Source organism: Dromiciops gliroides, chromosome 2 (genome assembly GCF_019393635.1).
Source record: "Dromiciops gliroides isolate mDroGli1 chromosome 2, mDroGli1.pri, whole genome shotgun sequence".
Lineage (NCBI taxonomy): Eukaryota > Metazoa > Chordata > Mammalia > Microbiotheria > Microbiotheriidae > Dromiciops > Dromiciops gliroides.
Window position 1 is genome coordinate 546,685,411 of NC_057862.1, and position 72,089 is coordinate 546,757,499.

The 72,089-nt window shown below is 41.1% G+C and overlaps 3 protein-coding genes and 1 pseudogene across 3 annotated transcripts; all 4 read left to right on the forward strand.

Moving 5' to 3' along the window:
• The first annotated feature begins 11,035 nt into the window (after positions 1–11,035).
• Positions 11,036–29,882, forward strand: LOC122739277 (E3 ubiquitin-protein ligase NEURL3-like). Its single transcript, XM_043981082.1, has 4 exons — positions 11,036–11,146; positions 22,708–23,202; positions 25,328–25,390; positions 29,605–29,882. Exons 1-4 carry the CDS (start codon positions 11,116–11,118, stop codon positions 29,880–29,882), a joined length of 867 nt encoding a protein of 288 aa, XP_043837017.1. The 5' UTR covers positions 11,036–11,115.
• On the forward strand, positions 26,236–27,414 carry LOC122742514 (smad nuclear-interacting protein 1-like). The gene is given in 4 exon segments (XM_043986807.1): positions 26,236–26,639; positions 26,641–26,917; positions 26,919–26,951; positions 26,953–27,414. Coding segments are annotated over 4 exon segments (1,176 nt in total).
• A 12,938-nt stretch (positions 29,883–42,820) lies between the features above and the next one.
• Positions 42,821–43,990, forward strand: LOC122739278 (smad nuclear-interacting protein 1-like). The gene is given in 4 exon segments (XM_043981083.1): positions 42,821–43,224; positions 43,226–43,502; positions 43,504–43,536; positions 43,538–43,990. Coding segments are annotated over 4 exon segments (1,167 nt in total).
• Positions 43,991–48,835: 4,845 nt separating this feature from the next.
• Positions 48,836–49,473, forward strand: LOC122739279 (annotated as a pseudogene).
• Positions 49,474–72,089: the final 22,616 nt, after the last annotated feature.

Sequence of the window (72,089 nt, forward strand, 5' to 3'; positions counted from 1 at the left end):
GCTGACCATTTTACCCTTCTACTAATAAACTGCAGCGGTCCCTGATTCCCTCCAGGATCAAATGTAAAGTTTTGTCCTGGACTTTTAAAGCTCCTCACAACCTTGCCCTCTCTACCTTCCCAGTCTTCTGACATATCCTCCCCCTCCCCACACTAAGATCCAGTGACTGACCTTGCTTTTCTCGGCACACCTGACACTCTTATCTCCGCACTCCAGACGTTTTCACTGGCTGTGCCTCATGCCTGGGATGCTCTACCTCCTCACCTGTTCTTTCTGACTTCTCTGGCTTCCTTCAAGACAGTTCAAATCCTGCCTTTTCTGTAAGAGACCTTCTCCTGTCCCCCTTAATGCTCATGTATTCCCTCTGAGAATACCTTCCTGTTACTCGGTGTGTAGGTTGTATGTAGATTGTTGTCTCTCCCTTAGACTGTGAGCTCCTTGAGGGCAGGGGCCATGCTTTTGCCTTTCTTGGAATCCCCAGCGTTTATTTAGCACCATGCCTGGCACATGCTTGTTGACTCACTGACTGACTGAATGACTACTTGGCCCCTGCCAGGAACTCTAACTAGTCCCTATTGCCAGACTACCCTGAAGTCCATTGTGGACACTGATGCCCTCGTGCTACCTGGCTCCGTACCTATTGTTTACTGTTTGTACTACTTCCTCTGGCACCCCACACATTTGGCTGGCCTCCTCCTAGTCTCTGGAACTTTCTCAGATTGTCTCTCTCTTGTGAGCAGATCTGTCTGGTCTCTGGCTGCCGGCTAGGCCCAGTCTGTCAAGTCCTACCAACCGCTGAATGCCTCTGCTCATTCACCTGAATACAATCTGTTCCCAGCCCAAGTCCTTTCTCTTGGTTATGAGAAATCTGCCCTACAGTTACTTGGAAGGGAATCTAGAGATTCCAACCCCCTCCTTTTAGAAATGAGGAAATTGAGGCCTAGAAAGTTGAAGTGACTTGCCTATGCTCACATGAATTGTAACAGAGTCAGGATTTCTGTTATGCCACCAAGATAGAATTTTCATAGCTAAAAGAGACATCAGGGCCAATATCCTCCTTTTAAAGATAAGTAAATAAGCCCAGAAAAGTCAGCTATCTGGCTTCAGGTCACACAATCAAAATGAGAGTGTCCAAGGCTCTCGGCTCTTAGTACAGGCTCTTCCCCCTGCAGCACACATGGTCTATTCCCTTTTGTTTCCTTCCCAGGGACTCCTGGGTCCCTACCCATTCTTTTTTTGTCTATTGTCTAGCTTCCTGCCAGTTGGTCTCTTGGCCCAGAACTTCCCAATTACACAGGTGAACAGACTTAAATGTTTGTTTACTGAGAATGTGCAAATGGTGACTGAATTAAGTCAAAAGGGAAAGTCCAGAAAAAGTAATCAGAGCATCTAAGATTTACATAGAGTCAGAGTGCTATAATGAGCAGATGCCTGGTTTGGAGGCATGACAAGTCAACAAGCTTTTATAATTAGAAATTATTATACACTGAGGGCTCAAGATGTAAAAACAAATATATAGTGCCTATCCTCAAGAGACTTACATTCTTATTGTGAAAGAGATGAAAAGAATATGGTTGAGGAGGAAGAGAAAGTCAGGGGCAGTGGGGTCAAAGTCCAGAGAATCAGAAGCAAACTGGGAGGGAAATGAAGTATGGCTGGCCTGAGCCCCTATCCAACATGGACACCCTGCAAGGAATTAACTAATGGGAGAAGAGGCCTAGGCACAGAAGGAAATTCCAGGAAGTCAGGGAGATATAGGTTCAAGTCCTACTTGTGACACATACTGGTAGTGTGGCCATATGAATTAGGACCACTCATCATAGCAATCTGGATGGGGACTCTCTAAGTGAGTTCTCTCTTTTTTTTCTATTTTTTCAGGGCAATGGGGGTTAAGTGACTTGCCCAGGGTCACACAGCTAGTAAATGTCAAGTGTCTGAGGCTGGATTTGAACTCTGGTCCTCCTGAATCCAGGGCTGGTGCTTTATTTACTGTGCCACCTAGATTCCCCAGACAAGCCTCTTTTATGACCTCAGGTGACCATGAAGCCATTTCAGGGTCTTGTGCCTTAGTTCTGTAAATCAATCAAGTATCTAGGAAAGCTCCTTTGCCATCTAGGGAAAAAAACTAGCCCAGCCCACATGGCAGAGAACCTTGGCAAATGGCAGATAGTTTCTTCTGTACTTGGCACATGGTAAGTACTTAATAAATGTTTGTTTACTGATTGCATTGTCTCCTAGAATAAAGGAGATTGGCTTCACCATTTGTCCAATGGAAAGGAATAAGTACCAATGGACACTAAGTAGGGCCCAGAGTTGAACAGGAAAAAGAGAGTAGTCTGGATTGCCTTTGGAATATTGCAAAGCTTTTCGATGACCCCAATCTCCCCATGGAAGTAAAGGCCCACCTATTGAAAACTAAATTGTACCCGTATTGCTATGTGGGAACAAGACATGAAATAAAAGTCTCCAAAGAATTAAAAATAATTATCACACAGGGCTACAGAGAAGTACATATCAGGTATAAATAGGTTGAAACATATAACCAATGAGTAATTTTAATAAAATAGTAAAATATGTCATCCAGAAATTGCATAAGAAGAGAAGATAGACCGGACATATGGTAAGAGAGAGGGTTGACAGATATATAGTCAGCGTATTCCTCATTATGTTAGGAGAGCTTCTTGCATGTTAGGTTAGATTCCTTCTGAGTTGAATTTATGAGAGGATACCAATGTGTCAAAATCTGTATTATTGGAAGGAACTTTGAAATCAATAAAATCATAAATCTATTTGAGTATTCGAGTGCTAGAAGCATCCTTTGAAATGTGGTATCCTGGGCCAAACCTTGTTTGTCCCACCCTCATTGTGGCTATTCCCTAAATCTAATCCAACCCATACATAAATAAGAATCCCCTATACAACATGCCTGACAAGTGGTTCTTTGGCCTTTTCTTGAGAATTTATAGTCAAGGATTATAATCTCCTGGACCTTGGACAGTAGTTTGCTGATCTCCTGGTCTAGACTTAAGAAATTGTTAATAATCCTGCTTAAAGTTAAAAGTGTGTGTACATACTCTTTTTTTTTCCAGTTGTAAAACATTTCTAACACATCCCTAATTCATAAATGTGTGTATATCTTCGCCCCTGACACACACACACATATGTACATCTCTAATTTCAGTTATGTATATGAACATACACAGGTAGATAGAGATAGATACACAGAGACAGAGAGATTAATTCAAGTTGTCTCTCCCATTAGAATATAAACTCCTTACTATTGTGCTGTAAGAAACGATGAGCAGGAGGATTTCAGAGAAACCTGGAAGTACTTACATGAACTGATGCTGAACAAAATGAGCAGAACCAGGAGAACATTATACACAGTAACAGCAACATTGTGTGATGATCAACTGTGATAGACTTGGCTATTCTCAGCAGTGCAATGATCCAAAACAATCTCAAAAAATTCATGATAGAAAAGGTTCTTCACATCTAGAAAAAAGAACTGTGGATTCTGAATGAAGATTGAACCATACTGTTTCTACTTTCTCGCTGTTTTTTTTTCTTTTTTGAGGTTTTTTTCCTTGTGTTCTGATTCTTCTTTCACAATTAACTAATGCAGAAATATGTTTAATGTGATTGTACATATATAACCTATATTAGATTGCTTTCAGTCTTGAGGGAGGGGGAGGGAAGGGGAGATGGGAGAAAAGTTTGAAACTAAAAATCCTATGAAAAGATATGTTGAAAACTATCTTGAAAAATAATAAAATATTTTTATGAATAAAAATTAAAATACACCAATAAATAAAATAAAGAATATAAATTCCTTGAGGGCAGGCACTATCACTTTTATTTTTGTATGCCCAGTAAATATTAACACAGTGCCCACCACTTAGTAAGTACATAACAAATGCTTGTTGATTGGTTTGGACTGAGATTGGGAAGAGTGAAAAGGATGGGTAAGAGGAAAAGATATGGCTAGTGGATTTGGGGATAGGGGAATTTTGTATATTTGTGTGTTGTATAATTTTGGTAGCTTAATAGGAGACACCTTATTGGAAAATAAATGGCTTTTCAGGCAATATTTTATTCTGATGAATCAAATGTTTTATTTCTAGTACAAAAAAAAAAACCAAAACAAACAGTAAGCAGAATGAGGGCTTGTATTCTTAGTCTTTTATCTAGGTCTTTCAGTTAATTTTAAGACTGTAAACATATGGTCTACTGTGGAACATTGCTTTTGAAGGACTGCTTTTTTATTGTAAAGAATGGCATAGGGGCAGCTAGGTGGCGCAGTGGATAGAGCACCGGCCCTGGATTCAGGAGGACCTGAGTTCAAAGCTGGCCTCAGACCCTTGACACTTACTAGCTGTGTGACCCTGGGCAAGTCACTTAACCCCAATTGCCTCACCAAAAAAAAAAAAAAAAGAATGGCATAAAAGAAGTATATTACTGAGGGAAAATATTAGTCATTCATGCCCAAGGGATGAACAACCCTCTTTCTCTAACCATGCCTTCAGAGTATCAGGAGAGAATGGCTTCCACCTTTTGGGGTGGAACTTCAAAGAGGAATTTTTGAAAGGACAGGCAATAGAGTCATCCAAGATAAGTAAGCATGAATGGGATGCAGCCTGCAGCACTAGAAGGAATGTCTACATCAATGAGATAATAAATCTATTGGGGTATAAGTATGTTTTGTGGCATTGGGAACTAGGAAAGACACTGTATATAGTCCAACCCCAATTCCCAATGGGGAAGGATTTCAGTAATACAGCCCTTCTATAGATTCCAAATTTAGTCACAGGGATCCTAGGAGACCTGAAAATAAGGTAAATCCTGAACAAAGTGGTCTTTGGAGTCCTCCCAACTGGTTGGGCAAGTCACTTAGAAATCCTATTAAATCCCTATGATATTCAAACTCAAATTCAGTTAACTAGGTGGTTCTGTGAATAGTCAGGAAAAAAAAAAAACTGAGTTCAAATCTGACCTCAGATTTGTACTAGCTGTATAACCCTGTGCAAGTCATTTGACCTCTCTGTGCCTTGATTCCCTCATCTGTAAAGTGGGGATAATAATACAATACCTACCTTTCAGGGGTATTGTGAAAACAAAATGAGATTATATATGTAAGACACTTTGCAAATCTTAAAGCACTATAGAAATGCTAGCTCTTATTAACAATGATAATATAATAATGTTGAATCCAGCATATATGTATTATTACCACTATTAGAATTTAACCTTCTTGAAGACAGTAACCATTTCTTATTTTAACTTCGTATTTTCCCTAGTGAATAAAATGTTTGTTGAATAAACTCAAACTCTCCGTGCCTCCGCTTTCTGCTAAGGAATCTTAAAAGTTAGAGTTGGAAAAGAGAGCAACTCCCTCTGTAAACACAGAACCTGGAAGATGACTCCCACTGAGTGTGGAGATGAAGTGAGGATTCACTGGGGCAGGGGGTGGGGGTGGGAGGGTGTGCGTCGTGGGACTTACAAGGTACTGCCTGAACTCTAACTAGTGGGATTATGTATGACAAGGAGATCCACAGAACTGGAGACTTCACTGCTGTCAGAGATCTCAGACGTTGAATAATCCAAAGCATGAATCAGAGTATTCTTCAGCATCCCTGGCAGGAGGTGATCAATTCTCCAATGGAGGACCTCTGCTGAAGGAAATTCTCTTTCTCCCCAGGTAGCCCACTATGCTTCTGGATGGTGCTGTTAGGAAAGCCTTGCTTATATTAAGCTAAAAATCTTGTAAATGTTAAGCCAAGAAATCTCTCAGACTTCTATCCATTGGTCCTAGTTCCGTCCTCCAAGTCCAAGCCAAACAAATAAAGAAATCCTCTTTCACATGACAACCCTTGGAACATTTGAAGATAGTGCTTGTGATCCCATTGTCTCCTCCAGGCTAAACATTCCCAGTTCCTTCAATTGAACCAAGTATGGCACCGTGTCAAGTTCTCAGACAATCCTGATCACCCTCTCTCTGTTTGCCAATGTTGTTAATAAAATGTGACTTTCCAAACAGCGTCTGACTAAGGCAGAGCATAGTGGGTATATCACCACCCCTATTCTCCAGAACTCCTCCCCATTCTGAACACTATGCTTCTCAATATAAGGTTGTTAGGGGCAGCTAGGTGGCGCAGTGGATAGAGCTCTGGCCCTGGAGTCAGGAGGACCTGAGTTCAAATCTGACCTCAGGCACTTAACACTTACTAGCTGTATGACTCTGGGCAAGTCACTTAACCCCAATTGCCTCATTAAAAAACAAATATATATATACACACACACACACATATATATATACATATATATGGTCACTTAACCCCAATTGCCTCACTAAAAAAAAATGTATATATACGTATATATGTATATATACGTATATATACATATATACATATAAGGTGGTTGTTGTTTATTCATTTCTGTTGTTTCCAACACTTTGTGACCCCACTTCGGATTTTCTTCAGCTCATTTTACAGATGAGAAAACTGAGTTAAACAGGGTTAAATGACTTGCCCAGGGTCACACAACTAGTAAGTATCTGAGGTGGGATTTGAACTCAGGCCTTCATAACTCCAGGCCCAGCACTCTATCCACTGTGCCCCCTAGCTGCCATAATATTTAACATAGCATTATTGGCCTCCATGCCATACTGTTGACTCCTGATGTTATCGTTATTAAAATGTATCAGTATTATTTTGTATTTATTTACTTATATACATGTAAACTCCTTCTTGCACACCCCACTCCTAGTAGAACCTAAAATGAAGACAGGGACTGTTTTGCATTTGTCTTTATATTTCCAGTCTCTGGGGCAGCTAGATGGTTCAATGGTTAGAATGCTGGCCTAGAGTCAGGAAGACTCCTCTTCATGAGTTCAAATACGTCTTCAGACATTTATTGGCTGTATGACCCTGGGCAAGTCACTTAACCCTATTGGCTTCAGTTTCTTCATCTGTAAAATGAGCTGGAAAGAAATGGCAAACCACTCTAGTATTTTTGCCAAGAAAACCCAGTCATATGACTGAAAATGACTGAACAAACACAATGCTTAATGCATAGTAAGTTCTTAATAAATACTTTAAATTAAATATTGAGTTTTCAGTCTACCAAAACACCAAAATCTTTATCATAAGAATTGTTGTCCAACCATGATTTTCTCATGTTGTATTTTTGAAGTTGATTTTGGAACCCAAGGTCAAAACTTTAAATTTATCTGAATTAATTTGCATCTAATGAAATTCATCCTTTATTCTAGCCTGTGGTAATTTTTTATGATCTGGATTCTGTCATCCAATATATGTCTTACCTATGTCCAGAGATGTGCTGTAGACAGCTCAAAGAGGCCTGTTGTTAAATTTTCAGAGTGAGTATTTATACCTTGGAAATCAGCAAATGCTACAAATCAGAGCTTGATTTATTATTTTGTTGATTATACTTTAAAAAGTGATGGAGAAAATGTTTTTAATCATAAAAGTATTTTATTATTTTCCAGTTACATGTAAAGATAGTTTTCCTAAGATTTTTAGTTCCAAATTTTTCTCCCTTCCTCCTCCTTCCCCAAGACAGAAAGCAATCTGATATAGCTTATATGTGTAGAATCACATTAAACATATTTCTGCATTAGTCATTTTGTGAAAGAAAGAATCAGAACAAAGGGGGAAAAATTAAAAAACAAAAACAAAAGTAGAAATAGTATGGTTCAATACGCATTCAGAATCCACAGTTCTTTTTTTCTGGATGTGGAGAACCTTTTTTATCATGAGTTCTTTGAAATTGTCTTGGATCATTGTTTTTCTGAGAAGAGCTAAGTCTATCACAGTTGATCATCCCACAATGTTGCTGTTACTGTGTACAATGTTCTCCTGGTTCTGCTCACTTTACTTAGCATCAGTCCACTTAAGTCTTTCCAGGTTTTTCTGAAATCTGCCTTCTCATCTTTTCTTACAGCACAATAGTATTCTGTTACATTTATATACCACAACTTGTTCAGCCATTCCCCAATTGATGGGCATCCCCTTGAAGAAAATGTTAATAATGCAGATTAAACTTAAATGTATATTGTGCATAATTTTTTCAGAGAACCATTTGTTAAACATTTACCAGCACACTCTTGGCTTTATCTCTAAGCTTCTTATCTACAAATTTTGCAAATATTATATTTATTTATTTCCCCTCTGTTTTAAAAAATATATATTTTTTATTTTTCCCAATTACATGCAAAAACAAATTTTAACATTCTTTAAAAAAATATTTGAGTTCCAAATTCTCTCCCCTCCTCTCTTCCCTCCCCTTTCCCTGAGTCAGTAAGCAATTTTGATATAGGTTATATATGTGCAATCAATGTATTGTATTTATGTCTTCATCCAAGTCATATGTAAAAATGCTGACCAGCCTAATGCCAAGAGTACATGTGAAACTCCATTAGATGCCTTATTCCCCTGGCCCATTGGTGACTTCTCAGAGAATGTACCTTCCTTGAGAACCGGTGATAATTAACTTTTGTCTTTTAAATACAGTGCCCAGCATATAGAGGGCACTAAATTATGACTTGTCAAATCATTGATTGATTAATGTCTGCTCTTTGAGTGTGGTCACTCAATCAGTTCTAAATACACCTAATTATATCATCATTGAGACGCCTCTCCCTATTCTTTTTTCTTTTTTTTTTTAGTGAGGCAATTGGGGTTAAGTGACTTGCCCAGGGTCACACAGCTAGTAAGTGTGTGTTAAGTGTCTGAGGCCGGATTTGAACTCAGGTACTCCTGACTCCAGGGCCGGTGCTCTATGCACTTCGCCATCTAGCTGCCCCGTCTCCCTGTTCTTCAATCCTGTCCACAAGAATTTTGAAAGACATTGTCAATTACCTCAATGAAGTTCAGTGAATGCTGCCTCTACAGCATTCCCCACATTAACTAGTCTAGTAACCATGCCAGAAAAGGAAATGAGGCTAGCCTAGAGTAAGAGTTCACAAATCACCTCTTTGATCATCTAGAACTTTGCCGTTGAAATCAAGATCTGGAACCTGTCTTCTTTCTATTTTTGAAAATCAGAACATTAGCCCACCTCCAGGCGTACAACATCCCTCCTTTTCACCACATTTCCTCAATTATCATGGTTTTCTCTCCCTGGTAGAAAAAAAAAGAAAGAAGACCAGAAAGAAAGAAAGAAAGAAAGAAAGAAAGAAAGAAAGAAAGAAAGAAAGAAAGAAAGAAAGAAAGAAAGAAAGAAAGAAAAGAAAAGAAAAGAAAAGAAAAGAAAAGAAAAGAAAAGAAAAGAAAAGAAAGAAAAGAAAGAAAAGAAAAGAAAGAAGGGGGCAGCTAGGTGGCACAGTGGAAAGATTCAGGAGGACCTGAGTTCAAATCCAGCCTCAGACACTTGACACTTAGTAGCTGTGTGACCCTGGGCAAGTCACTTAACCCTCATTGCCCTGCAAAAATAAATAAATAAAATTTTAAAATACAAAAATTAAGTAATTTTAGCTTTCTTCCCTAAATTGTTATCATCCCATCCACCCTAGCTAGCTTTCTTTTGTTCTAGCTAGAAGGATAGAAACTAGACCTATGATTTTTTTAAGGAGCTCACAGATGTGGGAATGCAGGTCAGCACTTTCCTCTGCAATTGATAGTCTTAAAGAGTTGCCCTGAGGGGTTAAGCAACTTACCTGGGGTCACCCAGGCTATATGTATCAGAGACGGTGCTCAAACACAGATCTTTTCCGTTCAAAGGTCAGCTCTCTATCCATTACACCCAACTGTTCTTTCTTTCCCAGTATAGCCTTAAAAGACCTTTTTTGTTGTCCTTTGTATTATCATAAGCTTTCACTCACATGGGGCCTTCCTCATACTGTTCTTTTAGCTCCAAAGGACAGTAAAAGTTGGGCTGAATGACTTTGAAGGTCCCTTTCAGTTCTAGCAGTGGATTATAAAGGAAGGGATTCTAGGGCTCATTGAGTCCAGATCCTTCATTTTACACATAAAGGAAATGGAGCTACATTCCTTTAATTCCAGCAAACTTTGGGGAAACCTCCATATTGTGGTGAACTCAAGGAATGGATATGCAAAAAAAAAAAAAAACCCTTTTCCTTTTAGTATCTGAGGACAAAGTGTCAACCTATGAGAAGTAACCCTTTGATAAAAAGTTGGCGACCTCAAAAGAGGAAAGAAAGCAGTGAGCTGAAAGGAAGCCCTCCTAAGATTCAAAAGCAGAGAGAAGAACAGGGATCAGGAGGAGAAGGGAAGCAGTGCCCAGAGAGGTGAGCAGGCTACTTACTAGTCACTCATCTGCAGATCAAATGAACTTGGAATGATAGCATGGAGGTGGGGGCGTGGTGCTGATTTTTCTTCTTTCTGTAATTCTTTGTTGAAGTAAAGCTGCCTCTCATTTGGGGGTCAGAATTCTTGCAAAGATAGAATCTGTATGAGCCTTCTGGAATTCTCTTTTCAGGAGAAAAATGTTCCCAGAATTATGAGTGAAGTCTTTGAGATAGGAAGCAGAAAAATATCTCCCCCCTCCCCCACTCCACAAAGTGCTCAGGTCTGTAATGCCACAAACACCCCATCACCAGGGTTAAAATCTGAAGAGTGTCCTAAGGAGAAAGACCAAGGTCAAATGCTCCCAATGCACCTGCCCACAGAAGTTACTTTCTCAGTCTTTCAGCCCTTGGATGAAAGAGGGCACCTATCCCCAGGTTCTCTGCTCAATCGCACAGAGAGTCTATTTCTGCCAGGGGGAGTGGACCCAGGCCAGTCCTGAACTTTCAGGAAATGGGTTTGGGACTAGTATATTCACCTAAGAAAAGAAGAGCTAAATGCAACTGTATGTTACTCTTCTCTGACTCCCTCCCTTAAGCTAAGTGAGACCAAGGCAACATGGGCCAGAAGCCAGGAGCTGCTATTAGCAAGGAGGAAATCCCCAGCATATTGTATCTTGTGACAAAAGCATCTCATTAATCATCAACCCTGTAATATGATCTCCCATCTCATAAAAAGGTGCCTCTCCTAAGCTCTAAGGAACCTTGTCCAGCTGAGCTACAGTTAGCAACTTTCCCTGATCCCAAGGCATATATCGAGTCCTTCAAGTAACCCCTGGTGAGGTACAGACATGATGGGCAGTACTTTCAGTCATAGTGCTGGTAAGTAGCCATTTAAAGGAACTTACTCACCCAAGGGACTTTGATTCAGCTGGGGATGGGGATGAAGGCTGAGGATGAGAGGGATGCGACATTCAAAGTAGCTCCAAATATGAGAACCAGGACCAGAATGAAAATTCATTAGAAAGAGTATTGAATTTGAGAATCTGGGTTTGAATCTTGGCTTTGCCACCAACTAACTAACCTTTGGTGAATCACTACTCCGAGCCTCAGTTAACTCATCTCTCAGGTGGGGATAACAATTTTGAGATGAGGCCAAACAAAAGATAATTTTAATAAAAATTAGAAAATTAAAGATAAAAGCTTTTAAAGCTGTGAATGGCTAAAATTGTATAAATGGTTGGGACTCTTTCTATCACACCACTTAGAGATGCCCTACAGTGGTACTAAGTTTTCAGTCAGAAGGTAGATATCCATCTTCTCTCAGGGATTCTGTAGAGGGCATTACTGCAAGGCAAGGATGATTTTACTAGATGAGCTCCAAGGTAGCTTCCAATTCTAAAACAAAAGGATGTTGTGATTAGAAAGGCTAATTAACTCTAGAAAAGCCCAATTGAAGATGACAAGTGGAAACACAGGCAGTGGATGGATTGTTATTGGTTGTTTGTGGTAGTTATTTGTTGTTTGAAATGAGATGGAGGGTATTCTTTTTCACCATTATATTCATTGGTCAACAGATATTCCCCTCTAATTATAGCTACCTAAGCAAATCGGGAGTTTTGTCTCTGTTTGTCCCATACATATGAAGACTTTCTTGAAACTCCTGATAAATCACTAAATCACAATATGATTGGATTCACCAATACCTCTAAGCATATTGCCACTACCTAGTTAGCCCATTAATAACTAACAACAATAACAGTAACTATGTTTGGCTTTCCTGCAGAAGGTAACTATGTTGCCTTGAAAACAATCTTATTTCCAGCAGAGAAAAAGAACAGTAGATACAGAGCAGTAAAAAAAGAAAAGAAAAGAAACCTACTAATTACATTTCATTTCACCACTTGGGTTACCTCCATAGGTCAAAATAGAGTGGTAAAAGATTGACGTGGGCTGGTAGCTTTTATTGTCTGCCAGGCTGTTCAATATGATGTCCCTGTATGTTGAGTAGAATTCCTTTATGGATGGTGTCGTCAATTGGAATAACACTCCATTGTGCATTAAATGTTTAATATTTATTTAAAGTGATATCAGGATCTCAAGGCTTTGGGTGGTCATATGTTATTGGTGGGGGAGGGGTATGGTGGTGGCATTGACAATGGTAGCATAATAGATAGTGAGTTCTGGGCTTAGAGTCCAGGGAACCTGGCTCAGATCCTGCTTCTGACATTTGCTAGTTGTGTGACCATGACCAGTCACAATCTCTCTGGACCTTAGTTACCTCATATGTAAAACAAAGGGGTTGGGGAAAAAAACCCTTGAGCTCCCTTTTATCTATAGTTTTATGATCCCATAATATACTTAGGCAGCTAGGTGGCACAGTAGATAGAGTGCTGGGCCTGGAGTCAGAGAGATTCATCTTCCTGAGTTCAAATCTGGCCTATTAGCAAGGAGGAAATCCCCAGGATTTCCTGGAGAAGTCACTTAATTCTGTTTGCCTCAGTTTCCTCATCAAAGTAAGCTGCAGAAGAAATTGGCAAACCACTCCAGTATCTTTGCCAAGAAAATCCCAAATGGGATCACAAAGAATCAGAAAAGACTGAAAATGGGGGCAGCTAGATGGTGAAGTGGATAAAGCACCGGCCCTGGATTCAGGAGGACCTGAGTTAAAATACGCCCTCAGACACTTGACACTAGCTGTGTGGCCTTGGGCAAGTCACTTAACCCTAATTGCCCCACCAAAAAAAAAAAGAAAGAAAAGACTGAAAATGACTGAACAAAAACAACAAAAATGATCTACTAACTCATAGATAGGATAGGATCTGTGTTTGGTCATAAGCTCACAAATTTAGAACTGAAAGGGACCTTAGAGGTAGTCTAGTCCAACCTTCCCTATCTCACAGATGAGGAAACTGAGACCCAGAGAGATTAAGTGACTGATCTATGGTCACACAACCAATAAGTCCTGAGACATGATTCAACTTAGGTCTTCCTGACTCCAAGACCAGTGTTTTATCCACTTCGCCACCTACCTGCCCATCGTTGTGCCAATGATACCTCTGGTGGAGAGCATTTCCACAATGAAAATTTTGAATTCTTACCTGGGAGTTTACTATAGTCCAGACATTATACATACCTAAAAGCTAGTGAGAAGGGTGGTGAAGAAGGGAAGTTGATGGGAAGAAAAAAAGGAGGTTTAGGACAATAAAGGTGCCAAGGCCCAGAGAGACATGGTCTGGCATAGTGCACATCCAGATCTATGCAGTGGGGAGCAAGTTTTTAATAGGATTCTAAGTTCTCTTTCTGGATTCTTCAGGAATCCAGTAAGCTTGTGTACTGAAGAGGGAAATTCCTTCTCATCTGAGTTTAACTCCAAAATGGAGGCGAGAGGGAGGTTGGAGGAGAATTCTATACTCTATGCTCACTTCTCACACTGCCCACAAGGCAGGGGACTGTCCTGGCCCAAAGCTAAAAAAGAGGGTTCCATATCATAGCAAGAGGAGAGCTGTTCTTGCTGTCAAGAGAACTGCTCTATTAACTAGCTTCATTACCTATTTACCTCTAAGGCCCTGGCTTCCTTCCTTTGTAAAATGAAGGTGTTGACTCAATGATCATTAAAGTCTCTTCTAGTTCTAAATCTATGATCTTATATCTCTGAGTCCTTATAGTTTAAAAAAAATTTATGTGATTCTCTATGATTCAGTTCTCCCCTCTGCACTTGGGGCTATGGGACTATCACTTATGCTTGGTCAGTTAGCCTCTCCAATTAAAAAGGCTACTTCCTGTTCCTTTGTTATTCTGGTTACTTTAGGTAACTCTAAATCAAACAGCCCTTCTGGGAGAGTCAGAACCATAAAGCCAGTGCCCAAAGCTATTAGAACCCCACTAGAAAAAGTGGGGAGAATATCCCTGGGGGCTTTCCAGTTATATCATATAGAGACCAGGTTTCTCCAATGACCCTCTTTCTGTCATTTTCACTTTTTCCCCTGAACTGGTTCCTGCTTCCAAATGAACCCAGTCAGTGCCCTATGTTATTGATCTTGGTATTTTTTTATTAAAAAGTTTTATTCATACATTTTCAAAAATCACCATAGTTTCCCCCACTATCCTTCCTTACCCTTCCCACATAATCATTCCATACACCATATAGTATTTTTTAAAACAAAAAGAAAGAAAAAGAAGAAAAACATCAGCATTGAATATATTGAAACAGTCTGAAAACATGTTCAATGTGCAACATTTGTGGGCCTCCCAACTTTGCAAAGGGGTAGGAGTGTCTTCTCACCTCTCTTCTTTCCATCCATGCTTTATATATATATGTATATATATATATATATATACATATATATATATAAACAATGTTGCAACATTCACTTTTTAAAATGATTGTTCCTTCCATTTACATTGTTGTAGTCATTGTTGGCTCTGCTTACTTTGTTGGATTAAATCAACTCCTGTAGATCTGTCCAAGGTTCTCTCTGTTCATTAAATTTGTCATTTCTGGGGGGTGGCTAGGTGGTGCAGTGGATAAAGCACCGGCCCTGGATTCAGGAGCACCTGAGTTCAAATCCGGCCTCAGACACTTGATACTTACTAGCTGTGTGACCCTGGGCAAGTCACTTAACCCCCATTGCCCCGCTTAAAAAAAAAAGTCATTTCTTATAGCAAAGTAATATTATATTATAATATACATAATTATATATAATATTATATTTTAACTGTTGTCTCAAAGGGCTATTTGCATAAGACTGTCCTCATTGGTGGAGATTAATACTCAATTCTCTGGCCCTCAGTGAGGACAGAATTAGTGAGAGCTGGAACAGAGAGTTCCTGGTCATCTTTCCCTTCAAGTTCCTGAAAAGCAAGAAAGACTCTGTGAAGAAACCAACATGTAGAGGAGATGAAGACCAGGATCTCCCTTCCAACTCTCATCAACTCTGCCCCTCACAAAGGGAGCAGAGTTACTTTCCACAGCATCAAGTAATGAGTCTCCACCAATGAGGAATCTTATGCAAATGGCCCTTTGAGCCAACAGTTACACATTCACATACTTCAATTTGTTTACCCATTCCCAATTCAATCCCAAGTATTTATTGGAGGGAAAAAAAAAAAAAATATATATATATATATATATGTATATATGTATATATGTTTAGCACTGTGGTAGTCCCCATGGGGGAAAGACTGAAGAAATATAAACCATAGTTTTTCCTCTTAAAGGATTTATTTAGTCTAGTTGGGGGGGGGGAGGGGTTCGGTATGACAAAACAAATGTGACTTTAGAAAATGAAGCTATGAGTCACGGATTCTAAATGTAGCAGAAGTTCAGAGTAAGAAGAAATCAACATGGGCTGGACTAGTTGGCAGGCTTGGAAAAAAGTGGGTCATGAATAGGGACTTTTAAGGATGAATAGATAAGAGCTGGGCAGCTAGGTGGTGAAGTGGATAGAATGCCACCTCTGAAGTCAGGAAGACACATGTTCCTGAGTTCAAATCTGACCTCAGACACTCACTAGCTGCATGAGCCTGGGCAAGTCACTTAACCCTGTTTGCCTCAGTTTCCTCATCTATAAAATGATCTGGAGAAGGAAATGGTAAACCACTCCAGTCACTTTGTCAAGGAAAACCAAATGGGGTCACAAAGAGTTGAACAGTTCTGAACAACAACTATAGCCAAGATGGGAGCTGGCTAGGAGGCTGAGTAGCAAAACTAGGGCTTATAGGTGGGGGGTTATATGTTGATTTCTTAGAAGCTCAAGGAAAGGATAAAAAGAGAGGATGAAGAATACTACCGTGAAAAAAAAAGAACACTACTGTGATGCCTTTGTGAACCTCAAGTCCAACTGACTCTTCTCATCAGAGCCTCTGAAGTGGGGCTTTTTCAACCTCACCTGGAGAGATCACATCCCAACATACCACTCAGGGTGCAGACTTTGGCTGGTATCCTAGAGCACCTTGTAAATCCTGAGTTAGGGAAGTGGTGAGACTTGTGAATTCAGTCTTTTCCATTTCTCCTTTGAGGGCCAGACATGGGATCACTAACTTGACTCCTCAACAGGAATATCATGCTGTAAAGTCTCTCAGCCTACCTTTGTGAAGAGCTTAGGAAGTAATTGAATGCTTGTGCCTAATGAAGTCATACGTTTTTGTCTTACCACTGGACTTCAGTGACTCTGGAGGAGAGAGTGAGACTGATGACTTTATGCAACTTTGCTTCTCCTAAATGCAATTCATGCACGAGTCCATTGGTCCTTTTCCAAAATGAAGGATAAACAATAACATCAGACAGACTGACAGACACCAACTAGTGATGGGAAGAAATTCTCGAACTTCTTTTCATTCTCTCATCTGTAAACAGCATGGACTAGATGACCTGTAAAGTTCCTTCTAGCTCCAAATCTCTGATGCTATGATCCTTTTAGAAGGGCCTTCAGGGGCAGCTAGGTGGCGCAGTGGATAGAGCACCTACCCTGGAGTCAGGAATACCTGAATTCAAATCAGGCCTCAGGCACTTACTAGCTGTGTGACCCTGGGCAAGTCGCTTAACCCCAATTGCCTCACTTAAAAAAAAAAAAAGGGCCTTCAGTCCCAGACCTACCAGTCAGTCAACAAACATTTATTAAGCACTTACTTTTTTTTAATGTACTAGGCACAATACTAAGTGTTGGAGATACAAAGACATTTTCTACCAATGCTCTCCTTGGTTCCCACTCCACAGATCATCACGCCTCCCCTTAGGATAAGCTGATGATCTGAAATCGCATCAGCAGGAAGATTCACTCAGGTTTTCAAAACTCAGTTTTTCATATCTTTTCGAATTTTTCAGTTGCTTTTTGAGTCTTCTGATTGGAGGACTGGAGAGCCAGAGAGTGGAGCAATAAACTCCCAAAGTCATCCTTTTTGGAGGGCTCAGAACCTTGCAAGTAACTCCATTTTCCATCAGCCGTTCTTGCTTTCCACTCCATGAAATATCATTCCTCTGGGTGTCCCCCCTTTCCCCATCCCAAACCCACTTTTTAGCTTCTTTTTGCATATTGTTTTCACCTTTTGTTGTTCTGTCATTTCTCAGTCATGCATGACCCTTTGTGACCCCATTTGGGGTTTTCTTGGCAAAGATACTGGAGTGGTTTGGTGAGATTATTGGTCCAAGTTTCAGTCAACATCAGTGAGTCAGCATCCTGGAATGAATTTTCCTCTGGAATCAAAGTTTTTATTCTCAGGTTGGAGGAGAGAACAGAATTCCCCCTCACCTGATCCCTTTCCCTAGGGAGTATGGAACAGGGAGTTCAGCATTGCTTAGTCACAGGGCTTGGCAAGGACAAGGGGTTGTCATATCTGCTCCATTCTCTCATCTTTTAAAGTTAAATTTAAAAAAAAAAAGTGAAATTGAACCTTTCCAGGATAAATACCCAGAAATCACCACTGAAGCCTAATTACCACCCATTTCCTCTAGGATTTGAGGCCCTTGAACTTAGGTTTCTTCAAAATAAAGGAAGAAATGGGGAGGGGCAGCTGAGTGACTCAGTGGATAGAGCAACCTGAATTCAAATCCAGTTTCATACATTTACTATCTGTGTGACCCTAGGCAAGTCACAACCCCAATTCCTCAAAAAAAAAAAAAAGAAAGAAAGAAAGAAAAAAGAAAAGAAAGAAGTTGTTAATTTAATAGTGGCAGCCTTGTGTATTCCCATCGGAAATCCTTTATTTTTCTGTACAAATTATTGTTTTCTTTTTCCTTTTTAAAATAATAAACATTTTTATTTAAAGTTTTGAGTTCCAAATTCTATCCCTCCCCCCTCCCTAAGGCAGTAAGCAATCAGATATACATGTGCAATTATGTAAAACAGGAAATTCCTTCTAAGAGATAGGAGCTATTTTGTTTTCATCTTCTCTCCCCCTAATATACTAGATACTACTTGAAGTCTGAGACCATGTCTTACTGATCTTCATTAATCTTCCAGTGCCTAGCACAGTGCTTTGCACATAAGGGGTGCTTAACAAATATTTTTTGAGTTGAGTTGAGTCACCTTTCAACTCAGAGGACCTGGATTAAAATCCTGGCTCAGCCACTTTCAACCCGTGTGACCTTGTACAAATCACTTCCCCTCTTCAATCTTCAGGTCTCTCATCTATAAATGAAGAAATTGGACTCTTTTATCTCTAAATCTCCAATTGCTTCATAATAACTCTTTAAGAAACAGTATGGCTTAGTGGTTAGTGTACTAAATCTGGAATCAGGCAACCAGAGTTCAAGGCTTACTCTGCCCCAGATAGTTATTGTGAGCCTATGGGCAAGTCTCTTAATTTCTCAGAGCTTCTGGTTTCTCATCTATAAAGTCAGGGAGAGGACTGCCTTGAAGAAATATTGCCTTGAAGAAAATACTTTGCAAACCTTAAAGCACTATAGAAGGGCTGATATTATAAAAATGAGGATACTAAACACAGTGGTTTACAAATTCAAAACATATCACAGCTTTCATGTGTATTAGGTCACAACATCCCTATGAGATATATAAAGCAATTATGTGGTTATCTCCACTTGTTATTGTTGTTCTTGGTCTTTCATTCTCAAAGGGGACTGTGGGTGCTAAATTTAATATGGGGAGAATTAATTGGGTGGCTCGCTGTAATATTGGGGTTCAGAAAATAATGAGGGATCTCTAGGTCCAAAGTTTCCTCCCTTCCAAACTGCCTTTTTTAGTTATTTCTCCCAGACTAATAAGAAAGGAGATTAACAGCCTCTTTTCCACGAACAAATCAGGTTTTGTTAATGGGAATAAAATATATAACAAGGGTGAAATTAATAAAGTCAAGGACAAGGGAATAGGGGAAGAGAAAAATGGATAAGCTCCCTGGCTCTAGCAATCCCCAAACTTGCTTCCAGGTCAGCTAATTCAAAGAGCTGGCCTCGTTCCTATTAACTCACCACCTGGTGTCTGTAGTTTCAATAGGAGACAGCTGTGCAGCCCCTCTCCCGTCCACTCTCGGAAGCTCACTGACCAGAAAAAGAGCTCCCCTCATTGAGTGTTCCCTTTTCTACTTTTTCTCTCCCTCCCGCAAAAGGGAGGTCCTTCAAGCTGGATGTCGGAGAGTGGTTCCCTTGCTGACATCAGCAGTATATGTCACTCAGGGCAGGCCAGGTGTGGCCCATATCTAATCATCCCAAGTAGGTACTTAGCTGCTTTCTCAAACAATACTAGATCAATCAGGTGGGATCCCTGGGTGTCTACCAAATTCCATTATTTTATCACAGGACCATGACAACAGGGTGATGGCATGACTTGCAATGCATTGGATTTAAGTGAGGGAAGGCTGTGCAGAGGTCACCAACCTCAGTCTGTCCTCCAGAGTCATCTGGGTACAGTGGCAAGGTATATGTCAGGACAACTGGAAATGACCCCAGATGTTTGAGGCAATTGGGGTTAAGTGACTTGTCCAGGGTCACACAGCTTATAAGTATCTGAGGTGAAATTTGAACTCAGGTCCGCTTGACTCCAGAGCCAGTGTTCTATCTACTGGGTCACCTAGCTGCCCTTTATCTCCATTTTATGGTTAAGGAAATTATGACCCAGAGAAAATGTAATTTATCTCCAGACAAACCAGCTAATAAATAGGAGGGCTGGGAATAGAATTCAGGTGTTCTGTCTTAACATCCCACTAATATGTTTTCACTGCACCATATTGCTTCTAAAGCAGGAGCCAAAATTTGTGGGGAGTAAAAAGGGGGATGGGAATAATTTTGCAATCCCAGGGTGTGGACAAATCCAGAGACAGTCCTGCAGACATCAGTTTTCCTGGCACCCAGAAGACTGAAAGATAGGAAGAATTATAGCCACACATATGGGCATAGGGCTATTACTACCTGATCACATGGGAAGCTAAGTCCTGGCCAAGTTTACTCACTCAATTCCATAGTAAAGGCAGTCTTTCAGTTTCGATGTCAAGTGGGAAAAATATTCTTTCTATCCAGGCCCTTTCCTTTGCAGGCATCCAGCCTCTGTTCTTGAGACACCCTGGCTACAGATGGTCTTGACTGATAACTGCCTGGGAAATAGTTTCCTATCCCATGGTAGAGTTGGGGAAGAGGTGGATTTGGGCTCTAGACTTTATTAGATACAGACTTTAAATAAGACATTAGGTAACATGAAAGCCAAAGGGACTTTCTGCTTCTTATGAGAAGCAGGAAAGTCCTATCTTATGATTCCTCTTCTAAGCAGTGCCTCAAAGAGACTCCCTTTGGGAATTCTTGATGCAGGGCCCCATAATCCTTTGTAGCTCCAACCCAAGCCCTAAGCATACCCATGCCTTAGATTCTGCCAGGCTGACCAGATCCCTACATGTGGTACCCTTACTCAGCTGGGCCCCATTTCTACCACTGACTATACTCACCACCCCCACCCTCCTCTGTTGGGAGCCCTGAAGCTGACAAAGGGCTCAGTATAAGCAGTTGATTGGAAAGCATCTATATAGGGACATTCTTCCCTTACTGTCTCAGAGGTATTATTGACATGCACTCGAAAGCATTTTTGGAACTTGAAGGAAGGTTCTGGGCCTCAATATTCATTTCGAAGGAAATTATAAACTCATGGAATGTTGGAGCTGGTGGAGATGCTAGAGCAGAGCTGTAGAGAGCACAAAAATTTCATACATGTCTAGGAGAAGGAAATGAAGGGAATAGGAACTTAAATGCTACCCAAGGGGAGATATAAATGAATGAGTGAAAAAAATTATTAAACACCTCTATGTGCCAAATATTGTGTTTAGTGTAGGGGAACAGAAATTCAAAATTGAGAAAAGCCCTGCCTTCTGAGAACTTACCTTCTATAAAGGGTGGGCAGCACATATAGGGAATAAAATCCAGAAAGGGGTGTTTTGATTAGGTGAATCACAAGAATGGTGAGTAGAGAGAGCTACAAGGGAGCTGACTGACACCATTCAGTATCAATGACAATATTGATCTGATTAGGGTTCCAGAAGTAGAAGTGTTCAGGGTGGGGCTCGTGGGAGGGGAAAGAAACTTTGCAAGGTGGTTTGCAAGAAGGTGGCTGAGGGGAATGTGAAGTATTATTGAGGCCCTCAAGAGTCAGTAGATTGGGGCAGCTAGGTGGCACAGTGGATAGAGCACCAGCCCTGGATTCAGGAGGACCTGAGTTCAAATCTGGCCTCAGACACTTAACACTTACTAGCTGTGTGACCCTGGGCAAGTCACTTAACCCCAATTGCCTCACCAAATTAAAAAAAAAAAATTAAAAAAAAAAAAAGAGTCAGTAGATCAGGTAACCCTTTTACCAATCAAGACTTCCTTAGAAATCAAGTTCTAAAGCTGAGAGGGTTGGGTTTTTTAGTTTAATTTTGAGAATTTGATTTTGTAGAATTTTGAATTCTAGGTAGCTATGGAGACAACAGCCTGTTTGCATCTCTTGGCCTCCCTTTATCCCAAGAGCAAATCTGTGATCCTTCCAATGCCTTCTCCCTTCCTCCCTCCTTTCCTGGAGAAATAAGCCCCACTTCAGCTCCCACCCACACTCACTCCTGTCATCCCCCTCCAAGCAAAAAGGAAATAACCTTCACAGACCTCTCCCCAAATCTCATGGGTTGAACTAATTGACCTTCAAGGTGCCTTTCAACTCTGAGAGTCCATTCTCAAAGCCAGAAGATTAATTAATTCTTCCCCCACTTGGTTGAATGTGTCTTAATTTCTTGTATTATTTTCACATCATGAATTACAAAGATAATTAGAAGGCACATTTGGTGTTGTTGGCTCCAGTTCGTATTGTTTGCCCTAGCAATGGTTGCCTCTGGCACAAAAGTTACTAGTTATATCTCTGCTTTAAAGGTTATCTAGTCTAAATGCCTCATTTGGCAGATGAGAACACTCAAACCTACCAAGGGGGAACTGAGTCAAGGTCACACAGCTAATTAGTTGGTACCTCACTAAGGATAAGAACCCAGATTTCCCGATTTTCAGCCCTGTGATTATTCAACTACACACTTTCCTTACAGAAACTAGTTCTGAATCTCCTAAGTATATATCCTCTCCTCTCCCTCTAATCCCACTCCTCAAAAAACATTCATTCATTTATCCATTTAGCAGAAATGTATTGAGCAGCATGCTTACTACAAGATTCAGGTAGGGATGAGGTCTTACAATGATGTATACATAAGACATTGGAGCTCTCAGATAGTCCTTGATGAAAGCAGATGTCTGGACAGTCATCCTTATGTGGGGTGTAAATTTGATTTTAAGAGCTTAAAGATGGTGAAACTGTCCTGGGCCCTTTGAAAACTTGTGGGGGAGAGATGGAAAAGTTCACTTTATGGGAGTAAAGGCTTATATGTATGTATGCATGCATGCACATATATATACCTACATATACATGAGTATGTATGTATGTGTATATGTATATATTTGATCCTAATGCCAGTCATTGAATTTTTTTCAGAATACCTTGAGCAGAAGAAGTCCTATGAGCCCCTCTATTTCCATTCCAAGGCCAGGGGCAGCCAGATCCTGCTGAATGACTGCTACTCTAGGGCAGAGAGGCTCTCCACCTTTCATGATGGCATTGTCTTTACCAACCGACCTGTCCAGCCTTGTGAAAGAGTAACCCTCAGGATCCTGAAGATGGAGGATGGATGGAATGGTGGGCTCCGAGTAGGGTTCAGCTGCCTGAACCCCTCAAATATCAACCCCTTTAGCCTGCCCCCTTTCATCTGTCCTGACTTAGTAGCCCAGTCTCCCACTTGGGCAGCCGTCCTGCCCGATCGGTTCATTAAGGTTGGTGATATCATCCACTTCTGGGTGAATAAGTCTGGAAAAGTCTTCTTGAGGACCAATGAGCTCCAAAAGTTTCTGTTATTTGACAAAGTGACTGTGAGCTCTCCTCTATGGGCTGTGATGGATGTCTACGGAACTACAAAAGCGGTCGAACTGCTCAGTGAGTCTGATTCACTTTTTAAGGGGGGGGGGGAGGGAGTGGAGAAGGAAGGTGCAAAGTCCCCATTACTCAGGGATGCTCATTAACCGAGGACAATGAGGGAGGAAAGACATTTCAAGGGGGCATCCCTTACAGCTAGGTGGCACAAAAGATAAAGTGATGGCCTTTAAAACACCTGAGTTCAAATCCTACCTCAGACATTAACTAGCTGTGTGCCCTCTGGCCAAGTCACTTAATATCTCTCTTCAGTTGTAAAATAGGCACTCAATTTCAATTCAGTTTAATAAGTATTTTTTAAGCACCTACTATGTGCCAGACACTGTGCTAAGCACTGGGCATACAAAAAGAGGCAAAAGACAGTCTCTGCCCTCAAATCACTTACAATCTAATGGAGGAGACAACATGAAAACATATTTATACAAAGCAAGCTCTATACAGGATGAATAGAAAATAACAGAGGAAGGCACTAAGAGGGGTTTGGGAAAGCTTCCCATAGGATTTGGGATGTTACTTAGGATTTAAAGGAAGTCAGGGAGGTCAGTAGTCAGAGTAGAGAAGGAAGAGCATTTCAGACAAGCAGGCCAGCCCTGGGATAACAATAGATCATAGCTCCCAGGGTTGTTGTGAGCATCAAATAATATCTTTAAAGCACTGTGCAAATCTTAAAGCACAATGTAAATGATAGAGATAATTGCTACTGGTTTCTCCTTTCACTGTCCCCAGGCTGCTCTGAAGAAGGTTAGGCTGAGGGCTCTGAGTGGGTGGAAAGCCCAGAGAAGAAGGAGACCCAATAAAATCCCTTCTAAGTTAACACCTGAGCTGTGGGCAGTTCAATGATCTATTGGAAGGGAGGGTTTCTCTAGGGCTCCAGGGCCTTTCAGTGGGCAAAGAAGAATTCTTAAGACTGAATGCAAGGCATGTATAACCTATATCAGACTGCTCCATCTCAGGGAAGGGGGAGGGGAGAGAGGAAGAAATAGAATTTGGAACTCAAACACATGTTAAAAATTGTTTTTACATGTAATGGGGGGAGAGGGGCAACTAGGTGTTGTAGTGGATAAAGCACCGGCCTTGGATTCAGGAGGACCTGAGTTCAAATCCAGCCTCAGACACTTGACACTTACTAGCTGTGTGACCCTGGGCAAATCACTTAACCCTCATTGCTCTGCAAAAAAAAAAAAAAGAAAGAAAGAAAGGAAGGAAGGAAGGAAGGAAGGAAGGAAGGAAGGAAGAGAAAGAAAGAAAGAGAGAGTGTGAGAGAGAGAGAAAGAACGAAAGAAAGAAAGAAAGAAAGAAAGAAAGAAAGAAAGAAAGAAAGAAAGAAAGAAAGAAAGAAAGAAAGAAAGAAAGAAAGAAAGAAAGGAAAACTTTATCTCTTGGGGCAGCTAGGTGGTGCAGTGGATAAAGCACCATCCTTGAATTCAGGAGAACCTGAGTTCAAATTTGGCCTCAGACACTTGACACTTACTAGCTGTGTGTGACCTTGGGCAAGACACTTAACTCTCATTGCCCCACAAAAAAGAAAGAAAGAGAGAGAGAGAGAGAGAGAGAGAGAGAGAGAGAGAGAGAGAGAGAGAGAGAAAGAAAGAAAGAAAGAAAGAAAGAAAGAAAGAAAGAAAGAAAGAAAGAAAGAAAGAAAGAAAGAAAGAAAGAAAGAAAATGTAATGGGGGAGGGGAATAAAATAGTATGTAAAAATAAATTCTTTAAAAGATTAAATGGGGGCAGCCAGGTGGCACAGTGGATAGAGCACCGGCCCTGGAGTCAGGAGTACCTGAGTTCAAATCCAGCCTCAGACACTTAACACTTACTAGCTGTGTGACCCTGGGCGCACTTTACCCCAGTTGCCTCACTTAAAAAAAAAAAAAAGATTAAATGCAGGAGTTTAAAAAAGGACAAGCAAGGATACCTTGAAATCTGGAGATGAATGCTGTTTCCTATGTGCTGAGGCACCTGTTGCTGGGGACCATGGGCCAAACATCTGATTCCCCTAAAAGGAAAGTGAAATTACAGGATGTTCCCCATAAATCCCTCCAAGGACAGAAGGTGGGGAGAGATTGCAAGGCTGGACAATTGTTTTTATTTGTCCTCAGCTATCAACTACTAACCTTGTTTCCTTTTTCTTAGCTCCTGTGAGTAAGCCTTTTTGTCTCAAACTTGGGACACAGATGTTCAGGGATGAACCTCATGGTAAATGCCTTTCCACAACCCAGAGGAAGTCATTTGAGTTCTCACCTTCATTTTCTGGGTGGAGTGGGTGGGGGCAGGTCATAAAAAACAATGTGAGGGGGGGAGGGGATTTACAGCAGTGAGTTAGAAGTGGTGGGCTGAAGGCTGGAGAGTGGGAATTCCTGGGTCTATCCCTGCATTTTTCCTGGTTGGAATTTTGAGCAGCTCATTTGCCTCTTGACCATTTTTGTTGACCCTTTACACATCACTCTATCTTGTTCATTCATTCAGTCCCGTCTGACTCTTTGTGGCCCTGTGGACCATAATAGGTCAATGCTGTCCATGGGGTTTTCCTAGCAAAGATATTGGAGTGGTTTGCCATTTCTTTCTGTAGTGGATTAAGGCAAACTGACTTGCAAGTGACTTGTCCAGGAGTCACATAGGTCGTGTCTGAGGGCAGATTTTAACTCTAGTCTTCCTAACTCCAAGCCCCACACTATTCATTGAGCCACCTGAGCCACCTAGCTGCCTCCTTAACAATACGAATGATCCTAGATATTCACTCTAATGACTTAATCCTGAAATTGAACCAAAGTGCATTAGTGACCATCAGAGGAAAATCAAGATAGACTAGAATGAACCCTGTTCGGTGATGTGGCTATCAATACCAAGCTAGGCATAAAGCAGACAGGCAGACCAGGGGGAGCCTCTTGCTGGCCAGCCTGCTTAAGCATCAGCTTGTCCTTTTGACTGGAAATTCCAGAGCCCGGCCCTTCAAGGAGGGTGGGGCTAGGGAAGAAGCACATATAAGCTGCCCCAGAAGGGAAAGTGGACAGTGCTTACTCAGGCTCTCACTGGCTACCAGGATGGAGGCTAAGGCAGAGCGGGAGAGGAGGCATCAGCTACAGCTTCGAGAAGACGAGGATGAGCCGGGAAAAACGAGGCCGGATCTGTCCTTGGCGAAGCGAGAGCCGCGCAGCCCGACGCCCGCGCCCTGCTCTCAGGGGCACAGCGCCGGGGGCCCGAGCGGCTCCTCCGGAAGGCCGAGCCGGACCCCGGCAGCCCGCGGCGCCCACGCCTCAGGGAACCGTGCGCACAGCTGCAGAGGCTCAGCAACCAAAAGGGAAACCGAGTCCTTTGAGAGAAGCCGCAGATCTCCTCCCAGTAAGAGAAGCCGCAGACATGTCCATCCTGCAGTCAAGCGGGAGCGGGAACGTGAAAACCATCCCCCGAGAGGAAGGGGAGAAAGGTCACCCAGGCTGCAGGGAAGCGGGGGCCCGGGCCCGACACCTCAGCCCTCCCCAGCAGAGCAAGGCCACCAGGCAGAGGCCTAGGGCTGGGCGCCACCGGGATGCCCAGAACCTACGGGAACAAGCAGCAGAAAGAGAGTTTTATAACTCTCTGCGCGGCCACCGCCAGCAGCCTGACCAGAAGAAAGATGGGGGTGGCAGCAGTGACGGGGAGCAGCAGATGGTCTGGCAGTCTGCTGAGGGGCACGGGAAGGGAAAAGACCCGCCCAGTAAGGAGAAGCCCAGCTCTGAGCTTTCAGGGGGCACTGCTGGAGGATGCCAACACGTTCCGGGGGGGTGGTGATCAAGTACAGTGAGCCTCCAGAGGCGCGGGTCCCAAAGAAATGCTGGCGCCTTTACCCCTTTAAGAATGACAAGGCCCTTCCAGTCATGCACATCCACAGACAGAGTGCTTATCTCCTGGGCAGACAAAGGCGAATTGCAGATATTTCCATCGACCACCCCTCCTGTTCCAAGCAGCATGCAGTATTTCAGTACCGCCTGGTAGAATACACTCGGGCTGATGGCACAGCTGGCCGCAGGGTAAGGCCCTACATCATCGACCTTGGCTCAGCGAATGGCACCTTCTTGAACAACCAGCCCATTGAGTCCCAGCGTTACTATGAGCTCAAGGAGAAGGATGTGCTCAAGTTTGGGTTCAGTAGCAGGGAATATGTACTGCTTCACGACTCCTCAGACTCCTCTGAGGTGGATGGAAGAGAAGATGAGGGAGAGGAGGAAATGTCTGACACCTAACACATTCTGAGGAAGCTCCTGTAGCTGCTAAGAGAAGGGGAAAGACATGGACTTAGCATTTAAAGAGCAGAGCAGCACTTCCTGGTGCCTCTTGGGTTTTTTTGTTTGTTTTTTGGTGAGGCCTCTTATTGTCTTAAGGCTTTCCTCTGGTGCCCATCCACTCACGTTGAAATAAAATAAAATTAAGTGGTTATGGAGGTTGGATTTTTTTAATCATAAAAGTATTTTATTATTTTCCACTTACATGTAAAGATACTTTTCAACATTTGTTTTCATGAGATTTTTAGTTTCAGATTTTCTCCCTCTATCCCTTTCCTCCCTACTCCCCAAGGCAGAAAGCAATGGGGGTAAGATTAAACCGGGAACTAGAAAAGGCTTTGATCTGCAATAATTGGAATAGGGTAGGTTCAGAACTGAGTTCAAGTCAGAGAGAGGTTTCTTCTGGAAGCTGAAGGAATTTGTCAATGACTGTAGTGCTTCCAATAAGCCCCAGGACATTGTAGCATCTCCTTGAGGAGGCCTGTAATCAAATCACACAAAGGAGTTTGGGCTTTTTATCCACCCAGGAAAGAAGACTTATCTACCACCAAGATCTACATGTAAGCTTTGTAGGGCTATCTTATTCACCAACATGAATGGCTGGAACAATGAACAGGGCCCAGGGTTGACGGGAACATCCTGGATCACCTTCAAGAAATTTCAAGGTTTTTCCTGGTCCCAAGGTTTTCAGTACTATCAGTTTACAAACATTGCTACATGGCAGTGAGATCTAGAATATCAGTACCTTAAGAGTGTCAGAGAGCAATAGAGAGCTCTATGGGGGAAGTAGGTATCAACATATTACCAGGGAAGAACATTTTTTGTATGACAGGGAAAGAAGATGGGATAGTCCTGTGGAAAAAGCAAGGGATGCTAGGTAGATAGATCCATTGGTGATCACTCCATCTACTGGCTGCCCTTTCACAGGCTGTAGCCCATTATAGAATGCTCTCTGTCTTTGCCTCCACTTCTTGCTTCCTTCAAGTTTCAGCTTAAATCTCACCTTTCGCAAAAGGACTTCTCAGTTTCCCTTAATAGTAATGTCTTCTTTCATCCCCCCAAAGAGAAAAAAGACCTATTTGTGCAAAAATATTTATAGTAGCTCTTTTTGTGGTGGTTAAGAATTGGAAATCAAAGGAATGCCCATTATTGGGAAATGGCTAAACAAGCTGTGGTGTATGACAATGATGGAATATTATTGTGCTATGAGAAATGACAAACAGGATGATTTCAGAAAGGTCTAGAAAGACTTGTATGAACTGATGTACAGTAAAGTGAGCAGAACCAAGAGAACATCGTGCAGGGAGACAGCAATGTTATCTGATGAAGAACTGTGAATGACTTAACCATTCTCAACAACGAAATGATCCAAGACAATCCCAAAGGACTAATGATGAAAAGTACTATCCACCTCCAAAGAAAGAACTGATATTGATGGAACACAGACTGAAACAGGCTGTTTTTCACTTTCATTTTTTCTTTTATTCAAGTTTTCTTGTACAAAATGACTAATATGTTAATGTTTTCCATAATTATATATATAAAACCCATATCTGATTGCTTACCTCCTCAGGAAGGGTAGAGAAGAGGTAGATAAGGAGGGATAAAAATAAGAACTCAAAACTATAAATAAAAAAGCCTATTACTTTAAAAAAATAGTAATGTCTTCTCTCTAAGATTACTTTCCATCAGCTCTCTCTGTATGTATACACACATCCATATATATGTGCATATATGTATGTCTTGTATGGATATGGTTTGCCTAGAGTCTCCCCCAGCAGAATGGGAGCTCCTTGAAGGCAGGCACTGGTTTTGCCTTTCTTTGTATCCCCAAAGTTTAGCACAGTGACTGGCACATGGTAAGCACTTACTAAATGCTTTTTGACTGATTGTTACAAAGCAATAACTCCACCCTTTTCTCTAGCCTTCCTTTTGTTTTCTACTCTCCTGGGGATCTCTAGCATGAATTCAGTAGCCTAGTAACCTGGGGAGGAGAAGCAGCAGGTAGAGATGACTTGGTATGTAAGTAGAATGAAAGACTCATGGACAGTAGAATCTCAGTTTTCTCCTAGGATAGGTAGTTCTCTAGGGGAGGAGACTCATATTTGGGCCATGATGCTTTCCTTCACCCCAACTTTCTTGTCTTCCTAGAGTTTCGTTTCTGCTCCCCAGCAAGTGATGAAGAAGAGTGTTGTGTCTGTTTGCACCATGCCAAGAACACCTGGCTTCTTCCTTGTGGCCACACCATCCTCTGCTATTGCTGTGCCAAGAGGCTCTTCAGAGACACTGCCAAGTGCCCCATGTGCCGCTGTAAGATTGAGCAATTCTATCTACAGAATCAATCCACTCCAGCAGATACTCCACAGACACTCCCACAGTGTGGTCCAGGCTGTTTTGAAGCAGGAGCAGCAAGATCAGTTTACCTCTGAACTTTGTCCCCATTCCCATCTGTCAGTACAGCCTCTCCTTGCAGCTGGCCATACTATTTCATGCTGAATAAGGAGACTCTGGGTGACCTCTTTGATATTATACACCCTGGCCTTTCCTCTTTAGTATCTCGGATAACACAGGCTTGAACTGAACTGAAATCCTGGCTCTGTCACTACGTCAGTGTGTGACCCTGGGCAAGTCATTTGATGTCTCTGAGCCTCAGTTTCCTCATCTGTAAAATGGGGATACTACCTCCCTCACATGTTTCTACTAAGGAATAAATAAAATAATGTACATAAAGTTTTTTGTAACCATAAAGTGCTATATCCTTAGAAGCTTTTGTTATTGTGTGTGGTTTTTAAAAATTTATTGGAACATATAAGAGCGGTAAGAAAGAGGTGAGTGCCCATTGATTGAGGGCCAAAGAAGTAGGACAGGGACAGATAGGAGCAAATGGCAGAAGCATCAACCCTCCTCTATTCCTCTCCCCTGTACCCTACTAGACCCCCACACACAAAGAGCAAGTGGGTAAAAAGCTGGGAGCAGGGCTAGGGATTACAGAATCTCTAAAATGGAAGGGAGCTTAGAAGTACTTAGTTCAAGCCTTATCTGAATGTATCAGGGAACAGCTTCCCAACAAGTTGTCACACAGCCTCCACTTAGAGACCTTCTTAGGGAATTTATTACAACCCCAGAACAGCCCTTTCTACTGTCATGACTCTTCATTGTTAGGAGAAGCAGGGCTCCTCATCAGCAAGTTATTTGAGGAGGGTCTCCTTCCTAGTCAACGGAGAGGCTAAGGGCAGCACCTCCAGACAAGTGAAGGGGAGGTGGGTGGGTACTTGTGAATACTCTTTTGGGAGCTCTTTGCCATCCTTGAGATGCAATTAGTAATTGTCCTGGGAGGTAGGAAACCTAGGCCCTCCTAAGTCAGCTTCATTTTATAAACTTGAGCATTAACAGCAATAATATACGATGAAGAATAATATACGATGAAGAACTGAAAATGGTTTAGCTATTCTCACTAATGCAATGCTCCAAAATAATCCCAAAGAACTCATGACGAAGCATGCTATCCACCTCCAGAGAAAGAACTGATACTATCTGAATACAAAGCATGCCATTTTTCACTTTCTTTTTATTGGAGTCTTCATGTACAAAATGACTAATATGGACATCTTTTACTGGCTGCACATATACAACCTATAACAGATTGTTTACCATAGTGGGGAGGTGAGAGGAGGGAGGAAAGGAAGGCTAGAATTTGGAACTCAAAACTTTTTCAAAAATGTGTAAAAATGTTTTAACATGTAATTGTGCAAAAATAAAAATCATCATATTAAAAATTTTAAAAACAAAACTACTGTTGCAATCTTCTGGGAGGCTAATAGGTAAGCTGGAAAGACTATGGTACAGCAGCTATGGCGTCCCTGGAGCAGCAGTGGCTGACACAGGGGAAACATCTGCAATGGAGTTTGATCATCATCAGGAGAGAGATTAATGCTGTCCTTTTTTATCTGCAGACACTGCCAGGAGTGATTGGACAATGTCCATCAGAGACAAAGTATAGGAGGTGCCCTGATATTCTAGAAGCAGAAGGTAAAATATATATTGAAAGAATCCACTGATCACCTCCTGAAAGAGATCCCAAAATGAAAATTTCCAGGAATATTATAGCAAAATTCCAGATCTCCCAGGTCAAGTAGAAAATATTGCAATCAGGCAAAAAGAAACAATTCAAGTATGGTGAAGCCACAGTCAGGATAACACAAGATTTAGCAACTTCTACATTAAAGGATCAGAGGACTTGGAATATGATGTTCCAGGGGGTAAAGGAGCTGGGATTACAACCAAGAATCAGTTACCCAGCAAAACTGAGAATAATCCTTCAGGGGGAAAATGAGAATTCAATGAAAGAGAGGACTTTCAGGCATTCTTAATGAAAAGACCTGAGCTGAATAGAAAATTTGACTTTCAAATACAAGACTCTAGAGAAGCATAAAAAGGTAAACAGGAAAAATAAATCATAAGGGATATGAAAAGGATAAACTGTTTACATTCCTACATGAAAAGATGATATTTGTAACTCATAAGAACTTTTTCATTATTAGGACAGCTGGGTGGAGTATATTTAGACAGAGGGCACAGGTTGAATTGAATATGAAGGAATGATATCTTAAAAAAATAAAATTAAGGGGTGAGAGAGGAATGCACTGGGAGTGTAAGGGGCTAAAATTCTAGCTATACTGTCTAAAAATCTAATGAGTGGTCACCAATAAATTAGAAGCTTTAGCAAGAGTTTAGACTTTTAAGCATTTATTAAGGAGCATAAGAATTTGGTGAAGAGAGAGAGAAAGAGGCCTAGATTCAGCTATTTATCTCAGGGAGCCAGCGTCTCCAGCTCCACTCCCCACTGAGGTCCTGGCGAGAGAGAGCGAGCCTTGCCCCTGTGAAACCAGGAACATCCCATCCACACGTGCACATACAGCTCCAAGCTAACTGGCTGGTAGCTTTGATCAGCAGTACCCACGAGCAAATGTCACTTCCTGACGTCAAGGAAGTGACCTTCCAAGACACATGGCTTGCCCTCAGATGCCTTCTCCTCATGGCAGAGCTTTCCTACAGTAACTCTCCAGCAGGTGGCATCATTACAAGTGTCATAGGAGAAAGAGAAAAGGAGAGGTGGAATGGGGTAAAGTATCTCACATAAAAGAATGGAGAAAAAGCTATACAGTAGAGGGGAAGATGGGGGGAGTTGCTAAGGAGTGAGTGAACCTTACTCTCATTAGAATTGGCTCAAAGAGTTAATAACATACACACTCTCTTTTTTTTTTGAGGCAATGGGGGTTAAGTGACTTGCCCAGGGTCACACAGCTAGTCAAGTGTCTGAGGCCAGATTTGAACTCAGGTCCTCCTGAATCCAGGGCTGGTAGTCTATCCACTGGGCCACCTAGGTGCTCATAACATACACACTCAATTAGGTATAGTAATCTATTTTACCTTGCAAGAAAGTAGGAGGGGAAGGGGATGGGGGGGGGGCAGCTATAGAAGGGAGAGCAGATTGGGGAAAGGGGCAGTCAGACACAAAACACTTTTGAGGAGGGACAAGGTGAAAGGAGATAGAGAATAGAGTAAATGTCATGGGGAGGGAATAGAACGGAAGGAAATACAGTTAGCAATAGTAACTGTGAAAAAATTTTGAAGCAAGTTTGTCTTACAAAGGCCTCATTTCTCAAACACATAGAGAAATGAGTCAAACATATTAGGATGAGAGCCATTTCCCAATTGATAAATGATCAAAAGACACGAAGACTTTTCAGATGAAATAATCAAAGCTGTCTATAGCCATATGAAAAAAAAGTCTCTGACTCACGATTGATTAGAAAGATGCAAGTCAGGGCAATTCTGGGGTACTACCTTATACCTATGTATTGGATAATAGAACAGCAGAGGAAAATGACAAATGTCATATGGGATATGGGGGAAATGAGACATTAATGCACTGTTGGTGGAGTTGTAAACTGATTCAAACATTCTGCAGAGCAATTTGGAACTATGGCCAAAGGGCTATAAAACCATGAATACTCTTTGACCTAGTAATACCACTACTAGGTTGGTTATCAAAAAAAGAGATAAAAGCCAAAAAAGCTAAAGGACCTAAATATTAAAAAAATATTTATGGAAGCCCTTTTCTGGTACAAAGAATGTAAAATTGAGGAGATGCCCATCAATTGGGGAATGGCTGAACAAATTGTGTAATGAGATTATGATGGAACACTAATGTGCTATAAGAAATGATGAGGATACTCTCAGAAAAACTTGGACTTATGTGAACTGATGCAAAATGAAATGTACTGTATACAAAGTAATAAGCAATATTGTAAGATGATCAGCTATGAATGACTTAGCTATTCTCAGCAATAAAATGATCCAAGACAACACTGAAGAACCTATGGAAAATGGGATCCATCTCCAGAGAAATAATTGATGATGTCTGAATAGAGATTGAAGCATAATTTTTTAGTTTCTTTTTCTCAAGGTTTTTTGTCTGTTTTCTTTCACAACCTGACTAATATGGAAATGTTTTGCGTGACTACACATGTATAATTTATATTGAATTGCTTGTGTTCATAAGGGGGGAGGAAGGGTATTTGGAACACACAGTTTTAAAAATGGATGTTGAAAATTGCTTTCACATGTAACGGGGGGGAAATAAAATAATATTCTATTAAAAAAGGATTGTAACAGTAGGTAGGATTTTATATCAGTGTTGTGAGCAGCTCTTGATCTCAGGTCAAAATCTTGCTTCCACTCCAGAGTTGTAGGAGAAGATGGCAGCTTCCAGACTGTAGCAGAGGCAGGTCCTAGCCCCACTATATCATCTTCTCATTCCAGGATTGTAGCAGGAAACCAAACCTGGACCTAGTCCTGTATCCAACAGTGTAGGAGCAGCACTACTTTAACATTGGCACAATGTCTGAAACCAAGAACTGAAGCCAAAAACATAAGTGTATAGGAAAATATGGGCCCCCCTCAAAAGCTGATTGAAGTTGTCTGGGGGAAAAATAATGTCTGGGAGGTGAATTTCAGCTAGGAGAAGGGTGCTTACTAATGGCACCTTTCCTCCCCCCTCCCCAGCAATCAGGATGAGAGAGACCCAAGGCTGGTCTTGTTGGGGAGGAGTTTAGAGGGCTGCCCCTTTGACTATACTGCATTCCAATTGGCTAGCCTTTGGCGCCAGTGTCTTGGCATGAAGATTGTAACTGAGGAAGAAGGGAGGGGTCTGTCAGGTTGAGATTAAAGGGCTCCTGAGTCCCATGCTACCCGCCATTTCCATTAGGGAGCTGGCCCGTTGGCACACAAACGTAAATAAAGACCTTTGATACTTCTCCAACACTGAGTCCAAGAAAATTTTAAATGGGGTTTCTCACAAGTGAAAAGGAAAAATCCCCATTACAATGAAATAAGAATAAGGAAGTGTTGGGCGGATTTGTCATCTGGACCAGGGGGCTAGCTCGCCCAAAGAATTGGAGGCTCATCACGAATCTTATAAAAATAAAAAGAGATTTTATTTAGGAGAGAGAAATATATGGCTGGGGCACAGATCACCATGGTGACTGTCCCACTGGAATAAGAGAAGACCTTGTCTTCTGGATCTTTACAAAACAAACAATGGGGAGGGAAGGGCAAGATAACTAAGGTTATCAGTAGGATATGCACCATCCATCCATATCCTGTATATCATCTTGAAGACCTTGATATTGCTTATCAGTGTAACAGGGTCACGCTTAGCCACCCCTTATTCCTGAGGTGAGAGACAGAGCTACGTTTCCCTTGGCTTTGGGGGTTGGGATCTTTAGGTTTCATGGGGTCCCACTGCACTCCCACAACATTCTCTCCTCTCCTTATTTCTGGGGACAAAGGGGCAAAGGTCCATCTTCTGTAGCTTCTTCAAGGCTGAAAAGTGGGGAGTAGAGATGTCCCTGTCAATTAAGGAGAGAGGGAGTAAAATGTCTTGATATAGGAGGCAAAAAAGGGGGTTAACAGAAAAAATCTAAGACCCAAGCTTCAATTCAAATATGAGCTCTAAGAAGGATTCAGACCCCAGTTAATGGATAACTTACAAGTCAGGATGCTAAGTTCTCTTACCCACATAAATCAGTACCCATAATGGGAACATAGGGAGTTAGGCCATGAAGACCTTAGACTATAACAATGTTACATTGACAGGCTATAGAAACTCAAACTAGGAATAAATGAAAAATGAAGATATTTTGAAACTAGCCATGGGAATCAGAAAGATGTGAAGAAAAGGCCAAATTTGTTTTCAGATTCACCTTATGATGTGTAAACCCCCAAAACATACCTTCACTGAAAAAGGTACCCACCTCAGGGGTTGGTTTAAGACCCCAGGAACTCCAAATTAAGATAAGCCTTTCCCTGTACCTCCCTAAGGTGGAGATTATTTTAATGAGACTGCTAATCAATTTATCCATACTATAAATATAACTATTTTCTTTCCTAATTTGAGAGATGCCTTTCTATATTTCTTTTGGTTCTCTCCCTGTGGTCAACAGTCTTTCAATAAAACTTGGGAAACTGAGTCACTGAGTCTTGTAATTCTTTTGGGATACCTCATGATGAACTTTTTCCTAAATAGTACCACCTGTAGCAGCACATTCCTTCTGAGTAACTTGTGGCATTCTCTCCAGTGATGGATTCCTGACTTAATGATCCATCAGACAACTAATACCTGAACTCAAAACTCAAAACAATATCATTTACAGTCTCAAAATATTTCATCTTAAATAGCAAATTTCTACTCTCATGGAGTTGTAATGAGTGGAAAAGTTTACCAGGAGACACACACATAAGAGGTTTCACATAATGTATTTCACTTGTTTTTGTTTTCTTTTCTTCTTAAGTTTAAATTTATCCTAGTATAAAGATCATTAGACATTACTCTTATATAATAAGCAAACATAAATTCTCAATAAGACCATTCATTGTTTAGGAATTTAATAACCCATAACAAATTCTTTTCTGGCAAGTCTACAAATTAAGTGGAGTCTAGAAGGTTTCTTTTTTGTGTGTCTTTTCCCATATAATAATTTACCAATTTTCTCCTTAGCTCCAAAATTCTTCCAGTGCTTTCCTCTTTGTCTAAGGGAGGAAACAAAACAATTAACATAGTCTATAACAAAAACCTGTAGGAGCCTCATATAATTTAGTTTAACACACATGAATTTAAAAATTACTTTAAAATTGACCAGCACTTTAGTTTGCAAGATTATAAGTATCCAACTAAATGTCCAATCAAATTAAATTACTTTTTGGTTCCTTCTGGATTCACAGAATTTTTAATTGCAAGGTAAACACTTAACATGACAGTACTTGCCTTTTTTCCCCCTCAAAAGTTTCCAAACCATTTTCACTGTCAGTACAAACAGGACACAACTTTCTTTCTACTTGCTTTTACCAATTATATAAAATTCTCTGGACTTATTCTCTCTCTCTCTCTTTTTTTTTTGTGGGGCAGTGGGGGTTAAGTGACTTGCCCAGGGTCACACAGCTAGTAAGTGTCAAGTGTCTGAGGTCAGATTTGAACTCAGGTACTCCTAAACCCAGGGCCACTGCTTTATCCACTGCACCACCTAGCTGCCCCTGACTTATTCTCTCTTAACCCACCCCTTTGATACTGCTGCAGTGAGCATCAGGGAGAGAAGAAGGGAGAGAAAGACTCTCTGTTTCCTTTTTTTTTTTTTTTTAATATCTATGTAACCCTAAAAAGCTTAGTTAACAGTTTAAGTCCTTAATCATAGCACTTCAGAACACATGGTTAGCAGACCAAAAGCTTCCTAACCCATTCATTCCCTTTTTAATAGTAACCAAACTATACATTATAAAAACTTGGAAACATAGTACCTTAAAACAATATTGGGGGCAACTAGGTGGCAAAGTGGATAGAGCACTGGCCCTGGAGTCAGGAGGACCTGACTTCAAATCCGGCCTCAGACACCTGACACTTACTAGCTGTGTGACCCTGGGCAAGTCACTTACACACACACACACACACACACACACACACACACACACACACACACACACACACACCAATATTAGGACTTTTTAAAACTTGAAACAAAACCAATTAATTGCCAATCAGGAGTTCTTAGTTTAGTAGCATGTACTTTTGCTCTATCCTTTACACAGAACAAGTTGTGGTTAAAATATGCAGGATTTTTTGCTTTTTGAAGCAGTTCTTGCAAGCAGGGCACTTAAGGCTTAATGCTGAATGGGAGTGGCATGTTTCACAGGAATTAAATAATTAGATCAAAGCCGAAAATTGTTCTTAGGTTACTATGGTTCAATGGTTAGAGATTTTAAGAAAAATATATTTTTCTTGGCAACTTTTCCACATTACTAATGAATCCTGATTTTAAACAATTCCAACACAAAATATTTTCAAAGTGGCAGTATACAACAGATTTCAACCATACTAAATCCTTAGGCATTAGATACTATCAGATCGTTCCCCTCTTCCATAGCAGAAACTGCCATGTGGAAAGACAGGGGCTTTAGGACACATGGTATCCTCCATTTTGATTCTAGCCCCTGTAACCATTTTGGAAATTTAAAAATCCATCATACTCACCCTTCTCCTTGTAGGATTGGAAGGGTTAGTCGATAGATTAAGAGACCCTTCACCAAGGTTAATTACTTTTTTTTTTAAGTGAGGCAATTGGGGTTAAGTGACTTGCCCAGGGTCACACAGCTAGTAAGTGTTAAGTGTCTGAGGCTGGATTTGAACTCAGGTACTCCTGATTCCAGGGCCGGTGCTCTATCCACTTTGCCATCTAGCTGCCCCTAATTACTTTTTAAAAAACAGCTTTTACAATATTCATCTAAAGCTATGAATGCCTAGCAGAGAATTTACATTCCAAGGCCAAGGGGAAGCTAAGGGTTTTAAAATCAGCTTTATGAGTTATAACCAAAAATGTCCATAGATTGTACATACAATTACAAAGTTTGACAAACACATAAATGCACTTAAGACACATATAAGACACACAAGCAAAGCAGCAATTGTGAGAGGTTACTTCTTCCTGTCTAGCCCACTCTGGGTGTGATAGGGGCTGATCAGAAGGCCCAGTCTACCTTAATTCTCCTCTCTCCTGCAAATAATGGCCAATTGATGTTACAATAGAAAATCATTCATTTCTTTTTGCCTGAGTCCAATTTTTTCCCCAATCTTTTAAGGATATACAGGGGAAGTGGAGGGTTCACACAGAATGCTCTCTCCTTGGCCCTTCATGGTGGATTGAGCTAGACCACACAAAGAAAGATGACCACACTTGCATTCAAGTAGGTGCCAACAAAAACTGGAGGAGCATTTTTCTAAGTCAGGAGGTCTCCCAATTGTACAGAAATGAGAATCTGGAAGTAGCCTGGTTATTCAGACCTCAGACCTTGGGGACCCACCCAACTGGACTGAGGCTCCTGAAAGAGGAGAGAAGCACAGTGTACATCAGGGAATCCAAGAGACAAATGAGCAGCACCCTTTTTACCTATCATGATTTTTCCCGGGTTTCAGCACAAAATTTTTTGGGGGGTTATGAGCTGGATGGGGAGGGGGTGGATAACTCACACAAAGAATTGGATGCTCATCACACATCTTGTAAAATAAAAAGAGATTTATTAGGAGAGATGAATATATAGATGTGGAACAGATCACCATGGTGACTATTCCACCAGAGTAAGAGAAGACTTGGTCTTTCGTATCATTAAAAAACAAATAAAGGAGAGGGAAGGGCAAGATAACTGTGAGGAGATCTTTGAATAATGGGGTATCAGTAGGATATGCACCATCCATTCATTTCCTGTATATCATCTTGCAGACCTTAATACTGCTTATCAGTGTAACAGGGTCATGCTTAGCCACACCTTATTCCTGAGTTGAGAGACAGAGCTGTTTTCCCCTTGGCCTTGGGGGTTGGGATCTTTATATTTCTTGGGGGTTCCACTGCAGAAGTAACTTAAATAATTGCAACTAGAACCTCATTAAAAAGGAGAGAGAGAGAATGGATTGATGACAGTAACCTTAAGAAGGGTTGAAAGAAATAATAGGAAAACTGAAGCAAGAGACTTAAAAATGAAACAACACTCATAAATAGAATAACAAGCTTAGAGCTGAGTGGATAATCTTACCCAATTAGTTGACACTGAAAAACAGAGTGGAGCAAACATAATTCAATAATTCATCGAATCAACAAGAAGGATTAGAACATAGTCAAAAGGTTGAAAAATTAGAAAAAGGGAATTATCTATTAAAACCAATTAATCTGCATTCAGCCTTGCATATTGGAGACACCTCACTCCTTTGGGTTCTTCTCCCAGTGGCTTCACAGTCTGATAATAAAACTTGGGAAACTAATTTTCTGAGTCTTGTAATTTTTTGTGATGCCTCACTATCAGTTTGTTTGATCAATTAAATCTATCCCCATATCATTCCTTGTGTCCCATGTTTTAGTCCCTGACTCATACACATTTTTGGAAGCAGTGAGCTCAGAGTTTGTTAAGGTGACTTTGAGATGAGCCTTTTGCTCCTGTACCCAGGTTTTGCTCCTTTGGGAGGGGGGCTCACCAAAGGAAGCAGGGGAATTTCTTATTAATCCCGGATCAAGAGATTTGCCCTGATGGATTTCCCTTTGATCAATGATTGGTTAAGGGATCTACCCTGGTAACAAGACTCTGTGGCCTGGAGTACACCACAGAGTGAGTCTTCCCTGTTAGTTGACACCCAATTGGACACAGGTGAGGCTTCAGTAACCTCCAGGAAGTTACAGATGGGTCAGGAAGTTAGCATTCCCAAAGACTCCCCACTGGGGTTTATTTTGATGAATTGGGACAAGTCTGATCTCAATTACCTTAAAAGAAAATGGGTGATGTTTTATTGCAGCACTGTCTGGCCACAGAAATCTGCTCATTGGGCTCTTGGGTTCCCCAGGATGGAGTATACATTGTGTTTTCTTCCTCTGTTGCCTCAGAAACTTCAGTCACATTGGGTGGGCTCCCAAGGTCTGAGGTCAGAATAGCTAGGCTATTTCCAGATTTTTTTTCTCAGGTGTGGTCTAGTCCAACCCACCTTAAAGAGACAAGGAGAGAAAGTATCCTGCATGACCTCCACCTCTCAGATATATCCTTACAAATTTGAAAAAAAAAAAATGAACCTAGGCGAAAAGAAACAAATGACTTTTTTTTTTTTTAGTGAGGCAATTGGGGTTAAGTGACATACCCAGGGTCACACAGCTAGTAAGTGTTAAGTGTCTGAGGCCAGATTTGAACTCAGGTACTCCTGACTCCAGGGCCCGTACTCTATCCACTGCACCACCTAGCTGCCCCTAAAAATGACTTTCTATTGTAACACCTAATGGTTGTTATTATCAAGAGAAAGGAGAAGTAAGGTAAGGGACCTCCTGATTAGCCCTTATCACTCCTCAGAGTGGACTGGACAGGAAGAAATAACATCTCAGGGCTGTTTGTTTGCTTGTCCTTTTTTGCATTTATGTGTCTGTTAAACATTGTAATTATGTCATATGGGAAATTTTTGGTTGTACCCCCATTGCCTTTCAGAGCTTTGGCCAGGCTCTGAAGGTGGGGGAAGGGCAGCCTCTGACTTCTGGATATTTTTATAGGTGTGTGTGTGTGTGTGTGTGTGTGTGTGTGTGTGTGTACTTAAGTTGAAAAGTGAATTCTTTGCTAGGCATTCATAGCCTTAGATGAACATTGTAAAAGCTGGTTAAAAATGCTGCCACTTTGAAATCTTTTGTAGTGGAATGGTTTAAAATCAGGAACTATTTGTAATGTGTAAAAGTTGCAAAGAAAAAACTCTATTGAAGCATGACTTGTGGCTGCAAAAGCCTTGGCAAAGAAAAAAAAAGCCCCTGCTCTCATTCTCTCCCTCCCTCCCTCCCTCCCTCCCTCTCAGGTGCTGGCTGGGCAGTGCCTGAGCAGGGGTGGGTGAGAATATTTAGAAAATTTTTAAAACGTGTCCAGAGAATTTTATATAATTGGTAAAAGCAAGTAGAAAGAAAAGTGTACTCTGCTTGCACAGTGCAAAGAGTTTGGAAACTTGAGGAAAGAGAAAAAAGGGGGAGAGTTTATACTTTAAGAGCTTGCTTGATCACCTGCAATTTCAAGGTCTTCGAATTTTTTTTGGTGGTGGGGGGGACCAAAGAGTAATTGAGTTTGATTTGAAAACTAAAATACTGTTAAAATAATGTTAAATTTTAAAGGCACTTTTAAATTTGTGTATGTGGTTAAAATTAGGAACAATTGTAAATTATGGGAATCCTACCTGTTTTTGTTGACTATTAATTGTTTTGTTTACTCTCTATGGCAGAAGAATGCATTGGGAGAATTTTGGAACTAAGGATAATAAGTTGGCAAATTATTACACAGAAAAAAGACAATGGAGGAGGCTAAAAAGGGTTAACAGACAATCTAAGATCTGAGCTCTAAGACCCTAGCTCTAAAAGGGGCAAATAGATAACCTATCAACTGTAGCTAAAAGGCTAGCAGATTACCTAAGACTTGGGTTCTTATCAATAATACCTGAAAATGTTAACAGGAAATCATTTGAGTTCTCACCTTCATCTTGTGGATGGGAGTAGGCCATAAAAAAACAATGGGAGTTGGGGAAGGGGGAATTTACAGCTGTGAGTGGTGGGCTGAAGCCTGGGCAGTGGGAATTCCTGGGTCTATCCCTGCATTTTTCCTGGTTGGATTTTTGAGCAGCTCATTTGCCCATTGTCCTTTTTGCTGACCCTTTACACATCACTCCATCTTGTTCAGTCATTCAGTCATGTCTGACTCTTTGTGGCCTTGTGGACCATAATATGCCAATTCTGTCCATGGGGTTTTCCTAGCAAAGATATTGGAGTGGTTTGCCATTTCTTTCTGTAGTGGATTAAGGCAAACTGACTTGCAAGTGACTTGTCCAGGAGTCACATAGGTCGTGTCTGAGGGCAGATTTTAACTCTAGTCTTCCTAACTCCAAGCCCCACACTATTCATTGAGCCACCTGAGCCACCTAGCTGCCTCCTTAACAATACGAATGATCCTAGATATTCACTCTAATGACTTAATCCTGAAATTGAACCAAAGTACATTAGTGACCATCAGAGGAAAATCAAGATAGACTAGAATGAACCCTGTTCGGTGATGTGGCTATCAATACCAAGCTAGGCATAAAGCAGACAGGCAGACCAGGGGGAGCCTCTTGCTGGCCAGCCTGCTTAAGCATCAGCTTGTCCTTTTGACTGGAAATTCCAGAGCCCGGCCCTTCAAGGAGGGTGGGGCTAGGGAAAAAGCACATATAAGCTGCCCCAGAAGGGAAAGTGGACAGTGCTTACTCAGGCTCTCACTGGCTACCAGGATGGAGGCTAAGGCAGAGCGGGAGAGGAGGCATCAGCTACAGCTTCGAGAAGACGAGGACGAGCCGGGAAAAACGAGGCCGGATCTGTCCTTGGCGAAGCGAGAGCCGCGCAGCCCGACGCCCGCGCCCTGCTCTCAGGGGCACAGCGCCGGGGGCCCGAGCGGCTCCTCCGGAAGGCCGAGCCGGACCCCGGCAGCCCGCGGCGCCCACGCCTCAGGGAACCGTGCGCACAGCTGCAGAGGCTCAGCAACCAAAAGGGAAACCGAGTCCTTTGAGAGAAGCCGCAGATCTCCTCCCAGTAAGAGAAGCCGCAGACATGTCCATCCTGCAGTCAAGCGGGAGCGGGAACGTGAAAACCATCCCCCGAGAGGAAGGGGAGAAAGGTCACCCAGGCTGCAGGGAAGCGGGGGCCCGGGCCCGACACCTCAGCCCTCCCCAGCAGAGCAAGGCCACCAGGCAGAGGCCTAGGGCTGGGCGCCACCGGGATGCCCAGAACCTACGGGAACAAGCAGCAGAAAGAGAGTTTTATAACTCTCTGCGCGGCCACCGCCAGCAGCCTGACCAGAAGAAAGATGGGGGTGGCAGCAGTGACGGGGAGCAGCAGATGGTCTGGCAGTCTGCTGAGGGGCACGGGAAGGGAAAAGACCAGCCCAGTAAGGAGAAGCCCAGCTCTGAGCTTTCAGGGGGCACTGCTGGAGGATGCCAACACGTTCCGGGGGGGTGGTGATCAAGTACAGTGAGCCTCCAGAGGCGCGGGTCCCAAAGAAACGCTGGCGCCTTTACCCCTTTAAGAATGACAAGGCCCTTCCAGTCATGCACATCCACAGACAGAGTGCTTATCTCCTGGGCAGACAAAGGCGAATTGCAGATATTTCCATCGACCACCCCTCCTGTTCCAAGCAGCATGCAGTATTTCAGTACCGCCTGGTAGAATACACTCGGGCTGATGGCACAGCTGGCCGCAGGGTAAGGCCCTACATCATCGACCTTGGCTCAGCGAATGGCACCTTCTTGAACAACCAACCCATGGAGCCCCAGCGTTACTATGAGCTCAAGGAGAAGGATGTGCTCAAGTTTGGGTTCAGTAGCAGGGGATATGTACTGCTTCACGACTCCTCTGAGGTGGATGGAAGAGAAGATGAGGGAGAGGAGGAAATGTCTGACACCTAACACATTCTGAGGAAGCTCCTGTAGCTGCTAAGAGAAGGGGAAAGACATGGACTTAGCATTTAAAGAGCAGAGCAGCACTTCCTGGTGCCTCTTATTGACTCAAGGCTTTCCTCTGGTGCCCATCAACTCGTGTTGAAATTTAAAAAAAATTTTTAAAGCAAGTATAGAGGTGAGATTAAACCAAGGAGTATAGAAGGCTTCGAGCTGCAGTAGCTGAAATTCGATAGGTTCCGAACTGAGTTCAAGTCAAAGAAAGAGACCTTCTAGAAGGTGAAGGAATTTGTCACTGACTGTAGTGATTGCAAGAAGCCCCAGGACATTGTAGCACCTCCTTGAGGAGGCCGGTAATCACACAAAGGAGTTTGGACTTTTTTATCCACCCAGGAAAGAAGACTTATCTATCACCCAGATCAACATGTATTTGGATGGACATTTTGTAGGGCTAGCTTATTCATCAGCATGAATGGCTGGGATAATGAAATGGACCCAGGGTTGAACAGAAGATACTGGATCACCTTCAAGAAATTTCAAGACTTTTCCTGGTCCCAAGGTTTTCAGTACTATCAGTCTACAAGCATTGCTAAATGGCTGTGAGATCTAGAACACCAGTACCAGTACCTCAAGACTGTCAGAGAGCAGTAGAAAGATATATGGGGGAAATAGTTATCAACATATTACCAAGGAAGAATGTTGAGTCTTATTCTACAAAATGACTAATATGGACATCTTTTAAATGATCAACCATGTACAACCTATATAAGATTGTTTATCGTGGTGGGAAGGGGTGGGAGGGAAGGAGAGCTAGAATTTGGGACTCAAAACTTTTTTTTAAATGTTTTAAAATGTTTGACCATGTAATTGGGCAAAAATAAAAATGTTACTTAAAAAAATTCAGTTGCAATCTTCTGGGAGGCTAATAGGTAAGCCTCATCATGGCATCAAAAATTTTGAAAAACTATTAATTAGCCACTTTATATTTCATCTCTGATGGACACTGTCCAATCACTCCTGGCAGTCTATAGCAGGTAAAACAAGAAAGCATTGACCTCTCTCCTGGTGATTGTCAAACTCCATTGCCGATGTTTCTCCTGTGTCAGCCACTGCTACTGCATCATAGTCTTTCCAGAACATTCATACCTTCCAAACTTCAAAGGTCACTACCAATCCTGGACATATCCATTGTAGGATCCTTGTCTGCCTATATAAGGGCAGAAAGGGACAAATAAGACAGGCAAAAGCAGCCAGGGACCTCGGGGCCAGTTTGCCTGCTTAATTCCTCCAGCACCAACTGTTGAGTTCATGGAATTGTCATCATATTCAGGTACAGGAAAGATCCTGTCCTTTTCCACCCCATACTGGTGCCACCTACTGTGAGGTACAACCCAAGAATCACCAGTCAAAATCTGCCCCTTCTTTTAATAGATACTGTAAGTCATCAATCAGTTCTTTTGGCTTAGGGGGGCAATTAGGGGATGTTCAGGGCTACCTCCCACACCCACTCCAAGCTCTCACATGGTTAGCAAAAATCAGACAGAGAGTATCTGCACATGCTCTCTATAAATCCATGGTTAAAGGCTTTTTGCTTTGTTTTGTTTTACTATGATTTGGGTCTAAGTTCATGAGTGTGAGGTTCAAAGTGAGAAAGAGGAACTAACTGAATTTTAAAAGAAACCGAAAAAGTTTTCTCCAGCATAAGCTAAGGGAGAGATTGGAGTTAATAACGGGACTTCTGCTTATGATGGCTATGTGAAAAGTGCTAGGCAAACCCAGCTCCCTTGTGGCAGACTTCTTCATGATGAAAATTAGCCCCCAGAGAAGTGGACCTGAAGAAAAATACCACCCAGTTCTTCCACAACAGGAAAGATGTTGCCAGGAGACAAAACCTCAAAGGCTACTCCAAGGGTTGGGGCTTCCTAGTATATGACAGTGTAAGAAAACTGGGCCAAGGCCAGCATGTCAAGGGTCTGGGCTTACCCGAGGAGCCTGTTCTGAAGCCTGCACTATCTTCCATAATGCTACTGCAGGAGACAAAACCTAAGACCGAAGCTCTGGATTTCTGGGTAGGTGACTGCATAGGGACAAAGTAAGGCCAGCTAGACCAGAAATCTAGTAATCCCTGAGGTGATAAACAGAAGCTATAGGATGGTAACAGTGCATAGAATTTGATATCAGTATTGTGAGCAGCTTGATCTCAGGCCAAAATCTTGCTCCCACTCCACAGTTGTAGGAGAAGATGGCATCTTTCAGATTGTAGCAGAGGAAGGTCCTAGCCCCAGTACATCATCTTCCCATTCCAGGATTGTAGCAGGAAACAAAACCTGAGCCTAGTCCTGTATCCAACTGCCCTAGAGAGACAACACCTATCCTGGTTCAATGTCTGAAACCAAGAACTGAAGCCATAGACATAAGTGAACAGGGGAACAAATCTCCATTACAATGAAAAAATATTTTATGGATGAAAAGAATTCCAAGATAAAATCTCAGACTAAGAAAGTAACTTAAATATTCACAAATGGAACCTCATTAAAAAAAAAGAATGGATTGATGACAATGACTTTAAGAATGGTTGAAAGAAATAATAGAACTGAAACAAGAGACTTAAAAAAAATGAAATGAGAACATTCACAAATAGAATAAGAAGCTTAGAGCTAAGAGTGGATGACATTAGGGGGCAGCTAGGTGGTGCAGTGGATAGAGCACCAGCCCTGAATTCAGGAGGACCCGAATTCAAAGCCAGCCTCAGACACTTAACACTTACTAGCTGTGTGACTCTGGGCAAGTCACTTAACCCTCATTGCCCTGCCATTAAAAAAAAAAAAGAGTGGATGACATTACCCAATTAGTTGTCACTGACAAACAGAATGGAGCAAACACAATTCAATGATTAAGCAAGGCAACAAGAAGGATCAGAACAAAGTCAAAAGATTGAAAAATAGGAAAAGGGAATTGTCTATCAAAACCAACCAACCTGCATTGGAAGATTATTTTTAATGTACAGATAAGAACAGAAAGAAGTTCAGGAGGAAACAGAAAAGTAGCATAACTTTGAAAGTCACATGTTGAATTGTTATATGAATTGTTCTTCTAGTTCTGCTGTTTATCTTACCCTCACTAGTTCACACAGTTCTTCCTAGTTTTCTCTGAAACTATCCATGACATCATTTCCGATAACACAATATTATTCCTTTACATTCCTATATCAGGATTCATACACAGCAGTTCCTCAGTTGACAGGCATTCCTTCAGTGTCAGGTTCTTTGCCACCCCAAAAAGTGGTAGCTGGTATTGCAGTGGATAGAGCAATGGTCCTGGAGTCAACAAGAACTGAGTTCATATGTGGCCTCAGACACTTACTACCTCTGTGACTGTGGGCAAATCATTTAACCTATGTTTGCCTCACTTTCCTCAATTGCAAAATGGAAAAGATAATAGAGGCTACTTTGTAGGATTGTTGTAAGGATCCAATGAGATACTATGTGTAAGAAGTGCTTAATATAAATAGTCATTCGGTTCACTCCTTTGCCAACACACTCACACAACTTTAATATTTTTGTACATATGAGCCCTTTCCCGCAAAGGGTCTCTTTAAAGCATAGGTCTGTTAGTGGTATTCCTAGGTCAGAGAGTATACACAGTTTAGTAACTTTGTGGGCCTGACTAAAAATTGCTTTCCAAAATGGACAAACCAATTCATAGCTCCACCAACAGTGGATTCATAAACCTGTTTTACTACTGTCCATCAACATTTGACATTTACTTTTTTGTCTTTCATAACAATTTAATTTTGAGAATTTGATTTTGTAGAATTTTTGAGTTCTAGGCAGCTATGGAAACAGAAGTCTGTTTGCAGCTCTTTCTCTCCCTTTATTCCAAGAACAAATCTGTGATCTTTCCAATGCCTCCTCCCTTCCTCCCTCCTTTCCTGGAGAAATAAGCTCCCCTTCAGCTCCCACCCACCCTCACTCCCATCATCCCACTGCAAGCAAAAAGGAAGTAACCTACCTTCAAAGACCTCTTCCCAAATCTCATGGGTTGAACCAGATAACCTTCAAACTCTGAGATTCCATCCCCTAAATCCCAAGATTATCTAATTCTTCATCCTACTTGTTGAATGTGTCTTAGTTTTGTATTATTTTCACATCATGAATTACAAAGATAATTAGAAAGCACATTTGGTGTTGTTGGCTCCAGTTCTTAGTTTTTACCCTAGCAGTGGTTGCCCCTGGCACCAAAGTTACTAGTTATATCTCTGCTTTAAAGGTTATCTAGTGTAAATGTCCCATTTTTCAAATGAAAACAAACAAGCCCAGTGAGGAGGAACTGAGTCAAGGTCACACAGCTAACTAGTTGGTAACTTGCCAAGGATAAGAACCCAGGCTTCCCAATTCTCAGCCTTGTGGTCTTTCAACCACACACTGTCTTTATGGGAACTAGTTCTGAAGCTGCTAAGTATATCTCCTCTCTTTTCCCCCTACTCCCACTCCCCCAAAAACATTCATTCATTCATTTAACAAAAACTTATTGAGCAGCATGCCTACTACAAGGCCCCCTGGGTGGAGGGGAGGGATGAGGTCTTATAAGGATGTAGAAGACTCCTGGAGCTTGCAGATAGTCCTTGATGAAAGGAGACATCTGGACAGTTATCCTTATGTGGGGTGTAAATTTCATTTTAAGAGCTTAAAGATGGTGAAAATGTCCTGGGCCCTTTGAAAACTTGTGGGGGAAAGATGGCAAAGTTGACTTTATGGGAGTAAAGGCTTGTATGTATGTATGCATGTATGCACATATATACACCTACATATACATGAGTATATATGTGTGTATATATGTATATATTTGGTCCTAATGCCAGTCATTGAATTTTTTTCAGAATACCTTGAGCAGAAGAAGTCCTATGAGCCCCTCTATTTCCATTCCAAGGCCAAGGGCAGCCAGATCCTGCTGAATGACTGCTACTCTAGGGCAGAGAGGCTCTCTACCTTTCATGATGGCATTGTCTTTACCAACTGGCCTGTCCAGCCTTTTGAAAGAGTAACCCTCAGGATCCTGAAGATGGAGGATGGATGGAATGGTGGGCTCCGAGTAGGGTTCAGTTGCCTGAACCCCTCAAATATCAACCCCTAAAGCCTGCCCCCTTTCATCTGTCCTGACTTAGTAGCCCAGTCTCCCACTTGAGCAGCCGTCCTGCCTGATAAGTTCATTAATATTGCACATATCCACTTCTGGGTGAACAACTCTGGAGAAGTCTTCTTCAGGACCAATGAGCTCCAAAAGTTTCTGTTATCTCACCAAGTGACTGTGAACTCTCCTCTTTGGGCTGTGATAGATGTCTATAGAACAAAAATGGCAGTTGAGCTGCTCAGTGAGTCAGATTCATTTTTAAGAGTGGGGAGGAAGGAGTGGGAGAGGGATGGAAGTGAATTCCTGTTGGATTGGGGGTAACTCCACATTTCTCAGGGATGCTCACTAACCCAGGACAGTGAGGGAGGAAAGACATTTCCTTTTTTTTGAGTAATAGACATTTTTATTTATAGTTTCAGGTTCTAATTTTTATCTTTCCTTCCCTCCCTCCCCTCCATCCTGCCTGAGGTGGTAAGGAATCAAATACAGGTTATACATGTATGATTACATAAAACATTACCGTATTACTCATTTTGTATAAGAAAACTTGAATAAAAGAAAAAGGAAGGAAGAGAAAAATATCGTGCTTCAGTCTGTTCCATCAGTATCAGTTTTTTCTTTGGAGGTGGATAGTACATTTCAGTAGTCCTTTGGGATTGTCTTGGATCATTGTATTGTTTTTTTTTGTTTTGTTTTGTTTTTTTGGTAAGGCAGTTGGGGTTAAGTGACTTGCCCAAGGTCACACAGCTAGTAAGTGTTAAGTGTCTCAGAAAGAGGAACTAACAAAAAAAATATACTTCAATCTGTAATCAGATACCATCAGTTCTTTCTCTATAGATGGATTGCATTTTTCATAAGTCCTTCTGATAGCATCCTGCTCATCATTTCTTACACATTTACTATTGCTAACTGTATTACCCTCCATCCTATTCCCTGCCCTTGATATTTACTCCATTTTCTATCTTCTTTCACCCTATCCCTTCTCAAAAGTGTTTTGCTTCTTACTTCCCCCTCCCCCAATCTGCCCTCCCTTCCTTCACCTCTCCCCCCTTATCCCTTTCCCCTCCCTCTTTCCCATAGGGCAAGATATATTACTATATGCACTTGAGTGTCTATGTTATTCCATCTTTGAGTCAATTCTCATGAGAGTAAGGCTCACTCATTCCCCTGTTCCTTCCCTGTCTTCTCGTCCACTCCATAAACTTTTTCTTGCTTCTTTTATGTGAGATACTTTACCCCATTCCACCTCTCCCTTTCCCTTTCCCCCATGCATTACTCTCACCCCTTAATTTTATTTTAAAGATGTAATCATGGGGCAGCTAGGTGACACAGTGGACAAAGCAACAGCCCTGGACCCAGGAGACTCTGAACCCAAATCCAGCCTCAGACATAAGCCACTCTACCCTGCCTGCCCCACAAAAAAAAGATAAAAAAATAAATGCTTTCCCCCATTGCCCCGCAAATATGTGTATATATATATATATATATATATACACACACACACACATACATACATACATACATATATATATGTAAAGGGGCAGCTAGGTGGCACAGTGGATAAAGCACTGGCCCTGGATTCAGGAATTCCTGAGTTCAAATCTGGCCTCAGACACTTGACACTTACTGGCTGTGTGACCCTGGGCAAGTCACTTAACCCCCATTGCCCCACCAAAAAAATAAATAAATAAAAATAAATGCTTTACAGATATCCTCCCTTCATATTCAATTCACACCTGTGCCCGCTGTCTAAATATGTTCTAGTCAGCCGCCCTAATACTGAGAAAGTTCTTATGAGTTAGGAGTATCATCTTCCCATGTAGGAATGTAAACAGTTTAACCTTTTAACATTCCTCATGATTTCTTTTTCCTGTTTACCTTTTTATGCTTCTCTAGGGTCTTGCATTTGAAAGTCAAATTTTCTATTCAGTTCAGGTCTTTTCATTAAGAATGCCTGAAAGTCCTCTTTTTCATTGAAGTCCCATTTTCCCCCCTGAAAGATTATACTCAATTTTGTTGGGTAGGTGATTCTTGGTTGTAATTCCAGTGCCTTTGCCCTCTTAAATATCATATTTCATGCCCTCCGATCCTTTAATGTAGAAGCTGCTATATCTTGTGATATCCTGACTGTTGCTCCACAGTATTTGAATTGTTTCTTTCTGCAGCTTGCAATATTTTCTCCTTGACCTGGGAGCTCTGAATTTGACTATAATATTCCTGAAAGTTTTCCTTTTAGGATCTCTTTCAGGAGGTGATTGATGGATTCTTTCAATTTCTATTTCACCTTCTGCTTTTAGAATATCAGGGCAACTTTCCCTGACAATTTCATGGAAGATGCTATCTATGCTCTTTTTTTTGTGAGGCAATTGGGGTTAAGTGACTTGCCCAGGGGGTAGCTAGATGGCACAGTGGATAGAGCACTAGCCCTGGAGTCAGGAGGGCCTGAGTTCAAATCTGACCTCAGACAATTGACACTAACTAGCTGTGTGACTCTGGGCAAGTCACTTAACCCTCATTGCCCCACACAAAAAATAAATAATTAAAAAAAAAAAGTGACTTGCCCAGGTCACACAGCTGGCAAGTGTCAAGTGTCTGAGGCCGGACTCGAAATCAAGTCCTCCTGACTCCAGGGCTGGTGTTCTATCCATTGCACCACCCAGCTGCCCCTAAGCTCTTATTTTGATCATGGTTTTCAGGTAGTCCAATAATTTTCAAATTATCTCTCCTGTTTCTATTTTCCAGATCAGCTGTTTTTCCAAGGAGATATTTCATATTGCTTTCTATTATTTCATTCTTTTTGTTTTTATTTTTGTTTTTGTTTTTTTGGTCTTGATTTCTCATAAAGTCATTAACTTCCATTTGCTCAACTCTAATTCTTAAGCAATTATTTTCTTCAGAGAGCATTTGTATTTGGCTTTTCAAGCTGTTGACTTTTTTTCTAGTAAGTGTCTATTGTCTGAGGCTGGGTTTGAACTCAGGTCCTCCTGAATCCAGGGCTGGTGCTTTATCCACTTCATCACCTAGCTCCCTTGATTAAGTCATATTCAAATCATTGCTATGCAAGTGCTTTGGTCCTAAACAACTGGGAGTCATGGAAAGTTCTTGAGCAGGAGTCTGATATGATTTATGCTTTACAAAATGATTTTGGCAGTTTTCCAGAAAAACGATTGGAGAAGAGACAGTGGAAACAAGGGAGACCAGTATGAAGACTATCACAATAGTCTGAGTAACAGGTAATGAAAGCCTAAACTATGATGACAATAGTGTGAGTGGGCTGAAGCATGGATGAAGCTGGAAGATTCTTTCATGAAATCTGTTGAAACCTGTTAGTTCAATAATAGAACTTGGCAACTGATTGGATGTGGGGTTGGGGGTGGGGGGTGGGAGATGAAGGAAAAGAAAATGTCAAAGATGACTGGGAGGTGACTGGGAGGATGATGGTGCTCTTTATAGAAATGAGGGAAGTTTGGAGGAGAGAACTTGGCAGCATGATGATCAGTTGAGGTTTGGAGTTAATAAATTTGAGGATATTTCTAGCAGGCAGTAGAGAAGGGAAATCTAGAGCTCATGGAAGACCTTAGGGATAGAAATAGAGATTTCAGAGCTCTCTACATAGGGTTGAGTATGATGTAGTAGAATGGATTAGAATTAGAGTCTGAAGGTCTGCTCTCAAGGCTTGGGTTTGCTACATGAGCCTTTAGACTCTCTGGACCTCAGTAATACCCATACTTCCTACCTCCCTCACAAGCCTGCTGGGAATAAAGTGCTTTGGAAACCTGAAAGTACTATAGAAATATGAGTTGTTACTGTTATTAACTAGAACCATAGGAATGGATAAGATGGACAATGGAGAGTGGAGAGGGAAAAGTGAGCCTAGGACAGGGAGGCCTTGGGAGAGATGGCCACTATTAGGGAAATGAGAGAGAAAAGAGGAGCCAAAGAGACCAAGAACAAAGTCAGAAAAGTAATAGAACCACAATTATAAGATTTTGAGCTAGAAGGGACCTCAGAGGTTATCCAGTACTACACCAGCAGTTCACAGATGACTTAACAGAGGCCCAGAGAAGTGAGTGTCCTGCTGAAGGTCACACAGCTGGTGTCAGAACTAGGATTTGAATCCAGGTCCAAGTAAATGTGGTATACTTACCACTCTACCATGGCTACCTCTCACTTGTGTCTTTGTCACTAAAACCAAGAGATGAGAGAGAGCAGAATTGGGCAGTGGAAAGATTCCTGCCTTTGGAGTCAGAGGCCCTTAGTGCAAATCTTGACCCTATCACTTACTAGCTGTGTGATTCTGGATGAGTCATTAATTTCTTCTACTGTAAAATGAGAGGGATTGAACTAGGCAGCCTCTGTGGTCTCTTTCAGATTCAGGGCTTTGATTCACAAGAAGAAAGTGGGTCAACTTAGTCTCATGCCTCAGAGATTTCTGGTTTACAACGTCAGGTTTAGAAATAAGATGTGTGAAAAAAAAAAGAAAGAAATAAGATGTGTGACTGAATTAACTTTGTTCCTAAGGTCCTGAACTAGAAAGATAAAGGGCATCTAATGAGTTAGGTTTCACTTTCCTAGAAACCTCAGGTTTCCAGGTTAAAGGGAATCAGGTTTAACAATAGAAAATGAAAATGAACCATCACCACTTATTACAGTGTTTATACAGATAAAAGAAAAATAAATCTACTATTAAGAGATTAATTTTCATTTTATCACATTGTTCCCATTGAAAAGAGGGAAGAGAATAAGCATCTACTAAGTCTCTTACCATATGCTAGATGCTTTGCTAAGCACTTTACAAATATTATCTCATTTGATCACTAGAAAGGAGAAAAATAGGGCAGTTTTTTTTGATGTATATACTTATGTTGTTCAATCATGTCTGACTCTACATGACCCCATGGACTTTAAAAAAATAATAAACATTTTTATTTAAAATTTTGAGTTCCAAATTCTATTCCTCTTTCCCTCCCTGAGGCAGTAAACAACTAGATATAAGTTAAACATGTGCAATTATGTAAAACATTACAGTATTAGTCATTTCATATAAGAAAACTTGAATAAAAGGAAAAAATGAAAGAAAGTAAAAAATAGGATGCTTCAGTCTATGTTAAATCAATATTAGTTCTTTCTTTGGAGGTAGATAGTAGGCTTCATAATTAGTCCTTTGGGATTTTCTTGGATCATTGTATTGTTGAGAATAGTTGTCATTCACAGTTCTCCATAGAAACAATATTGCTGTCACTGTGTACAATGTTCCCCTGGTGCTGCTCATTTATTTTTCTTTTTTTTTGTTTGCAGGGCAATGGGGGTTAAGTGACTTGCCCAGGGTCACACAGCTAGTAAGTATGTCAAGTGTCTGAGGCCGCATGTGAACTCAGGTCCTCCAGAATCCAGGGCCACTACGCCACCTAGCTGCCCCTGCTCATTTAACTATACAACAGTTCATACAAATCTTTCCAAGCCTTTCTGAAATCATCCTGCTTGTTATTTCTTACAGCACAATAATTCCACCACCATCATATACCACAGCTTGTTTAGCCATTACCCAATTGATGGGCATTCCTTTGATTTCCAATTCTTACCTACCACAAAAAGAGCGGATATAAATATTTTTGTACAAATGGGTCTTTTTCTCTTTTGGGGGCTTTCTTTGGGATATAAACCTAGCAGTGGTATTGCTGGATCACAGTTCTATAGCCCTTTGGTCACAGTTCCAAATTGCTCTCCAGAATGGTTGGGTAATAGGGCAATTTTAAGGAATGCTCAGAACTGCTTTAGAGAGGTGGGGGAAATTGTCTGGGATTCAGTGGTTTAAGTGGTTAAGCTACAGGTTGACTTTTTTTTTTTCTGCACCCAACAGCAGCTAGGTTGCACAGTGGATAGAGCACTGGGCCTGGGATGAAAAAGACTGGAGTTCAAATCTGGCCTCAGTCATTTGCTAATTGTATGACCCTGGGCAAGTCATTTTACCTTTGTCTGCTTCTGTTTCCTCAATTGTAAAATGGAGATCATAATAACACCTACATCACAGGTTTGTTATGAGGATCAAATGAAGATAATAATTATAAAGCCCTTAGCACAGTTTCTGACACATAGTAGGTGCTTAATAAATACTTGTTTGCTTCTTTCCCTTCCTCCAAATCTATTTTGACTACAAGGCTATTTTGCATTTATGTATATTATATAAAATCAAGTCTTGCTTCATCTTCTAACTCCCAGTACAAGATCCTGGGAACTTTTTGGCCCAAACCTCGTACGGTTAAGTTCAGAGCACTGCCGGGAACAGATCTCCTGATACCTAATCCAGTGTTCCTGATACTAAATCACTCATTTGGACCATTATTTTCCACAGGGTTGGAAGCAGGTAATGTGGGAATGTTTTCCATGACTATTCATGTATAATTTATTTTGAAATGCTTGAGTTCTAGTGGGTAGGGGGTGGGAATGGAGGAGAAAGAGAAGTTGGAACACAATTTTTAAAAAAATTGCTGTTAAAATTTGTTTTTACATATATTTTGGAAAATAAAATTCTATTCAATAAAAAAATTTAAAAATTAAAAAAAAGTCACAGAAGAGAAGGTTCTCAATCGAGTGATTCAATTGATGAATTTCCTTGGAGGGTGGGGTGGTCCTACCACCTTCAGTGGTCCAAGTGGTCCCTATATCTAGCTACTGCTAAAGACTAGAGGATGACAATCTGTCCTCACACTATATTTCACAGGGTCAGAGTAAGGATATAATTAATCCCAGGAGCATTTATTTTTTTCTTAAATTATAAAAGTATTTTATTATTTTCCAGTTACATGTAGAGATAGTTTTCAACATTTGTTTTTATAAGATTTCTAGTTTCAAATATTTTCCCTCCCTCCCTTCCCTCCCCCCTCCCCAAGACAGCAAGTAATCTGATATAGGTTACATATATACAATAACATTAAACATAATTCTGCATTAGTCATGTTATAAGAGAAGAATCAGGGGCAGCTAGGTGGCACAGTGGATAGAGCACCGGCCCTGGATTCAGGAGGACCTGAGTTCAAATCCGGTCTCAGACACTTAACACTTACTAGCTGTGTGACTCTGGGCAAGTCACTTAACCCCAATTGCCTCACCAAAAAACAAAAAAAAAAGAGAGAAGAATCAGAGCAAAAAGGAAAAACCTTAAAAAAGAAAAACAACAGCACCAAAACCAAAAGGAATAGTATGGTCCAATCAACATCCATATTCCACAGTTCCTTTTTTTTTTTCCCAGAAGCATTTATTAAGCAACAACTATATGCAATTACTGTTTGCTGGGACATATACTAGGAATGCATGGGGGAAAAAAAATCAAAATTAGTTCCTATCCTCAAGTAGCTTACATCTACTAGGGGGAGCAATGCAAAGCATAAACAGATAATAGCTTTAAAAAAAGGAAAGATCACTAAGGGAAACCAGTGAAAGCTTCTTGTAGGAAGCAGCACCTGAGATGGAACTTGAAGGTGACTGGGATCAAATAAGCTAACCTACTCTGAAAAGTATAAAGCTAGGCACATGTAAGTGTAAGCAGGCTTCTGACCAGGCCCAGAATGCTTAGGATAAGGCTTCATTTGCAGAGGGAGACGTGACTTGTTGTTCACTCTTCTTTCAATACACCACAGGGTGGTATCTTGATGTGTAAATGAATTGGATTGAAGTGAGGCAGTTACACAAAGTCATCAGTCTCACTCTCTCTTCCACAGTCATCGAGGTCCAGTGGCAAGACAAAAGTCAAGATGATTGTCAACGGTCTGGGATTCAGTGGATAACCTTAGCATCTTCCATATTTGACCAATCCCTAAGAGCTCCAAAGTACCTGCTTTGGCCACTTTCATGGTCTTTGGAACAAACTGTCTTCATCCACCCATTCTGCTGGGTGAAGCCTTCACATGCTTGGGATATACATCCACCAAGATGTGACTAACACTACTAATTGAGAAAAGGAGGCTGAAGACCTTCATGAGAGGCTATGTGGGTGCCAAAACTTCTTTGGAGAAAGAAATGGGTGTTGTCACACATTCTTTAGTAGAGAAAGACTTTGGAATCACTCTCCTAGCATGTAAGGGAAGCTGGTTCCTCAATATGCCCCTGAATTCTAATTTGCTTCTCTAGAGATTCTGAACTTTCCCCTGTGGTGAGATCAAGGTCTCTGTAGTGGTTGAGCTGTCATCTTACCATACTCATTTACTTTTGTATATTTTCTGGTATATTCTGATTTGTAGAACTTCTTCAATTTCTGTTTGTTGTTTGGAGGATGATGACGATGACGACACAACAATAATAATAAACAATGATTTGGAAAGTGCTTCGCTGACGTTATTTCATTGGATTCTCACAAAAGCCTGGGAGGTAGGAGTTTTAATTATCCTAATTTTACAGATTAGAAAACTAAGGCTGAGAGGGGTCAAATGACTTGCCCAGGGCAACACGAAGAATGACCGTCGGAGGCAGGAATCAGACTCAGGTCTTATTATTGACTCCAAATCTAGCATGCTATCCACAGTGCCACCTAGCTACCATAAATTGGTTTACTTGTTATTTACTATTTGTAACAGTCCTTTGTGTAACCAGCATTTGGTAGGAAGAGGCTAAGGCAACAGGTATAAGTTTAGTACTACCCTTCCCCATAAGGGTGCCCAGGACCTGGAAAAACTTACATGAACTAATGCTTAGTGATGTGAACAGAACCAGGATAATGTTGTACATAGTAACAACATCAATCAATGAAGAATTGTGAATGCCTTCCCTATTCTCAGCAATACAGATCCAAGACAATCCCAAAGGACTAATGATGAAGTATATTATCCACCTCCAAAGAAAGAACTGATGGTGATTAAATACAGATTGAAGCATGCTATTCTGCCTTTTCTTTCTTTCATTTTTTCCTTTTATTTGAGTCTTCTTGTACAAAATGACAAATATAGAAATATTTTGCATAATTACACATGTATAACCTATATCTGATTGCTTACCACTTCAGGGAGGAGAAAAAAGGAGGGAAGGAGAGAATTTGGAACTCAAAACTTTAAATAACAACATTAAAAAATGGGAAGGGGGTGCAGCTAGGTGGCGCAGTGGATAGAGCACCAGCCCTAGATTCAGGAGGACCTGAATTCAAATCCGGCCTCAGACACTTAACACTTACTAACTATGTGACCCTGGGCAAGTCACTTAACTCCAATTGCCTCACCCCCCCCCAAAAAAGGGAAGGGGGAAAGAGTGACCAGGGAAGCAACTTTTTTCTTCTGAACCCCCTTTCCAAATTATACTCCCAGACCAGTAATATTTAGGAGGGCAGAGATATATAATTCTAGTTTAATGCCCGTCTCGAAGACTGGAAAAAAAGAGCATCTAATTCCTGGGGCTTGCCTCCCCACCTCTTACCAATGTTTTGGTACTGGTCTTATTCTCCTCTTCTCAAAGGATGGACGGACTTCAGGTCATTTCTATCCATGCTTCTTAGTGCCATATCTATATCTCTAGATAACCTATACAGACATGCATATCTTATATAGGCTCCAGCACATCCTACATAAGCTATTATTATGATATATTTGTCCCATATTCTTCAAGATTCTTTTAGAAAAACACATGCTGAACAAGATCAATAATGTGTGTGTGTGTGTGTATTTTTTTTTACATGCACACACACACACACACACACACACACACTGTCAGATATTACCAAGCTGGAAAGACTTCAAACCTAGTCCCCATAATAGTCTATCTTCTGAGGACCAGCCCAGTCAGGTTCAGGGAAGGCCAAAGCCAGATGGCTGGCCAGAAAGTGCAACATTTTTGTCAGTAGCTCCTGAAGAACATAAGGTAAGATGTAGAGGGGTGGGCACCTGGAAGGTGGTCTGAGCATCTGAAGTCCTTCTTGACACAAGTCCACCAAAGACAGGGCCCTATACCTACTGTATGCTTGATTCCCCCAGCCCCTGTGTCTAATTGATTGTGTTGCATACTTGCAGGTGTTCCAGCAGAGTCATTAATGGCCTGCTTGAGAAACCAACCCTTCCCCCAACCCCTGTAGGTCTTGGCTCCCATCTAGAGGGGCAGCAATCATTGTCCTACAAAACCACTGCCTGGCATTCTGAAAAACTAGGCATTTCTTTAGGAAAATTTCACCTTGCAAAAGTTTAATTTTAAGGGTTGGGCATCAGATTTCTAAAGCAGGACCCACTGCCAACAGTTGGCTGAACACTGCAATGTCAATGCAGCCAAGCCAGATGAGACAATCTTGTGACCTGAAAAAGGTGAACCATAACGTTGGAAATGATTCAGGATTTAGAGCCGGAATAAGGGATATGTTGGTAAATGTTTAACGGACAAAACTCCAGGGGTAAAAAACATAAGCATGACATATTTTAAAGTTTAATCAGCATTATTAATGATCTTCTCCAACACTTTCTTAAGGCCAGACAATTAACAAAACAATAAATCAAGTTCTGGATTTGTGGTGTTTGCCTGTTTCCAAGGTGTAAATGCTCACACTGAAAATTTAACTATTGCTTCTCACAGACTGGTATGAGCTGGCTCTAGCAACCCCCTGGCCAGAAGGGACCTTAGAGGAAATCAAGTCTACCTCCTTCATTTTACATATAAGAAATCTGAGACCCAAGGACGTCAAGTAACTTGGCTGAGATCATACAAGTACCAAATAGCAGAGTTGGAATTTGACTCCCAACCCAGTGTTTTTTTCCATTATATTAAATACAGAAGTCAAGGTGTGGGTAGTGACGGTTGTACTTTCACATTCTTCATCTCATTTAATCCTTTTTATAGCAGCCCTCTGAGGTATGATGGTATGAGGTATGGTTCAGGCTCTCATCACCACTTGCCAGGACAACTATGATAGCATCCTAAGCTCCCTATCTCAATTCTCTCTCCTTCCCAATTCATTCTCACACAGATATCAATATATTCTTTTGGGGGGGGGGCGGGGTGGCGAGGCAATGGGGGTTAAGTAACTTGCTCAGGGTCACACAGCTAGTGAATGTCAAGTACCTGAGGCCAGATTTGAACTCAGGTCCTCCTGAATCCAGAACCGGTGCTTTATCTACTGTGCCACCTAGCTGCCCCCTAATCTGTTATTTTTAAAGAACAGGTGTGACCATATCTGTCATCCCCCTTGCTCTAGTAACTTCACTGGTTCCCTATTGCCTCTGGGAAATATAAACCTCCTCTGTTTGTCATTTACAAACTGGCTCCAACCTGTCTTTCTAATCTTATTTTATGTGACTGGCCCATATCTGTTCTACATGCCAAAGTGGTCAACTCGTTATTTTCCATGCATGATATTCCACCCCAACCCCCAACCCCATACCTTTGCCCAGGAATATCCCATGCCCAGGATCCTTTCCTTCTCACCTCTGCCTCTCAGAACACCTAACTCCCTTCAAATCTTAGCTCAAGGATCATATCCTATATGATTCCCCCAAAAGTTAGTTCACCCACCCTGGTTACTCCTCTACTGCAATTGTTTTGTATCTGTTGTATAAATACCTTCTCTGTACTTAACTATACAAGGTAGCTATAGATGATACAATGCATAGAGCTCTGGGCTGGGAATCAGGAAGATCGGAATGCAAATGTGGTCTCAGACACTAGCTAGTTGTGTGACCCTGAGTAAGACTGCCTCAGTTTCCTCAACTATAAAATTGGAGTAATAATAGCACCCACCTCCCAGGGTTGTTGTGAGGATTAAATGAGATATTTGTAAAGTTCTTAGCACAGTATTTGGCACATAGTAGAGTTATATAATTGTTAGCTAATATTATTTTTAACACTTAGCCTAGTGCCTGGCATGTAGTAGGCATGTAGTAAGCTTGAACCTACCATGAGTGTGTGAGCCTCACATGCATGAACACACACATTTATTGGTGTGTGTTATACCATGACAAGAAGGTAAAGCAGTTTTCTTACAATTCCTTGACATTCCTTCTTCATAACCTCTTGTGGGATTTTAGGAAAACTCTTTAATACTTCCTTTATATGTGTACATGTTGTATCCTCCCCTTCTATTTCTATCACTATTTCCATTGCAAGATGGTAGGCAGGCCCCAGGAAGACTGAGTGCCTGGCTTATAATAGGCACTTAATAAATGCTTGTTGAAATAGACCCCATTTTACAGGAGAGGGAGGAGAGTGGCGATGGGACTTCACCACAATCACACATAGCCAAAAAATGGAGGAGCCCAGTGCTCAGTGCCAGACTGCCACTGCAGGACTTGCCTTAAAAGGCTGCCTCTTCATTGGTCTATCATTCTCCTCCCACTTAAAAGGAAGCCATTGGCAAGCAAACACCGAGAAGAGTCCTAGAAGAAAAAAAAATCCCATTGGTCAAGATTACTGCCATCCTATGGATTGAAGTAGGCTGCTGCTACCCCAGTGGGATTTGAGGGACAAAGAAAGACACCCTGAAATGCCTTCCTTATCATATAGATGGATGTCTGACTTCCAGTAAGTGCTAACCTTTGGTAGAGAAGCAAACTGAGATTTTCTTAGAGAGGCTGTGACTTCCCAAAATTATACAGTCAGTAAATATCTGGTTCTAAATCTAGTGCTCTTTCCACTGTAATAATAGCAATGCCCTGGTCTGCATTTCTCTATCTGCTTCCTACCAGCTATGTAACTGTGAGGAAGTCTGCCTCCCTAAATTTCAGTTTGTTTATCTGCAAACAGAGCAATGATTAAGGCAAATGGGGCACCCAAGTCAGCAAAGTTTAAAGAGTCCAGAAATTTGAAATCATTTTAGAGCATACATTTTTAAAAGTTCTTCCATTTAGATATTGGCAGCACATGCATTCCCAGAAACACCTGAATTTAGTGCCTAGTAAGCAAGAGTAATTAACTAAAATGGGAAGCTACCAGATGATACAGAATGTTAATAACACTAATCTCTGAGTCATTACAGTAACTAATTCCCCACTCCTGCTTACCTAAATTTATATCACTTTTTTACATCCTGGATTTCAAAGTTGTTAGTGTACAATTCAAAATGCTTGCCCAGGTGCCAACATTGCTAGTTATGATTCTGTAACATAAGGATAAGCACTGCTTATCCTTGGGACTTGGAGATCTTTAACTACTAACAAAGGATCAAAGGTACTACCTGAAGCAATTGTCCTTAGCAACTAATTCTATCCTTTCCTACACTAGAGCTTATATAAGGCTCAGATGAACTTGGATTTCTTTTGACTTAGATTCACCGAGTCTTTTTATGCATTTAGGAAGTTTAAAAAAAAATGCTCTGAATCACTATTGATTAGAGAAATGCAAATTAAAACAAAGCTGAGGTACCACTCATACCTATCAGATTGGCTAATATGACAAAAAAGGAAAATAATAAATGTTGGAGAAGTTGTGGAAAAATTGGAACACTAAAACAAACAAAAAAAGAAGAACTTAGCACAGTACCAGGCACATAGTAGACAGCCAAGTTCAGTTGTGTGTCTGAGAGAGTGAATAAAGTAAAAATTCTTTTCTAATAGGAAAATGTTGGACCCACCAGCAGACCCACCTGTGACTTACCTCTGCTAATAAGTGGGCTGTTAAGCTCCAAAACTTCCACAGGAGAGTGCCTGCTCATCTTCCTACAGCCCTGCTATCTCGACATATGAATCTTACTTTAAGAAAAGTCAGAGATAAGAACATCAAGTTCAACCATAAGATGATAATGCACTAGCCAGCAATTCAGTCAGTAAATCTTTATCTGCTCCAATCTAACTAGCATTTTTCATGTACCTACTCATGTGAAAAGCAATGTGCTAGGCTCTGAAAAAAAATAAAAATAAAGCATTTAGGAAGTTATAAAATATTAATCAATAAAATCTTTTAAATTTATCTGAATATTTGCAGTAGCAACAAAAATTCCTCTCTGTCTCTATGTCTCTGTTTCTGTCTCTGTTTTTCTCTGTCTCTCTCTGTATCTCTGTCTCTGTCTGTCTCTCTCTCTCTGTGTCTCTCTCTAGGAACCTTTCTGTCCATTTGTCCCCCTATGGACATATACACATCAATACTATAACAATGACTAGCAAGTGGCAATCCAGAAAACAAACACTCTTAAACAAGGATTAGTAAAGTAGACTCATCTCTGCCTCTATAGAGAACATAAGGGTAAAGGGAAGAGGTAGAGGATAAAAGTATAGAATTCATCAGTTCCTCTCTCTGCAAAACCCCAAATACAACAATTTGTTTGTCTGATTTACATTCCACCTTGACTACACAGTACTGACATCAGAATCTCCACGTATTCCTCTGCTCACACCATGTAGTGTAGCTGAAGCTGCTTAAGCATGAAGGCTTTGACAGAGCTGGGCAGTATTCTTGCTTCTTCCTGCCATCTCTTCTACTTTTCATTGCCTAAGTGATGAAGCTTATGAGTTTGATACTCTCAGAACTCTTCATGTCCTCTCCTCATTGTGATTGCTTTACTTCTCTGCTCTTACAAGGTTTAAACTCTCCCCCTTCTTTAGGATGAGATGGAGGGAGAATACCAGCTCTGAAATAGTTACAACCTATAGGGACTCAAATAAAGAGATATTGGATAATGTATGTCTTCCAGCAGACATCCAATGTCACTACATTACTCTCCAGGGTTGGGAATTCTTCAATCCCTTGCAAAATCAGCCACCATACACTTACTATCTAATTATACTTCACAGCATCAAAATCCACATCAGCACTTAATGCAACAAGAATGATTAACCTAGTTGTTCAGTCATGTCTGACTCTTCATGACCCCATTTAGGATTTTCTTGGCAAACACAGAGTCACGCAACTAGTAAGTATCTGATGGAATTCACAACAAATATAAAATCACACGTGAAATAGACATAGCATATTGTAAAGCATCACTTGACAGGCTGCTTCAGCAAATACAGGTCTAAATTACATGTAGGACATATATGTACAGGTTACAACAACATATGAATATCCATAGAACATAAGCAAATATACATAACAGCAAAGCAGTAATATCAGTAGCTTATGAAATACCCCAAACTATACAGAAATAGCAGAACATACATAATTAAACAGGCACAAAAGCTATTCATAGCTTACAGGTAACATAGCCACAGTACATGAATGAACATAAGAAACAACAAAAAAGAAGAAGCACACTCAAAATAGGAAGTAATGAATACATGCATCAGTGAATATATGCAATTACATTCAAGGTACGGTACATTGTTAAATATTAACAATGGCATTTGGCTACATGTGTAACTATTTCTCCAGTTTCCCCTGTGTTACAGTGTTAAACTTACTATGCTATAAGTTAGTTTGGTTGCCAATTGAGTAAGTTCAGCTCTTCTGGGACCTGGTGACTTATCTGTCCCTATTGTTGTTTTTATAGCCTATTTCATTCTATAGTGTTGATGGTGTTCTTCAGTCGTTTCAGTCATGTTTCACTTTTCATGACCCCATTTTCAGGTTTTCTTGGCAAAGATACTGGACTGGTGGGCAGCTAGGTGGCTCAGTGGATAAAGCACCAGCCCTGGATTCAGGAGGACCTGAGTTCAAATCCGGCCTCAGACATTTGACACTCACTAGCTGTGTGACCCTGGGCAAGTCACTTAACCCTCATTGCCCTTAAAAAAAAAAACAACACAAGGACAAAACCAAAAAAATACACTGGACTGGTTTGCCATTTTCTTCTCAAGCTCATTTTATGAATGAGGAATTAAGGAAAACAGAGTTAAGTGACTTTCCTAGGGTGACATAGATAGTAAGTGTCTGAGGCTGGATTTAAACTCAGGAAGATGAAACTTCTTGACTTCATTAGTGTTGTGGCATGGCAGACCAACTCTAAAAGTGCATTATTCTACTGATCTCCCAACAGCTCTATGGGTTTTAAGACAGCTTTGCATTTCTTCACTCTTCTACTTCTAGAACTTTTCAATTATATATGCACAAGTGAGGGCATTCAGTACATTAGCAATAAATAGCATAGTTCTTAACTAACTTGTGGTAATAACCACAAAATCCTAGAAAAGTTCTCAAATCTCAATCGTTCTATAGATGTAGCTGAGGCAAGAGTCCTGTCTTCTTTGATTTGGTGCTCACACCTTGCTCAGATACTATGTGATTGACATATTTGACAGAGGTCTACAAAACTTACATTTGTCCATTGAAATTTTCAGACTATTTTTTATAGCTGATCCAATGCTTTCATTTAAAAATAGTCTTCACAAATATATTATAATTTTGCGCCATCTACATCTCTCAGTGTATCTTTTTCCCTTCTCTTTCCAATGCTAGTAGAGTAGCTGGTGGCACAGTGGATAGAGCACTGGGCGTGGATTCATGAAGACCTAGTTCAAATCTAGCATCAGACATTTGCTAGTTGTGTGACCCTGGGAAATGTCAGTTTCCTCAACTATAAAATGGGTATCATAATAGCACTTGCCTCACAGGGTTGTTGTGAGGATCAAGTGAGATAATATTTGCAAAAAGTGCTTAACATAGTGCCTGGCACATTGTAAGTGTTATTTAAATGCTAATTCCCTTTTCCCCCATTCCAAAGAGCCATATCTTATGAAAGAAAGAAAAGAAAGGAAATCCAGCAAAACTAACAAGCACATCTAAAAAGTCTGACATTATATGGAGGGTTTCATACCCATGGTCCCTAACACATGCACTGATTCCCTTAACATTTTACTGAAGGCCAGACTCATTAACTGGGGATGATTTGAATAATTTGGTTGGTTTCATTCCTTGTGAGTCAGAACCATGCCCTTTGTGATGAGCCTATAGAATGGAATCTTCATCTTAAAGTTAACTATTTTCCTTTTTTCCCATTGATATTTAGCAAGAGCAGAGACCTGATCTCTGAGGGCAGAATTGGTCCATGGAGGATGGCTCTACATCGACACAGCCCTCGGGTCCTTACCAAGGTCCTTATGTACTACCCCTGCCCCTAACTCCTGGGACCTCAGAGAGGTCATCAGGTACCACCATAATGTGGAGCAATTAGTTTCTGGACCCTGAGAGACAGGACCCAGTCACAGAAAAGCATGGAGGATCTATAAAGAATGTCATGGTGGCACATGGTCCTAACCAAATAGCACTGGAAGTGGACAACCTAGTGGCCAAGTGGTGGAAATCTTGAACCCTGAAGTCAAGAGTTCTGGAATTGAGCATCTTAGGTAGAGGATTTGATAGAAAACAGTAGCTCCTTAGAAAGAAACAAATCTTCCATATGACCCTACAACTGGAGCAGCAGCAAGGGACTGAGCCATAGCAAGAAAGCTGTACTTTTTCTTCCTTTAACTACCATGAGTTATTTGGACACTGTAAGGAAAGGAAGTTGTCTCTCTGGCAACCCCAAGTATATTTCTTTTCTGAGCGGGGTGCCATTACCATAAGGCTGGAGACTTATGAGTCTTTGGAGGGTGGATAGGACTCACTGTCATGTCTGGGGTTGTCTCTTTAGTAATCCCAAGTTTGCTCCCCTTCTGAAGGGAATGGAGGAGAATGGAGGAATGTAGAGATCTCTGGAGTCCCATCTCTGATGGGACTCATCAGAGAGAGAATTGTATCAGTTGATAATGGTCTAGTAGGAATGCTTTGTGTTTTCTGCATTTTTGTGAGGTAAGATTGAGGCTTTCCTGTCCTTACTGTACATTGTTACCATGAGTGTTTATTCAGACACTAGCAGCCTCTTTACCCACCTATGTGGAGACCTTGTTATGAGTCTGAGATTTCCCAGGGAAAACTGTGCCCAATGGGGGCACAGGGGGAAAGAGTTCGGATTTGGCAGCTTCCCCAAAAGTGAACCCAGTCTCTAAGCCCAGAGCTTGGGGAAATAGCTCTTGATGGTTACTAAAGGCTTCATTTGCTCTTTATCTAGAACATATAAGGTATATACTGCAAACATTTACATACCTGCTGTATAGATGGAGTAACCAAGGCTCAGTTTGCTGAAGTGATTTTCCCAAAGTCACACAGCAAATGAGTCCTAAAAAGGAAAACAAAAAAGAAAACGAAAACCAGATCTTGAACCTAAATGTTATGAATCCAAATTCTGTGCTTTTCTTGATACACCAATCCTGGTGGCAAATGCTGCCCTTTCAAAAATCTTCCCTATTTATATTAGGAGCTACTTTTGGAGTTTGATCCAAAAACATCTGGCTAGATCTAGTCAGGTGTGATGTCGAAGGGAGCCAAATAGAAATGTATCAACTGAGGGGCAGCTAGATGGCACAGTGGATAGAGCACCGGCCCTGGAGTCAGGAGTACCTGAGTTCAAATCTGGCCTCAGACACTTAACACTTACTAGCTGTGTGACCCTAGGCAAGTCACTTAACCCCAATTGCCTCACTAAAAAAAAAAAAAGAAAGAAATGTATCAACTGGAGAGCAATCTTTTGGCTATTTGTTTAAGGTTTCTTTTTTGTATTACTGCTCTGTGAAATGGAGCTTTCCGGTTAAATAGTAACCAAAGCGTCATCTGTCACCTGTCCCCATTGAGGCTGTTTGCCTATCCAATCTGTAACAAAAGTCCATGACAAAATGTACATCAGGAGTGGTGAAATTTGTAATCCTTGCTTTGTTAGATTTTTATAGAGCTGAAAGGGACTACAGAAACCAGCTAATCTAGAACCTCCTCACTTTAGAAATAGAAAAAATTGAGTTTCTGAGAAATTGTGACTTATCTAAGGTCGCCTAATGAAGGCAGTAAATATCAGAACAGAATTAGGCCCCTTCATTGCAAATGCAATGTGTTTCAGCATCTTTCTCCCTTACACAGTATTGGGCCTCCTTTTCTCTTATCCACTAGCTGGAGTCATGCCATGGTGCCAATAGCTAACCAAAGTTTGCTTTTCCAAACATTACTTCTTCCCTTAATATGGGGTAGTAGGTAGAACAATGGATCCAGTTATTCTGACCCCCAAATCCTGAACTCAAAGTCTATAATGTAAAAACGCTATGTAAACATTTTATGAACATTTACATAATTTGTAAAATATAACTTGTAATATAAGCATAACACAGGCTATAATTATATATTATTAATAACAATTGTGTTAATAATATAATATTAATACATTATATAATTATAATATGATTTGTAGTATAAGTATATTGCAAATAGAATTTGTGAAAATTATATAACATGTTTGTTAAAATATTTACAGATTTCCTCATTTATACAAGTATTCACAAATTTTATAATTTGGACAAGTCATTCTCCTCCTCTTCTGGGTCCTAGCTTCCTTATCTATAAAAAGAAGGGATAACTCTCTAAGCTAAGATCCCTTTCAGTTCTAAATCCTATAATACCAGATGATAACTATGGCTCCGGGGAAAGTGCTCCAATTCAACTTCCCTCTCCCCAAGTAAGGTGAAGACTTTCAAATTTGGTGGAAGAAAAGATGTGAGACTTTAAGACCCCTTCAATCACACCCTGTAGGTAAAAGCTGCTCCTTCATAAGCAAGGGACTCCTAGCCCATAGAAACTGAGTTGGGATGAAGACCTTTTGCCTCATGCTTTGTAGGTGTTTCATTTATCATTGTGGAGTGGAAGTAAGGGGCACCATCCTGCGGTCTTTGGGTATGATACAGTATCATCCTGGAGATATGAAACTGATACAATTGTTCAATAAGATGGGCTGGTTCCTCAGCCCCACAAGCTGAAGAACCTAGCTACTACAAGGCCGCAGCCCTCTCTTCAACCTCTAGGGGGCACCAGGCCTCAGAACACAGCTTAGAATGTAGCTTATAAATCAACATAAATACACACATGTATTTGTAAATGAGAGCAGCTAGGTGGCACAATAGAGTTCCAGGCTTAGAATCAAGAAGACCTGAGTTCAAATCCAATTTCAAATACTTATGAGCTGTGTGACTCTGGGCAAGTCACTCAACCTCTGTCTGCCTCAGTTTCCTTCTATGTAAAATGGGGGTAATAACAGCTCCTACCTCTCAAGGTCATTGTGAGGATCAAATAAGATAACATTTGGAAAGTTCTTAGCACAGTGTCTGGCACATTAGTAGGAGCTATATAAACATTAGCTATTGTTGTTGATATATTAGTATCTAGAGATAGAAGGAAAGAAAGGGAACCAACTTTAGTGTCTGAGGACTTGAATTCAAATTCTGTCTCTGCCACTTACTACTTTTGTGACCTTGGACAAGTCACTTAATTTGCATGATCCTCAGTGTTCTCCCCTATAAAATAAGGGGAGGAGGTGGGACTAGATGGCCATAGAGCTATCTATGATTCTATGATTAGATTATGTGGTCCAACCTCTCATTTTACAGAGGAGGAAACTGAGGCTTAGCGAGAGGAAGTCACTTGCTCAAGACCACACAGATACTAACCTTTGATTTCAAAATCAGTTCTCCTTCCACTACACTGAGGTTCCAGAATTATAAAATTCCCATGAGCCCAGAGTCTCCTAAGATACCGATGAAACTAGGTGGCACCAGAAATAAATATTAATGTCTCACAGAATGGAACCTAAAAAGAGTGAACTCAATACATCTAATGTCCAAGATAGGAAGACAATTTTTCCAGAGAAGGTATCATGGCATGTAGAATAAAGAACTGAACTTAGAGATAAGACCTAGGTTCAAATCCTACCTCTAATATTTACTAGCTCGGTCACCATGGAAAAGTCAATTAAATGCTATCTGCCTCAGTTTCCTTATCTGTAAAATGTATACCTGTGAACCCTTATCTCGCAGGGTTGATATGAAGATTAAATCAGACCATGTATAATGTAAATTGCAAATGTTAATGTACCATATATAACTATATAAGTGTCAGTTATTATCACCACAATAAATGGTTCAGTGGTAGTAGTGGAAAAAGAACATATTGGGAAATAGTCATGATGTGAAAAATAATACACCAATAATGTATCCATACATAATACATAAACATTATATTGCTATAAAGATGGATATACATCATATATCTATCTACACATTATATATACATATATATGTGTGTGTGTATATATATATATATATTTACAGCATGTCCCAAAAGTTTTTATGTTATTTTAGATTATTAAAACTTACCCACCAGTACCCTTCCTGGCCCCTAGACTCTTCCCCAGCTGTCCTCAAGCACTATTTTAAGCTATTAAAGCTTAAAACTCTACTAAGACTTTTGGAACATACTGCATATGTGTGTGTACATATGAAACAGGGGTTTGACACATGTAGGATATCACCTAAGATAGGGGCACTCAGGTGGGAAACAGGAGGACTGGTGAGGATGTGTTCAGTCTGCATTGGCCTACTATGTGGGTAGGAACAGCTTTTCTTCATTGGCTGAATAGTCAGAACTGTCTGAGTTTAGCAGAGTTCTGGCATATAGAGGGTGCTATAAAAATGCTTATTCTGTTCCCTACATGTTTAAATCTACCTGGCTAAAGTATTGTCACTCTATTGCCTAAACTCTGTCTTCCCAGGGGCATCCTAGGGTGAAGGATGAGCTCCCTCACAGGTTAGTTGTTTGGTTGGTTGTTGTCCTTTGTTCTCAAAGAGGACCAAAATGACACCTCTGTATTGAGGTTAGGGTAAACTGTGTTCAGCTGTGGCTGATCAAACCAATAGAGCTCAGAAGGCTTGACCACAGGTCAGACACAAATAGCCTATGTGAACATTTGGAGTGGAGATGTCTACATTTGTGCATCTCACATTTCTTTGGAGGTACTGCAATTCTGCCTCACTCATAGAGCACAGAACCTTCTTTGATGTGAGCAGGCCATGCTGGGTGGTCCTTTGCCACTGTCTCTCGTGTCATACAGTTGGTTCCTGTATGAAGTAAAAAAGAAAGGATCCTGAAGGTCCCCTTCCCTTAAGCTCTCTGACCCAGAGGAGTGGGCTTGCAATTTTGTACTTGCTTCACTTGTCCTTTTCAGTTCTGAGTACAAGGAATGGAGTCTGTGACTCAGAAACTTGAGTCATGGGGACCTTGGAGCCCAGAATTCCAGGTCAAATGTAGCAACCAGCCCCTCAGGGAAGCCCTGAGAAGTCATCATGCCCTCAGGACACAACCTCAGAGGGGAGCCTTTATAGCTTGGTGGGACTAATACTATGTAGGAACTGAGCTAAACCATGAACCTAATCCCCCACCCCTCCCCAGAGACTGAAGTGGTATAGGGAGAATTATGCCCTCACCTATCGGGGTGCAAACAGGGAATGTTTGTATGTTTGTTCTTTTTTTTTTTTTTGCAGGGCAATGAGGGCTAAGTGACTTGCCCAGGGTCACACAGCTAGTGAGTGTCAAGTGTCTGAGACCGGATTTGAACTCAGGTCCTCTTGAATCCAGGGCCAGTGCTTTATCCACTGCACCACCCAGCTGCCACCTGTATGTTTGTTCTTGAAGTGAATATTCCTTTATAAAAGCTAATCTGACTCTTAAGTGGTAAAAATGGAACTGAGGAACTTGAACACAGAATTGAGGGGAACATGACGGTGGGTACTCTAGCCAATGGCAGGGAAGAAAGATACCCCCCCATGCCCTTAGAGTTCTGGAGAACCCTAGGAAAGATGTGTAAATGTAACACACCTGGCCTTGAGGCAGTGGGGGCCAAAGGATCAAAGTTACATATACATACATACATACACACATGCATGCCTATGTTTTTAAATCACATCTCATACTGGCCTTTTTTAGTTTCATCTACTCTTAAGGCCAGTCCTGAAAGGGAACTTTGAATGTGTGCTTTAGCCAGAGATGTTCCCTAACATAAATTTGTAAATTGCTGTTTAATAAAGTCAAGTCCTTTCTGATGTGATACAATTCAAACAGTTCCTCAGAGGGTGATTACCCCCCAGAGAAAGCCAATAAAATTGAGCCTCTGGATATATAAGACTAAGAATCAAATCTCCAGAGCTAAAAGAAGGAAAACCTGCTGAGTACATACTCAACAATAAGACCATTACTTTGGCTTAGCATTTGAAGCTATGTCATTTGTCACATGCTACCTTCCAAA

Bases quoted from the DNA above. Each gene is read 5' to 3' on its own strand.
- LOC122739277 (XM_043981082.1), top strand. From the start codon at position 11,116: ATGATGGGCAGTACTTTCAGTCATAGTGCTG. The intron at 11,147-22,707 runs GTAAGTAGCCAT...AATTTTTTTCAG, and splicing joins TACTTTCAGTCATAGTGCTG to AATACCTTGAGCAGAAGAAG. The intron at 23,203-25,327 runs GTGAGTCTGATT...CCTTTTTCTTAG, and splicing joins AAAAGCGGTCGAACTGCTCA to CTCCTGTGAGTAAGCCTTTT.